Consider the following 72,089-nt stretch of genomic DNA (forward strand, 5'->3'; position numbering starts at 1 on the left):
GGGCGATAGGCTGATTCAGAAAAAAGGCACTTGCCTCTGTGAAATATGTCATGCAAGGAGCTCTGCAGAACTTGGCAGCTCTGCTTTGGCGAGTGTTGGGAAGAGCAGCAGTGGAGCTCCCCAGCCAAAGAACAGACATTCAGTGTAAGTCAATAAGGTCTATTGTGATGATGATGGTTTATTATGGTAGGGCCTAAAGGCTTCATTCAAGGATCAGGGCCCCCATTGTTCTAGGCACTGTACACACACACAGATAATTTCTGGTTCTTGCTGTAAACAGCTTACTATAAGATAAAATGCAATAGGTGGATGCCACAAAACAAACAAACAATGGGAGTACAAGGGAATAGAGAAAAGGAGAGTTTTCCTAATTGGATTTCCACTTATAGTATGACAACATCCTAGTGTGTTTATAAGGAAACAGTGTCTCTGTATCGCCTGAATGGAGATTACTAGCAACCCTGTGACATGGAGGAGAGAGATAATATCTGAGACCTCCATGTGCTCTCTGAAAGTTATTTTTGCAGTGACAGGGGACTCCTGCTCTGGGATTTGCCTGTTGTCTGGCTCATCTCCACCCGAGTGCAGGGCACATATCAGAAATGATGTTTCCTTGGTCAACATTTTTTCTGTGATACAGCCGGGATCTGAACCTGCACTCTATATTTTGCCAGTCATCTCACTTGACTTTTTAAACAAAGCACTGAGCAATAAAATCACTGCAGCAGAACCGCTGCTTGCACTATAATCCTGGGGAAGTGCTATTTGCATGCCCCTCAGAGCAGCACATTACAACGTCAGAAATTCCCCATAGCAGCAGAATCAGGGCAAGGGAGAAAAGGCAGCAGTCCCTGCTGTCCCCACCTTTTCTTATGTGGCTTATTCTCCTCACTGCCCATGCATGTAATCCACATTAATGCCAAATGGCACTAACTGCTAACCCTTTAGTTTCTAGGCAACCCAGACTGACTCTCAGCTGTAAGGCTGAAGCTTCAGGGACATCAGTCAGGAAAGCCTTTTTATAGCCTTGATCCAGAGCCCAGCACAGCCAATGGCAACTTTTCCATCAGTCCCTGTGCAACTTGAAAGTTTAACAGGAGACACGATGAACATGGAACCCCACAAGTGCCACTTTTCACAGCAGAGTAGGTGGAAAAAAGAGACCTCGTTCCTGGGGGGGGGGGGAGCTGCTGTCATCATCAGATTTATTTAATGGCAGAGAAATTCCTGGGTCTTAAGACTTGTAGCCCAAAGTCATTACCATCTGCTGGCTCTCCAGAGGCTCACGTGAAAAAGATCTGCTGGGCACCAGTCCACTTCCTGGAGAACAGATGCCAATGTCATAGAATTCACCACAAGTGTCGTGTGCAGGTTTGCCAGAAATTTCCAGGTTTGAATGGGCCACAAAGAGTGAACTATACCCTTATCCCTAGAGGTGGTCCCTTCAGCTATGTGCTGAGGCACATTGACAGGGGACAGTGTGGGGGAAGAGCTCCTGGTCCACCTGATCTCATTATTTATATTACAATAGCACCCACTGGCCCCAGTTGAGAGGGGGGTTTCATTGTGCTAGGTGCTGTATATAGGAAGAGACACTCTAAGTAGATGGGACAGAAGATGACTGGGAGTGGAAACCAGAGGCCTAGAGAGGTGAAGTGACTTGCCTAAGGTCATACAGCAGATCAATGGCTGAGCTGTTTTGATCTGTGACTTGTAGGGTGACCAGATGTCCCGATAAAATCGGGACTGTCCCGATATTTAACCCTTTGTCCCACGTCCCGATCAATGTACGATTGGGACGCCATTTGTCCCGATATTCAGATAAGGACGCAAGTGGGAGGGAGGCGCAGACTCCGTGGGTGCTTCAGGGTTGGAGCACCCATGGGGAAAAATTGCAGCCAAGCTCCCCCTCCTCGCCTCCTTCTTCCCCCCTCCCCACAGCGCGCCGTGTCCCCACTCCTCCCCTCCCGTGCTTTCCGCCGCCTAACAGCTGTTGGCGCTTAGTGCTTTCCAGGAGGGAGTGGGGAGGAGTGGGGACGCGGCATGCTCAGGGGAGGAGGTGGAGAAGAGGCAGGGCAGGGGCGGGGACTTGGGCGAATGGGGTGGAATGGGGGCGGAGCGAGGGTGGGTGCTCACTTCCCGCCCAAGCATCCACCCAGCAGAGGGGAAGTCAGCGCCGTAGGGGCGAGTGGTGGGCGGGGAGGTGAAGAGGCGAGCGAGCAGCGGGTGGTTGGGGGGTGAGGAGGCGAGCGGTGGGTGGGGGACTGAGGAGGGACGCAGCAAGCCAGCAGGAGGCTGGGGGATGAGGAAGGGCACGGGGAGGGCCGAGTGGGGGGACGACCTGGGGTAGAGTGGGGGCGGAGCCTGGGAGGAGCAGGGGTGGACTGTGGGTGGGGCTGATGGCACCCCAATCTGTGCCGATATTTTAGTTGATGCAAATTGTTTCCAGTGAATAATATTTTGAATTATTATTAATAATAATTAATGTCATGGTAGCACCTATGCCCCACACTCATGGACCAGGATGCCTTTGTGTTATACAGCCACTGAACAAGAAGATTCCCCTGCTCCAAAAGCTTATGATCTAAGTATGAATTAAAAGATGACAGGTGGATACAGACAGACATATGGGGGAGCATACAAGGAGACAATGAGACAATAAAATCTAATCTATCTTTTTTCTTATGCAGTCTCCATCAGTGTAGAATCTGAGCCCACATGCCCTCATAATGGGTGCCACATCCATTTAAGTAGATTATTGTTAATAACTGAAGAATTGAGGAATCTTCAGTACCTGGTTGTACTTTCCAGTTGCAGAATATGCCAAAAAAGTAGAGGCTGGCCTTTGGATTTTGCTACATGCTACAGATTCCAAGTTTTCACTTACCCTTCCCCCTGAAGTTTTCCTGGGGAAGACAGCCTTCCCAAGCACTGTCACTGTGCTGTCACCTTTCTAAGGCACCCAAGCAGGAGCTGCTCTTATTTAGACAAACAGAACGACAGCAAGAATGAACACTAGCTGTCCACTGTTCACAAGATAATAGGGAAGATTTGTAAATGTCTTGTAACAAGGAGCCGGACTACAACAATTGCCAGTCACACTCTGTCTTACCGAGAAGGGGAGCTTCTAACTGGCCAGTCAGAATATTGGTAGAACACCCCCCTCCCCTCCTGTAGGTACAGAGAGTGATTTCCCCATTCATTTGTAGCTACCGGTGACCAGGGGCCCAGCTTAATGATTGGGGCTATAGCTTACTTCCATTTCTTCACCTGAAAACCTCATCCAAGTAAAATCTGGGGGCATGTAGTAAGCTATCAAATTCCTTTAACACAGGGTGGCTGGAATAGCAGAACCCAGAAGTCCTGGCTCCCAGGTGCTCTGCTTAACCACTAGAAAATCTGCTGCTTCCCAATGCAGCTGGCTTTCTTCTGCCACTCATTTTCCATCTTCTGAGGGGCTGGCGTAGCAGGGAGCTGACTTTTCCATCTCAGCACAACATGGTGAACTCAGTCCTGTCCACTTCTGTCAGGCAATACGCCCATCAACTACAATGGTTATTTGTCTGAGCAAGGGGCTGATCTAATGCCCATTGGCTTCAGTGGACATTAAATTGGGCCCTATGGTGGGAGGAATTGGACCCTGCGATGTTATTATTGACTTCTACATACAAAGGTGACAGACATCTGTGACAAACCCAGACCAGTGGGGTACAGGAGTCTGGTAGAGGGCAAATAGACTGGTCACTGGATGAGTAGTTTTCTGTTCCCTGAGTGACCAGAGCAGGGGCTGCACTAGAGTAATCAGGAACCTGCTAGAACCAGTTAAGACAGGCAGGCTAATTAGGACACCTGGAGCCAATTAAGAAGAAGCTTCTAGAATCAATTAAGGCAGGCTAATCAGGGCACCTGGGTTTTAAAAAGGAGCTCACTTCAGTTTGTGGTGTGAGTGTGAGGAGCTGGGAGCAAGAGGCGCAAGGAGCTGAGAGTGAGAGGGTGTGCTGCTGGAGGACTGAGGAGCACAAGTGTTATCAGATACCAGGAGGAAGGTCCTGTGGTGAGAATAAGGAAGGTGTTTGGAGGAGGCCATGGGGAAGTAGCCCAGGGAGTTGTAACTGTCATGCAGCTGTTACAGGAGGCACTATAGACAGCTGCAGTCCACAGGGCCCTGGGCTGGAACCCGGAGTAGAGGGCAGGCCTGGGTTCCCCTCAAACCTCCCAATTGACCTGGACTGTGGGTTCTTCCAGAGGGGAAGGTCTCTGGGCTGTTCCCCAACCCACATGGTGAATCTCTGAGGCAAGAAAATCTGCCAATAAGCGCAGGACCCACCAGATAGAGGAGGAACTTTGTCACACATCCTATAAGTACATAGCGAGACTGACCGATCATCTTGTTAGGTTCAGAGATGGCTGAGTATTGAGAGCGAATCTCCAAATAAGAACCAGAATCTGAGCCACGTCTGGGCTGACTGGGGCTGTCAGGAGGAAGCCAGACCAAATGTGGCTGTTTCAGTTGAGTTTCACTTTAAGTTTGTGGTTTGTTCAAACCCCACACTCAGCAGGTGCAAATGTGGAAGGATGGGCCGAGACAGATGGTCCAGGAATGCAAAGTGCTATGCTCTAGAGGGCACAATAGCGAAGTTCTGTGATGGCGAGACCCGTCTTTCACTTTCAAAAAGCTGAGAAAGGGGAATTCAGAAAGTCGCTGTCAAATTCAGTTACTTTCATGTAAACGATCTCTTGTTTTCTTCCAGCCTAAAGGTCTCTCTCACACAGACTTAACTCACCCTCCCGCAGCACCAATCTCTTGCGCTAGTTTCTGAGGAATAGAGTAACACCCTTAATTACCATTTGGGACTCTTATGATTCATCTATGATTTGTATTGCATCAGTGCCCAAAGGCCCCAGTCTGGATCAGAGCTCCATATATTAAATAGTTTACACATTTAATCTCAGTTGCCCAGTGTCACATGGTATGCCACAGCAGATGTAGTCGCAGAGCCCATGAGCCCTGAAGCCCCCACCCCGATCACTAAACCATGCTGTCTTCATGCTGATGCTCTAATGTACAAAGCTGGGAGTGAATAAATCAGGATGTTAATCATGTAAGTCCTTTCCCCACTCCCACCGCTGAGCCAATTCGATTGTATAAGCTCTTCTAGATAGGTCCTTGCCTTATATTTATAGCTAGAGTGTGTCACTTAGGCAGAGGGGATGATTTGGGGCTAGATCCTCAGCTACTGCAAAACAGTATAGTGCTACTGAAATGGATGGAGCGGTGCTGATTTGCACCAGCTGAGGATCTGGGCTTCGGTAGGTGGCAATTTGTTCTCTTTGAGTCAGCACCAAACAGAGCAGTGCAAAATATTCACAGCAATCCTCCAGACCATGCAAAACCCATCTGGTTTGGGATTTCATTAAAATAGAGAAGCTCACAAACCATTTCTGTGGCCTCGAGCCCCAAACTCGCCGCAGTGATACCCGCTCCTTCCCTAAAGAGCGTTCCTGTGAAGTGAAACTACTGATTCTCATACAGGTGTCGTACCAAATCAAAGCCTCAGCATGGTGCTAAAGGGCATTGTGCTCCTGGAGGTGACCTATTTTAAACATGGTGCAAATCCAAGACCCTGGTCATCCATGTCTATTGACTATCCTATGACACTTTAATCCCAGTGTCCTGGTCCATTTCCAGTCTGGGTAATGCTGCCTACTCAAATTCCCCCACCAGTGTCAAATGGATACACAATGCATCTTCACTTCCTGGCCTGAAATACTGAGTGGAATTCTTGTGTGCTGTTAAACCGACGCTGTTACACCCGAGAGGTGGCTGCTGCATTCCAGCGTTGGCTGAAGTGCCTCCTGTGCCTTTTGATTTAGTTTACAGTTTGTAAAGAACTTTGGCATCACTAATGAAATAGATGATAAAGTATCCCAATGTGCTCAGCACAGTACAAGGTATAGATATTTTTATATCAATGTAGCTCCTAGGAACCCCAGTGGTGGGCCAAGATCTGATTGTGCTAAGTACTGTACAAACACAGCCCCTGAAGGGTTTAGAATCTAGAAAGGAGCTGTGGCCCAGATCCACAAAGGAATGTAGGTTAAGAGTGTAGATACCTATGTTGATCTGGGTCTAGCTGACATTCATGGTCTATAGCCTGTAGCCCGAGTGAGCCTACAAGAAGGATCCTACATCTAATGGTAAGCTGGAGCGGTCACCTTTCCCTGATAGGAATGAAATGACTTGGATGCACTTGTCCTCCCTGAAAAGGGAAGATTCATGGCTGCTCTTTACAAGTTAGCAATTTAAAGAGGGTGACCTGCTGCAGAAAGACTGGGGAGACATACGCATGCACAAATCCACAAGGGGAGGGCACGGCAGACATAGAAGCACAGAGGGGGGGAGACAGAAAGACACATGCATAGAATGAGCAACAGGGCCTTTTCCGAGCTTCGGCAGATGGAGCTAATTTGGCACGGGCTTGCAGAGCCACGTTTGCCATCCGCCTACACAAACTCCGGGATTGTGGGCTAGCTCATGCTCATTAGTTATTCTACATCTCGCAGAAGGCACACAGGCGGCTGGGGAGGGGGCCATTGGCACAGGGAACAGCAGCAGGAGCAGAGAGGATGCAGAGAGAACAAAACAGGAAAGACAAGAGTGGTAGATTAAACCAAAAGAAGTGTGTGATCATCTGATTAGATCTACTGAAAAACAGCCACTTCTGGAGTTGGACATGCCAGGCATGCTTTTATCAGTCAGAGTGAACGACGAGTTAGAGCAGGAACTGAGGAAGAATCCATTTGGAACAGAGGCAATTTTAGGTTGGCAAGAAGATACTTTACCAGGAGGTTCAGACTTCAACTGGCAAATATTAGTGGTTAGTGCCTTGATGGTTACAATACCAAGCCAGAGTCCCACTAAGTGATTAATCAGGGATGAGAACTCAGAGGCTCAGACACAAGGATTTGCAGAGGATCGTGCAGCAATGAGAACGCTGAGCGTCAGTCAGTGCAGTATGGGCCTGGATCCCAGTCAGCCCAAGGCAGCGGGGCTCCGGCAGTCAGACCCCGGCAATGCCCCACTTAAGTCCGTGCAAGCGCTCCTGTTGAGGACGCACGCCACTGGCAGAAAGAGGGTAGTGGGGACATGAAAAACAGCAGTCATTACTGTGGTGGCTGTATGTCAGGGTAACTTACATCAATTTAATTGCGTAGACATTAGTCACAGTTAAGGCAAGAGATTTTGGGCCTCTGTGGCCAGTCATTTCTGCCAGTGCGAAGTGGGTGTGGAATGGTTCCTGGTAAGAACAGAAGCACGGTACACTCACTCAGCACTCACTTTGCACTGGGCCCAAATGACTGCCTAGAGAGGGGGGCCCCTGGAATCATTTTCTGAAATGGAACCACTCATTAGTGATGTCACGTTTCCCTCCACAGTACTCAGAGGAGCATGGTTTTGACTGTATCTCATTCCCATGACCAGTCTGAGAATTACAACTACTGTCACCATAAACTTCAAAGAGCAACCCAGCAGTGACCTCCAATTTACCCCTGTGGCTCTGTGTAGAGTTATTAAGAGGGATTAGTTCAGAATTATCCCCCCAGCATTTTGCAGTGATACTATGATTATTGAGCTGTAGCTCATAATATAGGCTACAGAGACCCATGTGAAAAATTTCAAATGAAACCCCAATTCTAGAAATAAAACAAGACCCCTACTCCCCATCCTTATACACTTGCTTGCGTGACAAGTTTAGGAGCTAACTAACCGCTTAATCCTATTTGCTTTGGTGATTTGGTCAGGACCCCAGAGACACACCCCCCCCCCCCCCGAGCTCGAGGAGACATCCCTGCACAGGCTCTGATGGAGCTAGACGGCTAAAGATAAAGTGTATTTTTGGTGGCATGAGGGGCTAGCCACTTGAGTGTGTACCTGTCCGAGATGCTCGGCCTGCACTTGTGCCACCACAGCTACGCTCTGTCAAGCTAGTGTGGGTGTGTCTTCTCAAGCTGGGAATTACACCCCCAGCTCAAAGTGTAGGTATACTCTCAAAAGGAAGCACTCGCCCCCCCCCACTGAATCACCAACACCCTTTGCTGAAGCATCCTGGGCTTTCCTTGAATCATAGAATCATAGAATATCAGGGTTGGAAGGGACCTCAGGAGGTCATCTAGTCCAACTCCCTGCTCAAAGCAGGACCAATTCCCAACTAAATCATCCCAGCCAGGGCTTTGTCAAGCTTGAACTTAAAAACTTCTAAGGAAGGAGATGCCACCACCTCCCTAGGTAACCCATTCCAGTGCTTCACCATCCTCCTAGTGAAAAAGTTTTTCCTAATATCCAACCTAAACCTCCCCCAGTGCAACTTGAGACCATTGCACCTTGTTCTGTCATCTGGTACCACTGAGAACAGTCTAGATCCATCATCTTTGGAACCCCCAAAGAAGTCTCCCATCCAAGTACTGCACCCTGTCTGAGCCTGCTCATTACATGAGCTCTGAGGGGAATGCAGGTCGACAGCCATTGTGGATTTTAGTCAAGCCCACATAACTACATATTTCAGAGTACATAACTACATAATTAACTACATAATTAAACAGACTTTTAAAAAACAAACCTCTTAGTTCTTAGCAGTTACATGCAGTTGGAAAAGTGCTGTACCCTGTCCTGACAACTGAAACCTCAATTGTGCATTCCCAGCTGTAGATGAGTTGGCCACCCTCATGTACCCTCTTGTGGCTGGGTGCCCCTACGTTGCCAGGATCTTTATTCTCCCTCTTCTAGGCCCTTTTAAACAGACTCTACCCTCTCATACATCCAATCACCATCTGTACTGGGGGCTGGGTTTATTCAGACAAACTAGACTCAGAAGTGAAACTCAAAGTCCCAAAAATCTGTCCCAGGGCCTGGCTCTTACCTCAGAGCTGAGTGAGCAAAAGGATTTCTTCACAGAGTCTTCTTATCAGTTCTTAGGGGCAACCTGCTCTGGGGTTTGGCTTGCAACTGCCCTACTCAGCACTGACTCCTTTGAAAACCTCCCAGAATGGGCTCTTCTCTTAGAACTGCTTCAGCTCTCTTATAAGGAACCAGTTCCTTGAAGGTTCCCTCCCTACACCTGGTGTCTCTGGTTGGCTCTTTTAGCAAGCCTGCTCCAGGCTTCCAGTCACCTGCAGGCAGCTCCCTCACTCCCTCTGCTTTCTCATTCCATCAAATTGACCTTTCTTCATTATCATAACTCTGGCAGATTGACTGTAATTGCAACAGTCTTTTGAGTTAGATACAGTTTTAGCCTGATAGGAATGGTAGGTGCTACTGGAACACAGCATCTCTTAGAGCCTTCCCTGGGTCACTCATACTGCTGCTCACACAAAAGTGTTCATTATCATCATTGCCACTTTCTGTATGACTCAGAGGAGGGATAATCTAACTGGTTCACCACCACTGGAGCTGAGCAAATAAAGCTCAGGGCATGTCTCCACTACCGTGGCTACAGCAGCATAGCTATGGTGCTGCAGTTGTGCCATAGTGTAGATGCTTCCTGCATCGATGGAAGGGGATTTTCATCAATGTAGGGAATCCACCTCTCCGAGGGGGGGGGTGGCTAGGTCAATGGAAGAATTCTTCTGTTAACCTACCTATGGCTACAGTGGGAATTAGGTTGACCTAACTACTTCTCACAGGCCATGAAATTTTCCACAGTCCTGAGCAATGTAGCTAGGTTGATCTAATTTTATGTGTAGACCAGGCCTCTATCAGGTCTATCTTAAACAAAGGAATGTGTGTTTACCTCAGTGTACATATAAGTAGTAAACAGGGTCCTTGAGACAGCAAGAAGGAGACGAGGCAAATTTGCATTTCAGCAAACACAAGGGAGAGGAAAGAGCATGGAGGCACCTTCACCCACAGACTCCACATAGCTGCATTTACTGTTAGAATAAACTTTGCTTTGAGGGTTAATCCTCAGAAGAATCCACTGCAAAGGGGGACTGGACTATAAAAGTGAGGGGCAAAAACACACCAGGGGATCTCTCTCTCGTTCACCTAAGAAGACAAAGCAACTAGCCTTGGGACTTTGTGAGAGATCCTAACTTGAAAATTTGGTCATCAGTGTTGCTGGAATCTGTGCTAAAGGATTTCACCTTGAACGAAGTCTGTTTGTTAACTTTTCATTACTAGAAAGCATTTTGTCTTTATTTCTCTTGTAATCATTTCTGACTTTAATGCCTTATACTTGTACTCACTTAAAATCTCTTTCTTTGTAATTAAATAAACTTGTGTTATTTAATCAAAACTATTCCAGCGTTGTGTTTAAACTGAATTGTTTGGCAACTCCAATTAGAGTAGCAAACTATAGTACATTGACCCTGTACATGGGCAACAGATCTATAATATCCGAACTGCCCAGGAGAGGGCTGGACACTGCAGAACATAGAGAATATTTTGGGGGAAAATGCAGGATTGGAAGTATATTGGGGTCACCCTGCTGGAAGCCATAGTGTGGCTTGTGTGTTGCTGACAGGATCTGGGGTCAGAGTTGCTGGACCAGGGCTGCAGCTAGTCACAGACACTCGGAGTGTGACCTGCATGCCGTTTGGCTGTTTGTGAGAGGCCCAGGTTGGGAGCTACAGCAGCAAAGGACTGAGAGGCACACAAGGTTGCAGGGCAGGTGGTGACACAACCCCTCACTAGTCTGGATTGCACCCCAGAATGTGATAACAACTAAGGGGGGATATGATAGAGGTCTATAAAATCATGACAGGTATGGAGAAAGTGAATAGGGCAGTGTTATTTACTCCTCCTCATAGCACAAGGGCTGGGGGAATCACCCAATGAAATTAATATGCAGCAGGTTTGAAACAAGCATGAGGAAGTACTTCTTCACGCAACACACAGTCAATCTGTGGACCTCGTTGCCAGGGGATGCTGCGACAGCCAAAAGTATAACTGGGCTCAAAAAAGAGTTACATAAGTTCATGCAGGATATTAGCCAAGATGGTCAGGGACACGACCCCATGCTCTGGGTGTCCCTATAACTCTGACTGCCAAAAGCTGGGACTGGACAACAGGGGATGGCTCGCTTGATAATTGCCCTGTCCTGTTCATTCCCTCTGAAGCACCTGGCACTAACCACTGTTGGAAGACAGAATATTGGGCTAGACGGACCATTGATTTGACCCATATGTTGACCCGTATGTTCGTATACACCTTCAGCTGGCCCTCTTCACAGGGGTGAATTTCACCTACAAACAGCCTCATCAAAGTCAATGAAGCTTCTCCCATGAGTAATAGTTTGCAGAATCAGGCCCTAATCGTGCATGTAATTGAACAAGTGTGCATTCCCCATAGTCCTGTTACTGCTCTAGGATCCTTTTTACATTCACTAAGCAGTAAATAAAGCTTCCATATCCATCCAACTCTAGCATTGGAGCTCTATGCTGGAAAAAAAAAAAAGCAAGTCATAATGTTCCTTTGAAAAATTAGTACTGGATCCACAGCAGTGGTTCTACACACTAAAAATATACTACAGTATTTTAAAGCAATGGTCTTACAGGAGTGTTATTGTAGTGCTATCAGACAACTACTGTAGAAGACAATATGTGGTTTAGATGGGTTAAACGGTAGCATTTTTAAGTACTGATAGAAAGTTATTGCTTATTTACGGTAAGGCATTGACAACAGGGAGGCTTTAGAGTCTCCTGTCTCCTACCATATTGTTGTTTTCTGCTTTACTGCTTTATGAGTAAAAGTGTGAGAACATCAAACCACTAGGCAGGCAACTGACTTTTTCAAAGTCAAATTACAGGGCAAGGCATTTCAGAAAGGGCCAGGTTCTGAGATTTTCTCCCAGGCAAACTCCAGCTGAACTCAACGCAAGAACTCAGATTTGGCATGATGTGGACAGCATGCCACGCAGCCAGTCAAGCTGCCTGAACTTTGGTTCTGCTACAGCCTGTCTGTTTCAAGACCTCTGATCATTGGCCTTTTAACCACTGGGTTGTCTGAGTGCTTTGAGCGGGGTTAGATGACAGGGTGGTTAAAACACCAGTGACCAACTGGAGACCCCTCTATGCTAGCACCTCCCACCACTGCTACCACTAATGGAACTGCCTTGGTTATAGCAGTGATGGAAAGCATTAAGGGAAAAAGCCTACTGTAGATACAGCCTAAGTTTTACCCTATGAACCAGGCAGCTGTGAACTTCAGAGTTCAGTGAACATTGGTGTTACTCAGAAGGAAAGTTCACACATTTAGGCTTTCCTTTTTAACCCTTCACAAGGGTTCTTGTCCTAGAGCTGACTGAGAAATGGAATTTCCCTCCCATGAGAACTTTTGATACTTCAATATTTCTTTTCATCCCAAATCAGTGTGAAAACTCAAAATACTAAAACTTTCCATGGAACTAAGAGTTCAGAAAAAAATTGATTTGGAAATACTGAAACACATTGTTTTGGGTTGACATTAATCTGCATCTACTTGAACTGCCATGGTGCCTCATGGGAGTTGTATTTCCAGATCTCTCAAGGCCCCATTCTCCCCTCTTTGACCCTCCCCTGCCAGACCACATCTCCCACTATACAACACAATCGTTTCTGTGGTGCAGCATGGGAGTCCCACTCTTCTTTCTTTCTTTCTTGCCCCCACTAGTTTCTACCATTTATTTCAGTCTTGTGCTGGCTTGTTCAGGCTACTGATTGTCATGTTGATGTATTTGGCTTCTTTTTCACATTTCAAAATCTGATTTTCATTACTGATCTGACCTTGAGCAAGGGACTTTTTGACACGTGGGCTTCATTATGGGTTTGATCAATGCCCGTTATGTTCTTCACATGAAGCTGATCTCTTGTTTGAGCCTGCTGCACACCAAGATGGCTTCTGGTGTTCGTTTCTGTAGCATGTCTGGTCTGACATGATGGGGTTACCAGCCCCATGCACAACTTTAGCTCCACAGCTACTTATTCATTATTTGGAGTTGTCCATATGTGGACACTCCCCTGTCTGGCACCTGGGGGATGCTGTTGGTAGCTTCAGATGCTCCAAGAGTCCCACTCTGCATTGCTTATATTGCTAATTGGGATCAGGGGTCCCAACCAGAACCTAGTTAGAGGGTGGAGGGGTGGATCCTGGAGCGGCCCTGCTGTGGAAAATGTTAAGAACCACTGGCTTAGAACACTGTATAGTTTCCAAGTGATAGACACTTGGGAATCACATGTGGGGATCAGATGGTGAGGCTGGGACTTTGCGTTGATTGCATTAGGAAACCTACTGTTAGATTAGGAATGGGGTTGGATCACAGGTTTAGTCCAGGGAAAACATCTAATGAACACTCTGTGATGGCTTCCTGATTTGATAGTGTATTCATAGTAAGATTTATTCATAAAGCCTCACTCATAAATTCACTGAAAAAATTTAATTTTGAAAGTTAATTCCAACCCTCTTGAGATGTACTTTTTTTGCTATTGTTCCTTGATGTTGTACTTCCTGGGCCATATCCTCAAGTTGTGTAATTCCACATTGCTCTGCTGAAATCAGTAGCGTTCCACTCATTTTCACCAGCTGAGGGTCGAGCTCCATATGTTGTATATGTGCAGTTTACTATGTACTTCTATAGATTATTTTCATAGCCTCTGTCAGGCAGACACAGAGTAGTGCACAATACTACAATATGTTGAACACATGTGTCTATGGGGTCAATCATATGCTATTGCATTGTGAGAAATAGTGTGAGATCACATAATTAAAGATGACTGTAATGCATATGTACATGGGGACATGTTGTTTTCTTTATCCCCAGGACTCTTCACGTCTCTTCCAAGACCCTGGCCATCCAGGTCCCCTACTGCTGCAGAAGGCCTAAGATCCAGAGGATGGAAGCTCCACTTTAAGATGGGTGCAGGAGGGAAGTTCTATTCCTGTGGAGCTTCTGAGAGCTGGGGCTAGAAGGTGAAGGTGTAACCCACACAACTCCTGAGTCCCATCTAGTGGCACCGAGACTACTAAGAGCGTGAGTTAAATGAATCTGCTCTACAGCCTTAGCTAAGAGCCAATTGGCTTTTAGCTCATGTGGTAGAGGCTCATGCTTTAAGCTCCAGAGGCCCTAGGTTCAATCCTGCCCGCTGATGACCTTGGTCTGTTGCGTTACAAAGGCATGTGCCCTGTGGAGCTTCTAAGTGTCATCAGAGCAGTCACCCTGGTGTAATGGAGCGTGGATCTCTACCAGGTAGTTGGCTTTTCCAGGAATTCCAGTCCACTCACCACAGCAGGTCTGCTTAATTGTGAATTCTGGGAATAGCAGTAGCTGGGGAGGGGGGCGCATTGATGTTTTAAGATCTGCATGATATGCAGTGAATGGGCAGGGAGGGACACGTGGGGATCTTTGTCATTTGGATCCTCTCACTTGGAGACTAAGGTGGCTCTGCAGGCAGTGATTCTGGAGCCAGTTCACTATAAAGTCAGTTTAGGCACCCATACCCCCAGTGCATAATTCCTTAGTGCTCTGATTCAGGAAAGCCTTTAGGCACATGATTAACCTTAAACTCATGCTTAAGCCTCGTTGGCATCTATGAGACTTAAGCACATATTTAAAGTAAAACCGGTGCTTAAGTGGTTTCCTGAATGGGGATGGTTTCCCGAATCAGGGCCTAGGAGTACACTTAATGACCTTAGCAACAGTATCTGCTGAACGCACGGCATATGTCATTTTCAAATGCTCTTAATTCATTCATAGCAAAATCACTTTCCTCTGGAAACAGCTTGAGCTCTGCTCCTCAATGAAGGCCATTCCCATGCTAGATCAGGACAATTAACCGTCAGTCATTTGGGCTCCAAAAAGTCTAAAGGATATTTTTATAATGGTAAAAGTATATTTTCCCCACTCTCTTCTCACTCAAAAATAATAGAACCATTTTTGTTCAAGATGAAAAAGATGGACAAATACCAAGAATGGAAAATTGCAACCTAAAGATCAACATTTCACCAAGTTCTGCCCATATGTAATAGAGCTTGAATTTCAAATGAAACTGCTTTTTAACCTTAACTATTGCACAATGGGTTGCTGAAGCTTATGTATTATCCAGGTGTGATGTATATGTACAGCCTTTATAGATAGTAGTTTTACAGTAAGGGATTGGAGAAGGTTCACACATAGGAACCCCAGTTCCTATGCTCTTAAGCACTACTATTCTTGCAGAGTATCAGAGGGGTAGCCGTGTTAGTCTGAATCTGTAAAAAGCAACGGAGGGTCCTGTGGCACCTTTAAGACTAACAGAAGTATTGGGAGCATAAGCTTTCGTGGGTAAGAACCTCACTTCTTCAGATGCAAGTAATGGAAATCTCCAGAGGCAGGTATAAATCAGTAAGGAGATAACGAGGTCAGTTCAATCAGGGAGGGTGAGGTGCTCTGCTAGCAGTTGAGGTGTGAACACCAAGGGAAGAGAAACTGCTTCTGTAGTTGGATAGTATCAGGGGGTAGCCGTGTTAGTCTGTATCTACAAAAACAACAAGGAGTCTGGTGGCACCTTAAAGACTAACAGATTTATTTGGGCATAAGCTTTCGTGAGTAAAAACCTCACTTCTTCGGATGCATCCGAAGAAGTGAGGTTTTTACTCACGAAAGCTTATGCCCAAATAAATCTGTTAGTCTTTAAGGTGCCACCAGACTCCTTGTTGTTTTTGTAGTTGGATAGCCATTCACAGTCTTTGTTTAATCCTGATCTGATGGTGTCAAATTTGCAAATGAACTGGAGCTCAGCAGTTTCTCTTTGGAGTCTGGTCCTGAAGTTTTTTTGCTGTAAGATGGCTACCTTTACATCTGTTATTGTGTGGCCAGGGAGGTTGAAGTGTTCTCCTACAGGTTTTTGTATATTGCCATTCCTGATATCTGACTCGTGTCCATTTATCCTCTTGCAGAATTCCACCTTAAAAGTAATTGAAAGTGTCTGTAGCCAATATTTTAGGTCAGAGAACTTTCGCTAAACAATGACACATTGCACTTGGATCTAGATATGAAACATCTGGAAGCCACATGTTAGAGGCAATATAAAAGGACCAGCACAACAAACCAGTGGGGCATTTCTAAGCCAGAAACATATTCAACATGGACCTTGTTCTTCTCTGTGTGTTCCTGCCACTGGTGACGGTGGCTTGGGGCCAGTATGGGGATTATAACTATCAACACTATGACTACGGGGGTAATGATGGGTGGGTCAATGTTTATCGTCAGGGCTTCAACTTCCAGTGCCCCCATGGCCAGGTGATAGTGGCAGTAAGGAGCACTTTCAGCAAGAAGGAAGGCTCTGACAGACTGTGGAACTATGCATGCATGCCTACGCCCCAGAGTCTTGGGGAACCAACAGAATGCTGGTGGGAAGAGATCAACAGAGCTGGAATGCAATGGTAGGATACTGTTAAACTATCTTTTGAAAGAGAAATTGCAATGCCCAAAGTTGGAGGGTGCATATTAACACAGTGGTGATAGTACAAGTGCACGTTAATTATTTGCTTAGCCATTATAAATGACTGTCTTAGTCATATTAGTAATGATGCATACTGATGTGATAATGATCCTATATTACACTTCTATAGCACTTTCCCACTGGAGGAGTCCAATGCACCTCTGAGATAGCTCGGTATTGTTGCTGCTGATTTTACAGATGGGGAAACTGAGGCACAGATAGGGGCTGTGACTTGCCCAGAGCTAAACAAGGAATCAGTGACCGAGCTGGGAACAGAACCCAAAATTCCTGACTACCAATCTCCAACCCTAATCATTAGAAAAAGCTCCTTCCCAGCGTAACATTGTTTTTTCTCTATATCTTTCTGTTGCTGAAGACTTTGGCTTGTGCCCAGTATGGGACTGTTTACTATCACATCAGTATTACAGGGGCCCAAAATGCATGCTAATCTATTATGATGACAGTGAATATTAATTATATGGGAAAGCCTAATATGATCAGCTGTAGTTCATATTTAACATGCATATATGCTACTCTGCTTCTGGAAAGGACTCGACAGAAATGATCAGATTTTAGGCGGGGGGTTGCAAAGTTTCATGGGACGATCTATGGCATTTCATTCTGGGGCATTACATGTTCCGCAAATTTCATTTTCTCATGATGTTTTCATGAAATCGAAAACAGACACATATTGAAAATGTTCATGTATTCAGTTAAAAAATTTCACACATTTTAGATTGGCTCAAAAAAATTCAGGAAAGAACACAAACTTTCGCAGATTTTGCATGAAACAGGAAATTTTTCAAAAATTCAAAATGAAATGTGAAAGCCTTGATTTTCAAGGGGTTTGAGTCGTGTTCTGAATGATTCATGCTCCTCGGTTCACCCTGTGATAAGTTCCTATGGCTGATGCAATTGCTAAGAAAAAAATTGACTCTTTATAGTCACTTTGGAATAAGACTGAAAAGAAAAAGGGAGGGGTAGGAAGGAGATAGAGATGGAAAGATAAGCAATTCTAGTAATGTATTACGCGGTCCTTTTCATACTTTGATGCAATTTGCATTTATTGCATAATAATTTTGAATGAGTTCTTTCTATTGTTTAAAAATAAAGAAAACTTTTTTTTTCTTCTCAAACAATCCATGACAGTAATTGCTAAAGTCATTTCTTACAAACAGGATATTGTGTAATTCTATACAAAATGTTTTCTTATGCCACCGGAACCCTCTAGCAACATTCATCATCAGAACTATATGTACCTAGGAAGTCTATATCCTCTGCATGTCATCTATGCCTTATTTCTTTCTCATCTCTTAGATCTTTCTACTTTGTCTCTCACACTTTCTTTTCTCTCTCTCACTCTCCTCTTTTTTTCTATCAATTATCTATCTTAGATATTTCTCTCTCTTTTTCTGTGTTTACTTATCTTATCTCTCCAGCTTTTATTTATCTTGGATATTTTATTTAACTTCTTTTCTATCTGTCGGTCTTATTTATTTTATATGTTACTCTCTTAACTAACCTGTCCTGTCTAACTCTTTTATCTGTCTGTTCTGTTTATCTTATCTCTATATTGAGCGTTTTCTCTTTTCCTATATGGATCTATTTCAGGTGGGATTTTCAAAAGCACCTACGTGACCACTGAAAGTCCTTGGGGCTTTTGAAAATCCAATCCTTCTGTCTTCTCTTTATTTATCTATCTGCCTCTCTTTTCCAGCTCTCTACCAAGCTCATCACCATGGTATTTGCGTGCCTGACACTATTCTGAAAATACTTCCATTCAGGAACTGGGTAGGAACACAAATATGAATAATAATCTATAGTTAATCTGTAGTATAGTGAGTCTCTTTCTGGCCATCTCCGTGTCCCTTTTGGCCTCCTGATTCATCAGTTCTGCTTGTGAGGGACAAATTAGATTAACTTCAGTTGGCAACAATCTCTGCTGGATTATCTAATCCATTTCTCATTGTGGCGGGATGGATTTTATTATCCTTACATCATCCCTGACTGATGGGTGTCTGGCCTCACCTGGCATACCACCAACAACAGAGATTCCACCAGCCTCCATTTGGCAGCCTGCTCCATTCACAAACATAAAGCTGCAAAATTCTTCCTAATATTTAATCTACATTTTCCCTGTTACGTCTTGTCCTGCCTTCACTGACTAATGAAAATAAATGTATTGTTGTCTGCATGATGTCCCTTTAGCATATTAGCAGATGGTTGTTGTCACAGTTTCAGGGTAACTGTACATGTATTCCTCTCTGTGGTCCTTTGAGGCCACCACTTCAGGTTTCTGGCTCCCAGCCATCACCTCTCTTGGGCAGAGACCCAGGTCTCTTTCCCTTCGGAGCAGGGGTTTTAAGACTGCAGAGCTCCCTGCCTTGTATTGAGATATCCCAAACAAGCCAGTCTGCCTAAAGGCCAGTATCTGTGCACTGCTTTCTCTCCGAAGGCTATGAACAGTGTTTTTCAAACTGTTACCCGTTACCACACAGCTCTTTCTAAGCAAGCATATTTATTCTTAGGGTAAAAGCATGACAGAGAAAACAGATCAAAACAGTAAAAGTTCCTATGCAAATGCTAAAAGCTTACCAGAGGTCACCCATCAGTCTTCCCAAAGTCTTTCCAATTCTTCTGCCAGGTTTGGGGCCCTTAGAGAGAAGGTCCTGCCTGTTTGCTAGATCAGAAGGAAAGCCCGGGTCAGTTTAAATGCAGCCTTTTTATGCCAAAAGCCCTCTCTTTGTCTGTTGGTCTCTGGAAAACCCAGTTTGAACCAGTATATGCAGGCCTACCCATGGTGGAGGTGTTTACTATGTAATCACCCCTCACTGTTTTTGGTTCTGGAGGAGCGGTGATAACCCCCACACACACACCTTGTCCCCAAGAGTGACACACAATCCCTGCCTCACGGTGATACATAAACGTAATACAACACGGTCCCCACAGATATTAATGTGCAGTTGCAATATCTGTCACAGTTGCCATGCCCCCTCTCTGCCTCTTTGCTTTCAGCCTGAACATGTTCTCCATTTGCTTAACTTTTCCTTAGAGGTCTAATTTTCCCAGATCTTTAATCAATCTTTGATCAATTTTGCTGCTTTCCTTTGAATTCTCTCCAGTTGCTGGCTATCTTGTCTAAAACATGCATCAGAAACCCCATTCTGGTTGAAATACCAAAAAGAGACCTTTGACCAAGAACTTGGTACTGTCTAGTTGTGTTTTTTAACTAATTACCATCTCTGTATATTGTGCAGTTTTCAAAGCAGAAATAAACCCAAGAGACAGTCTTTTGAAAATAACATGAGAGAAAATGGAGTGGGGATGTAAAGCTCAGAGAGGAAGAAATATTACGACTTTTCACCGTTATGACCCTGATTCAGCATGTGTTCACTTAAGTACAGGCTTAACTTTAAATGCTTTGCTGATTAAGGGATGAGCATAAGATTGTGCTTAAAGTTAGGTATATATTTATGTGCTCTACTGAATAGAGATGGGCTTAAACACATTGCTGAATGGGGCCAGACACAAGCATGGGGGGAGAGATAGCTCAGTGGTTTGAGCATTGGCCTGCTAAACCCAGGTTTGTGAGCTCAATCCTTGAGGGGGCCATTTAGGGATTGGGAGCAAAAAAAAATAGCTGGGGATGGGTTCTGCTTTGAGCGGGGGGGGTTGGACTAGATGACTTCCTGAGATCCCTTCTAACCCTGATATTCTATGTGAGTAACTGGATGAAATTCTGTGGCCTGTGATATATAAGAGGTCAGACTAGATGACCTAATGGTTCTTTCTGATCTATGAATGCATTTAAAGTTAAGCACATGTTTAGGGACTTTGCTGAATGGGGGCCTATTTTTTGAAGGGAGAGATTCTGACACCTTTAGTCATGCTGAGTAGAACCCTTACTTCACAAGTGTCTCCACTGGCTTCTCGGAGACTGTATGGGGAACAAGATACTACTCAATGTTAGGGCTGCAGAATCTGGCTCTTAATGACTGGTGGGTAGGCAGTGGCGGGGGATTGGAGCAGCGAGAGGTCTGCGGGACAGTGTCAGTTTCTAATAATTTATAAGATAAGCCCTGTTAATTATGGCTTTGTCATGGCAGCTACACAGTGACACATTTTGAACAGGGATGTGTAATCCAAGGAAGGGTAATGTATGTCTATCCCATTACCTTTACAATGGAGGGGGCCCTGGGAGTTCAGTTTAAAACTTTTCCACCCGAATGAAGGGAGGGTTTGGGTGATTTCTCTGCCTCTGGTGAAGTTCATTTCTTCCTTGGCTGCTGCTCAATTATCTCTGTCAGAGATTATTTAAAAATATATATTTAGGAAGAACAACTGTGGATGGAATGAACCAAATGGCACCAAATGGCAGGGATTAAAATAACCAAACAAACAATTCTTGCCCAAGAAAGGATGTCCCTTTATGCCAGGGGTGGCCAACCTGAGCCAGAGAAGAAGCCAGAATTTACCAATGTACATTGCCAAAGACAAGAGCCACAGTAATACATCAGCAGCCCCCCATCAGCTCCCCCGCCCCTCGCGCCTCCCGCCCACTGGTTGCCACCGCTGATCAGCACCTCCTCCTCCCTCCCCGCACCTCCCGATCAGCTGTTTCCTGGTGTGCAGGAGGCTGAAGGGGAGAGGGCCGAGCGAGGGCATGGCAGGCTCAGGGGAGGGGGCAGGAAGGGGTGGAGTGGGGGCAGGGCCTGTGGCAGAGCCAGAGATGGAGCAGTGAGCACCCCCTGGCACATTGGAAAGTTGGCACCTGTAGCTCCAGCGCCAGAGGCGGTGCCTATACAAGAGCCTCATATTAACTTCTGAAGAGCTGCATGTGGCTCCAGAACCACAGGTTGGCCACCCCTGCTTTATGAGGTCTTCATCCCCCAGCCCCTCTTCATATTACATAGACTAATGCTGTGCCCTACCCTCAACAACCTGTTTATTTTTCAGGCACAATGTATAAACTTTTCTAACAAAGTGCGGTTTAATGTAAGTTTGTTGCCTCTTTTCCTTGGTTAGGATTCTGAGAAAGTGTTTTGTTGGAAGTGGGGAAAACAGATTCTGCAGTCTCTGAATCATTCATTCTCTCTCTCTCTCTCTCTCTCTCTCTCTCACACACACACACACACACACACACACACACACACACACACACACACANACACACACACACACACACACACACACACACACACACACACACACACACACACACACACCCCTCGGACACAGATTACATCATGGGCTAAGGAAGAAAATGTGTGTGGGAGTTGCCTGTTCACATGTTGGCAACATGGCCCAGTACATTTGTGGACTGTTTTTGTGCAGATTCTATGACCAACACTGGGAAAGCATTACACAGACCCGGGAATCAGGCTGCCTGCTTTTTAGACTGCCTTTGCCACGTGTTCCCATTCGTGCTAGCTGCCATAAACAAGCTGTTTTCCTCGCAGTTGTAGGTTTATTTTAAAGGGACAGCAGGGTGCATTTTTACACAGATCTACTGTATTGAATCCAGTAGGACTATTTGCATAGATGGAAACGGAAGCAGGGCTGCTTAGGTTTGTGTATAGTCCTCACCAGTCAACCTCAACAAGGAGTGAAGCCATGGGGAAGAGGAGCTAGCCTCCCGCAAGGACAGAGAGGTTGTGTGGGAGAGGAATGGGTCACTGCAGGGACTCATGTGAGGGAAACAGGGTTGCTAGTGGCACAAGCCAAATTGGACAGCAGGGTTGCCTATGGCCACGAGGAAGTGGGTGACAGGATCCCAAGGCCCTGGAGGAAATGGATGGTGGAGTTTCCTGCAGCCCTGGCAGAAGCAGATGACAGGAAGTTGCATGACCTCAGTGGAGCTGGACATTGTGAGGGCCTCCCTTGGCCTGAGCTGAAGTGCTTTAACTGCTTTCAGCTTTGCCTCAAGCACTTACCCTTCCCTTCTTGTACTTAATGGGCTGATAAAGGATGATGTTGGGCTGTATCACTCAGGTAATGGCATACTGTAAAACAAGGACACTATCAGCAAAACCAGCGGGCATGCACTTTTGTCCTGCTGCTCCACTTGAAGGAAATTTTGCATGGAATATTAAAAATAATAGATCTTTGTGCAGTGCCACTGCAGGAAAGAGTTTTACAGGAAAACAAAATTACCTAGGACAGTCTTTTTTTTCCTGGGAAAACATTGTGCTTGATGTTTCATTAGCAAAGCTCTGAAGGGGGAACATTGTGGTAGTATCATACCATCGGCTTTTCAGGCATCGTCTGCCCTACAAGGAAAAATGAGTTTTTTGTAACCCCGGGTTGTTGGTGGAGGACCTCCCTCATAACTTTTAGCCTAGTGGCTCAGTAAATTTAGCAAGTGTTTCATTTTGCAAATCCAAATTCAAACCTTGGCCAAGTCCTTTAATCTCCCCCCCAGAGAATGTCTCAGTTTCCCCACGTACAAAATAATATTGTAATGCTGTTACCAACTCTTGGGACTTTATTGCATAATATTTGATGTTTTTATTAAAGCCCCAGCTCCTGGATTCAGGTGATTACATGAGAAACTTAACTTTCATTTTCATCAAATCAGTTTCTAGCCCACAGGATTGCAGAGAAAAGCTTGAAAATGTGACCCCCTTGAGCCCTAAATGCTCAAATACCAGAAGGAAAAGAAAAAGAAGCATTAATTTAACATTTTAAAGCCAATCTTTGCCTGATTCATGATTTTTGAATATTTGGGGTTGGCAACACTGTATCATTTCCTTGCCCAGTGCTTTGAAAATGTAAATTGCTATATAAGTGCTGCTTTCTTCTTTAAAATATTACTTAATAATGTGTTTTGTTTTTCCCTCCCTTTTCTCAGGTATCAGACCTGTTCAAATAATGGACTGGTGGCAGGGTTCCAGAGCCAGTATTTTCCATCTGTGCTCGATCGGGAGTGGCAATTTTACTGCTGCCGCTACAGCCGGAGATGCCCATACTCCTGTAGGTGAGTTCCACAAGATTTACTACAGCCCAAATCTGCTCAGTTCTTGCTGCAAAGTGTTCAGAATTGTTGTCCTCCCAATGTAGCATAACTGACCATTGGGCCCTGTTGTCTTATGCATTGAGAAGAAGTTAGTTCTGTGTACCAAGGTGAAGCACGTATATTTCTGTTCTGGCTAAGCAGTATCACCTGGGGGTTGCATGGCTCAGGGGATTTGGGAACAGAGTAGGGAACTTTTCACCTCTAGTCACCTCACACAAATCATTCTCCAATTTTTTTGTAGTACATAGGCTGTTTGGGGACATCTGTGGAAATGAATTAGTGATCATAGTCCAAGGCCTGGTGAAGAGATGTCTGCATCTCAGAAAAGATCATCACAGTTGGCATTTGTTGGTCTCCTTGCTGGCAGTCTCATCAGGGAGGCTAAGGACTAACTGGGCCATGGGTACTGAGCTCCTCTGCTGCCCTAGATGTGGTCCTTCTAAAACAAGGAGAAAGTTTATTAGCAGGATATTAGAAGGCAAGTTTGCATTGCTCCTGCCTGCTCTGAGGTGAAACAGGGGACTTCAGTCTCCATGGTTGTTAATCCAGCATTTTTTTCCCTGGCACACTAAATAATTCTCTTATACATTTGTTAAGGAAACAATGTGTGTATAGCTTTGTGACCAGAACTAGTTTTTGAAGTGCATTCTTCATTGCGATGCATGTGAGATGTTCACATGCCTGCAGGCCTTATTGTTTGGCTGGCTGGCTACCAACCAAATGCAACAGCAGTGCATTAATTTTCAGAATCCAATCTCCTTACAGCCAGGAGGGAAAGAAACTGCATTTTTAAAAGCCTAAGTAAAAGGAGCTATAGCAAAATCTGTAAATGCCCCTCTGTGACTTTCCCACTTTATGTGGTCTGCAGATGCTCTGCATTTGCAAATTGTACTGACAGACCGGCCAAGTCTCCAGCATATGAGGGAAACTTTGTTTGGATTTCATTTTTAGGCAGATTTTAAAGTCTCCACCTCTTGTGAGGCAGAAATTTGTTGTGTGTGTTCCAATGAAACAGTTAAAATAATTTGTGTATGTATAGTACATATATATATAGTCAAATCACTCTCGTTCAAACAGTCTTGGTATTACCACTTGGCCATGCCCTGCAAATCTGAAGGCAGATTAGCACAAGTTCTAAAATAATAGTCTTGGGTTCATCATGTCTTGTGGTTCTCTCCTACACTACACACAAGCCTGAAGCCTGCCCATCTGTTTCAAAAAGACATGGCATTCTCCATTTCTTGTCGTCAGCTGTTGTGTAGTGTTTGTTGCACTGTTAAAGAGCAGCGATATTCCAATGCAGAAGTGGAAGCATTTTAAGGAGGATGAAATGCTTCCTCCATAAACAGGGTTAAATCCTGCTCGCAGATCCATGCAACAAATCTTGGCTCCTCTGTTCTACTCTCTGTGCTCAGATTCCCCAGTGACTGGGTTAGAGATCCATCCATTTAAACAGAGCAGGACACAGCAGTGGAGATCCACTGGACAGATCTGACAAGATTTTACCCACAGTTTGTTAAAGGTCTTTGGGATCCTCCAGGGGGACAGGGACATTATAAAGTCAGCTCTGCATTGTCTAACTTCTGCCTGACTCTGTGCTTTCATCTCTGGTCACTCACTCGAGGGTCCAGTTTGTTCTGTCCAAGGTACATGTCTAACCTCCTGCTTTCATGTCCTTCTTCCAGTCTTGTGCCATTTCCCATGTGGCTCCCTCAGCCTGGAACCCCTCCCTGGCCCAGTGTGTCATGCCCACTGACACTCTCCTTCTTAAAGTCCTTCCTTAAAACATGTTTCTTCCAAGTGGCCTACCACCCCTAGGCCTCCCCTCAAAGTAGTGTTAGCCAGACAGATACAAGATATAGTAGTAGAAGAACCCTACTGAACCACTGCAAGGGCCTTGGACATTGATGTACTTCGATCCCTCCTGTATTCTGCCTGTAGCACACAATAGTTTAGTCTCCCGAGGGCTGTAATACTTAGGTCTAATTCTGGTTGTTGGCTTGGTGTGGGGGTGGCTAGGTGGGGTTTAGTGGCCTGTGCTATACAGGAGGTCATGATCCAGTGGTCTGTTGCTAGGCAGGTATACCCCGTCACCCCTTTGGGGGGAGTTATGACCCTACAGTCAAGTTAATTGGGGTGCCTTTCCATGCAGGGCAGCGTGGCCTAGTGGTCAGAGTTGAGAGGGCTGGCTTCCTGTGGAGGGTGGTAGGGCCTAATGGCAAGATTCAGCGGGCCCATGCTTTGGTGCAGGGCAGCGCAGCCTAATGGCCAAAAAGCGGGGTGGGCCACCACCCATGGTTGGGTTGGCAGCTTGGGCAGGTGGACCCTGGCCCTCCCTACTCCGCCAGGGTCCTATCAGCAGCGAGAGTATCTGCCACTGGGTCAGCAGGGATCTGTCCAAAACACACTGACTGCGTTCCCGGTTCCATAACCGGATCAATGTCTGCTCCAGAGTCTGCAGGCCCTCTGGTTCTCTGGGGTACTTGGCCGGCGCAGCTCTTTACGACTCCTTCTCTTGGGCTTCCATGGCTAGCCAGGTAAAGGTGGGGGGGTGGCATTGTATGTCAATAGTGAAATAAGCTGTAAAGAAATAATAGTTGATGGATTAGATAACACAGAGTCCATCTGGGCAATACTCACACTGGGTAATAGGACTACTAGAGCCTCTCCGGGGATAGTGCTTGGAGTGTGCTATAGACCGCCGGGATCGACCCAGGATATGGATAAGGAACTATTTAATGTCTTTAGAGAAGTAATTACTAATAGAAACTGTGTAATTATGGGGGACTTTAACTTCCCGGATATAGATTGGGGAACAAACGCTAGTAGTAATAATAGGGCTCAGATGTTCCTAGATGTGATTGCTGATCAATTCCTTCATCAAGTGGTAGCTGAACCGACGAGGGGGGAGGCCATTTTAGATTTGATTCTGGTGAGTAGTGAGGACCTCGTTGAGGACGTGGTAGTGGGGGACAATTTGGGCTCCAGTGATCATGAGCTAATTCGGTTTAAAATACATGGGAGGAGTAACAGAATTAAGTCAAAGACTAGGGTTTATAATTTTAAAAAGGCCAATTTTAACAAATTAAGGGGACTGGTAAGGGAAGTGGATTGGGCAAATGTATTAATGGATCTAAAGGCAGAAGAAGCCTGGGATTACTTCAAGTTTAAGATGCATGAGCTGTCGGAGGCCTGCATTCCAAAAAAGGGAAAAAGATTACAAAGCAGGAGATTTAGACCGAGCTGGATGAGCGACCGACTCAAAGCGGCGATTAGGAAAAAACAGAAAGCGTACAAAGAGTGGAAGAGGGGAGGGATTAGTAAAGAAACTTACCTTAGCGAAGTCAGAGAATGTAGAGATAGAGTGAGAAAGGCCAAAGGCCGTGTAGAGTTGGACCTAGCGAGGGGAATTAAAAGCAATAGTAAGAGGTTTTACAGCCACATAAATAGGAAGAAAGCAAAGAAAGAAGAAGTGGGACCGCTGAAGACTATTGCTGGAGAGGAGATTAAAGACAATCTAGGCATGGCGCAATATCTCAATGAATATTTTGCATCGGTGTTCAATGAGGCCAATGAAGGTATTAGGGATGCTAGCACCACTACAGAGGGGCATTCAGGATGGGGGATTACCGTATCCGAGGTAGAAACAAACCTTGAATGCCTTAATGGGGCTAAGTCGGGAGGACCGGACGATCTTCACCCGAGAATATTGAAGGAATTGGCGCGGGAAATAGCAGGCCCATTAGCGATAATATTTAATGAATCTGTAAACTCGGGGGTGGTTCCATTAGACTGGAGAATAGCTAATGTGGTTCCTATTTTCAAGAAAGGGAAAAAAAGTGATCCGGGTAACTACAGGCCTGTTAGTTTAACATCTGTAGTGTGCAAGGTGTTCGAGAAAATTCTGAAAGAGAAACTAGTTGAGGACCTGGAGGTTAGTGGCAATTGCGATAAATTACAACATGGTTTTACGAAGGGCAGATCGTGCCAAACGAATCTGATCTCCTTCTTTGAGAAAGTAACGGATTTATTAGATAAGGGAAATGCGGTGGACCTGATATACCTGGATTTCAGTAAAGCGTTTGATACTGTACCCCATGAGGAATTATTGGTTAAACTGAAAAACATGGGGATCGATATGAAAATCCAGAGGTGGATAAGGAATTGGTTAATGGGGAGAATGCAGCGGGTCGTATTAAAGGGTGAACTGTCAGGTTGGAGGGAGGTTACTAGTGGAGTGCCTCAAGGTTCGGTTTTGGGACCCATTTTATTTAATTTATTTATAACTGACCTCGGAACCGATTGCAGAAGTGGGCTGATAAAGTTTGCGGATGATACAAAGGTGGGAGGCGTTGTAAATTCGGAGGAGGATAGGGATATCCTGCAGGGAGACTTGAATGAGCTTGTGAATTGGAGTATCAGAAATAGGATGAAATTTAATAGTAAAAAGTGTAAGGTGATGCATTTGGGGATGACTAATAAAAATTTTAGTTACAAGATAGGGACACATTGGTTAGAAGTAACGGAAGAGGAGAAGGACCTAGGGGTCCTCGTAGACCGCAGGATGACTATGAGTCGACAATGCGACGTGGCGGTGAAAAAAGCCAATGCTGTCTTGGGATGCATTAGGCGAGGTATATCTAGTAGGGATAAGGAGGTCCTGCTTCCGTTGTACAAGGCGTGGTGAGACCTCATTTGGAGTACTGTGTGCAGTTCTGGTCTCCCATGTTTAAAAAAGATGAACTCAAACTGGAACGGGTGCAGAGAAGGGCCACTAGGATGATCAGAGGAATGGAAAACCTGTCGTATGAAAAGAGACTGGAGGAGCTTGGGTTGTTTAGTCTGACAAAGCGAAGGCTGAGGGGGGATATGATTGCTATCTTTAAATATATTAGAGGGATTAATACGAGGGAGGGAGAAGAATTATTCCAGCTCAGTACTAATGTGGATACGAGAACGAATGGATATAAACTGGCCGTGGGGAAGTTCAGGCTTGAAATTAGACGAAGGTTTCTGACCGTCAGAGGGGTGAAATATTGGAACGGCCTTCCGAGGGAAACGGTGGGGGCGACGGACCTGTCTGGTTTTAAGATTAAGTTAGATAAATTTATGGAGGGAATGGTTTAACGGTAAAACATAGTAGTCAAGGAAAACTAAGCAAGGGTAGGGAAATTGTATAATGGCTGACAGGGGTCAGGCTGGAGACTCTTGCCTATATGCTCGGGGTCTTACTGATCGCCATATTTGGGGTCGGGAAGGAATTTTCCTCCAGGGCAGATTGGCTGAGCCTCTGGAGGTTTTTCGCCTTCCTCCGCAGCATGGGGCAGGGATCTCTAGCAGGAGGGTTTCTGCCGATTGAAGTCACCTAAAACAGGATTGGGGACTTCAACAGCAGAGTCCAGGGAAGGGGTAGGGACGGTTTTATGGCCTGCAGCATGCAGGGGGTCAGACCAGATGATCATAATGGTCCCTTCTGACCTTAAAGTCTATGAGTCTATGAGTCCTGGGTCTTGGCATGCCTGGCCTCTGCAGTCTGGGACTCCGACAGCTCCTGGACAGGAACCCCCGCAACACATATTGTCTTCTCAGTGGTCAGAGCAGACTGAGTGGGCTGCTCCCTTTTATAATGTGGTTCCAGTTGGAGCATGCCCAGCAGGGGAGAGGGGGCCTGGCTTCCTCAGCCCACAGCATAGGGTTAACCTCTTCTTGCCCAATGCAGGGCAGATATACCCCCTCACATGACTCATTCTGGTCTTGCACTCTGTGATTCCAACAGAAAATATGAAACAAGGCCCTGCTAAACTTCACTGCTCAGCACTTGTTTTTCCTTCACTTCTCATCCACCAGCCATTAGCTATACATGGTCCATTTAGATGCAGGGACCATGTCTTCTGAATTATCCATGAAGCATCACACCCACTATTGGAGCTATGTAAGTAATAATAATGATAAATGCAAGATTAATTGTTTATTTCAATACCTGTCCAATTCTGATAACATCTCTCTCTCTCTTCCCCCCACCTCTCTCTCTCTCTCTGTCAGAGGCTCCCAGACTGTGGCCTAGTCTGTGGAACAATTTCTGGTTGTCTGTGGAGAACTAGCTGTTCACATGGTGCTGGCTTCTCCTTCTTGCTTCCAGCTGCTCAATTGCCTTAAAAGGCATGTACCAATACAGGCATATTTTCCTAATATTACTTTTCCATGTATGCAGTTACTGTAGTTGCCTCATGGACAATGTGGGAGTCACAAGAAAATGTGTTTCACACTACCAAAATGTTTGTGAATCCCTGATTTACTCTCATCTAAATCAAAACGAGCCCTTCACTGTGGTATCTCAGTGCAGGGAGATTTCTACGGAAAACTAATAGGAGCCAGAGATTCACAGAGTAGTTTGAGAACGAAGATGTTCTTATCTCATTTGTCTGACCCCCTTTCCCACTCAAAATGTTTTCATGCCCGTTTCTGCATCTTCTCTTGCAAATCTATAAGCAATATATCTATCGCTCATATTTTGGGTTTCACTTTAGACTGCATATGTGTTTCACCTGAAGGAGAAAATGATCAATTATCCTACCCCAATGCTCCTCATGCAATGAAAAGTTCCTTCCTAAGAGACAGAGTCTTCCCAATATACAGTGGGCCGGCACACAACTTGTTAGAATCTTTCCAACTTCTCAGCGTAAATATAAAGTTCATTTATCTTTCACTTCTTCAGATTATAGATACTACTTATTAGAACACTTTTTTAAGGCACCATTATATAACTAAGACCCATGCTTAAGTGCTTTGCTGAACAGGGGTGGACTTAAGCACATGCTTAACATTGAACATATGTTCTCAGCACTAACTCCCAGGGAAACTCCTCTATACGCACCCCTTTGCAAGCTACAACAGTAGCCTGTTCCAGTCTCAGATTTTTGAACTTGATATTTTTTGGGAGTTCTTGTTTTTTTTCCTACCATGATAAGCCTTGTTCTTGAATTCCATGGATTTCTACCATACCGAAGATTGTTAAATTAATTACAGGAGAGGGAAAAAACACAATACTCTACCTGCCCGGGGAAATGCTACAAAAGTAAAATACGTCGGGTGGTGGGGGACCAGGTGTCCGCCATCTCTCTGGAAGGAACCAAATGTAATCTAATTGGAAAGGCAACAAATCCCTTGCAGATGTGGACACGTCATTACTAAATAACCCCATTAGACCTCATATTTTTCTTTTCGTAGGGTAATTGAAAAACTTGACTCGATGCTCACAAAAGCAAACACATGTCACCAGAGCAGCCGAAAGTCTGCATAGACTGTTTATGATTGTTTCCCTTCTCCAAACAACCAGCATTGTTGAGTGCCAGAAGGTCTGGCTTGCGCTGTGGCTGCTTTCTCTCTCAGTTAGATTGTCCAGGCAACTACACCATTTTCCAAGGGTTTACAGTTTATTGGCCCTAAAGGAAGTGTCTGTTTCCTTTATCCAAGCTGCCATCAAAACCATATTATAATCCATGGGAGCTTTAACTGGCACCTCTGAGATTATAAGCAATGCAGTTACAGAGTCAGAAAAGTAACTGCAGAATTGGAAACCCACATTTATACTCTCAATACCTTCCGGTTGAATGTGGTCATTTTAAGGCAAAAGTGAAGTTTTGTTGCTGACATATACCCCAGGGAATACAACCTGACGAATTCAGTCTCCATGGCTATCAGTTAGCCACCTTGCAAGAGATCCTAATTCATTTAAGGTTGAAAAACTACCTAACGCTATTTCAGTCCTTTCCTTTTGCAGAATGGACAGCAGCTCCCAGATCACACAGAGATTTGCATCATGCCAGCGTCTACAGGCCCTCAGCTGAGATCGTGGCGCATTGTCAGACACTGTGCATATACATGATAAGACATGGTTCCTGCGCCAAAGAATTTGTAGTCTAACTAGACAAGAGAGGGGAAGGAGAGGTGAAGTGATTTGCCTACAGCCACCCAGCAGAACTGGGGATACAGCCCAGGACTCCTGATGCCCCAGTCCAGTGTCCCATCCATACTGCCCCCATAAAAGGCTCACTGCCTTTGCAGCAGCTCCAGGCGCCTTGTAGCTCTTGAAGCCTTAGCAGCCTTCCTCTCTTGGGGCTCTACTAAAATCATGCACTAGGCTAGAGCCTCTCCCGAAGCATTACTAAAAGGAGACCTCCCTTCGCTTTTCAACACAGGCTGCTTACTAGGAGGGGATACCCATAATTCCCAACTCCAAAAGTATGAAAATCTTCCTCTCTGTTAAACAAGCAATTAACTCCCATGTGCTGCAAACATGCCACATGAAGGCATCACCACCGGTAATACAAAATTCCCCTTAGCAAAACCACATTCTTTACACAACTACAAACGGCACCTGAAGCAACATGGCCACCTGTGGGCCACTGCTTATCCTGAGAGATCACAGGTATAAGGTCCATGTGAAATAGAAGGCCGCAGCTTTTGGTCACGGCTCCATTGGAGGAAGTGCTGCATGATGATGAGCAAAGACCAGGTTAAAGAGCAGCTTCTCATCTCACTGGCCATATGGTTGTATAATAAATCTGCAATTTACAAGCAAGATAAGGCATCGTTAGCAATACAGCCACTATTGGGGAAGGGGCACAGTGGATAGAGCTGTAGAGTGTGAGTCAAGGGCATAAGAACATAAGAACGGCCATACTGGGTCAGACCAAGGTCCATCTAGCCCAGTATCCTGTCTTCCGACAGTGACCAATGCCAGGTGTCCCAGAGGCAATGAACGGAACAGGTAATCATCAAGTGATCCATCCCCTGTCGCCCATTCTCAGCTTCTGGCAAATAGAGGCTAGGGACACCATCCCTGACTATCCTGGCTAATAGCCATTGATGGACCTATCCTCCATGAATGTATCTAGTTCTTTTTTGAACCCTGTTGTAGTCTTGACCTTCACAACATCCTCTGGCAAGGAGTTCCACAAGTTTGATTGTGTGTTTTGTGAAAAAATACTTCCTTTTGTTTGTTTTAAACCTGCTGCCTATTAATGTCATTTGGTGACCCTTAATTCTTGTGTTGTGAGAAGGAGTAAATAACACTTCCTTATCTACTTTCTCTACACCAGTCATGATTTTATAGACCTCTCATATCCCCCCTTAGTTGTCTTTTTTCCAAGCTGAAAAGTCCCAGTTTTATTAATCTCTCCTCATATGGCAGATGCTCCATACCCCTAATCATTTTTGTTGCCCTTTTCTGAACCTTTTCCAATTCCAATATATCTTTTTTTGAGATGGGGTGACCATATCTGCACGCAGTATTTAAGATGTGGGCATATCATGGATTTATATAGAGGCAATATGATATTTTCTGTCTTATTATCTATCCCTTTCTTAATGATTCCCAATATTCTGTTAGCCTTTTTGACTGCCGCTGCACACTGAGTGGATGTTGTCAGAGAACTATCCACAATGACTCCAAGATCTCTTTCATGAGTGGTAACAGTGCAAGAGGATGCCACTACATCATCTGGAAGGAGGGGCCCAACTATGGGATTGTTTCCCTCTGTTCCAGTTGGATGTTCTCCTTCCCTGAGACTTTCATCCTCCTCAACAGCACAGAGGCTGTCAGACTGGGGATGGGACTGTTTTACTGTGTCTCAGAAAGTCTCATCTATGTACCTCTCTGTCTCCCTTAGCTTCTCCAGCTCAGCCACCCTGGTTTCCAAAGCCCGTACATGGTCTCTGAGGGCCCGGCGCTCCTTGCACCGAATGCACACATATGCCACCTGCCCATAGGGCAGGTAATCATACATGCTGCATTGGGTGCAATAAACTGGATCGCCCCCACTCTGTAGCTGCACTTCTGCCTGCATTCTCTTTTACTCTTGAAGTTAGTTCCTTTGCTGAAGTTTTGTTTTTATCAGGGGGTGTTTTTTGGCTTAAGTTTAAAGAATGGTAAGTGTATCTAGCCCCCCTTCACACCCCCTCTCTGTAAACTCCCTCGCAAAACTCCCCTGTTAGCCGCTTCTGTTCGCTAGCTCCTCTGGTCACTTAGGAGCAGGTTTTTCAAAGGATTTTAAAGGACCCTCACTTATATTCCCTGCTTATATTAACTGACTCTGCCATGAAATCTCTGTGTGAGTTTAGGTGAGTCATTTAAATTCTCTTGGCCTAATTTTCAAAGATGCTGAGCACCTGTAGCTCCCATTGACTTTGCTGGGTTTGTGGGTGCTCAGTACTTCTGAAAATCAGGCCACCACGGCCATAGTTTCCTCATCTGTAAAATAGACATAATGCTACTGACCCACCTTCCTAAACTGCTCTGAGATCGTGGCTGAGACATGCTAGTAATTATTGTTTATTATTACAGACCTCTGCCTGGGTTGAATAAAATAATGTTACCTGTATTATTAACCTCTTATGCATTTATTCTTCCCCAGGGAGAACAAAATCCTCCTTCCAAACTAAAATAAAAATCATGTTAAAGATGCAGAGCCTTTAAAGACGTCTTTTATGCAACACATATCCTGGCCCACCCTAACACTTGAAGAATTTAAGTCACGATACACCAAAAACAACCACACAAAACTCTAGGAAAAATCTACATGCCAACATTAAGGACAAAGAGAAAATCCATTACAAAATATATATTAATGTACTCCTGCCATGTTCCACACACACACAAACTGACGCCTGCTTTTCTTTTGTGCATTTCTACATTCAAACCCATTCCTGGAGACGGATTCCACCCCCCATCAGCTGAACAAGCACAACCAGGACAGTGGAACTTTCAAGTTTCACCCCCAGGGGTGTGCTCTGCTCTGTTAATGTGTCTCAGCACTGACTGAAAAGGAGATGGTCGTTTACATTTATATCCTTGGCCTTGCTTCTGAGACTGCTGCCAAGAAGCAGTGATGCAGACACCTGTTCACTAGGCCCTGGACTGAGACCACGGAGTTAGTCCACATAGGCCATTGTACAACATTTAGATGGTAATAACTTAGATTCACTACCAGCCTGGTCTGGACTTAAAGTAGCAACCTCCAGCAGTGGTGAAAGGCTCCATATCCATTACCAATCACATACGCCAGTCAGCTCAGTTTAAGAGATTTTTAGCCATTTACATACATGACATCTGTGTTTCTGGGTATTGAAAAGGACCAGTAGTAACATGCAGAGCACGATCTCTCTGTGTTTTGGCTCCAAACTCCAAAAAGGGGTGAAAGACAAAGTGAAGATAATAGCACATCGCCCAGCAATAGGATTAATTATTTGCATCTCTCTCTAAAGGATAGCATGCAATCAGGCTGACCTTGAGACATATAGGCTTACAGGAAGAGTTACATAAACGAGCACAGCTAATGTCAAAGAAAATAGAATTAGACAGACAGACCACAAAGATCTAAGTGACCTTGAACCATGCTGTCCTAGCCCTATTTATAGCATTCCTCTCCAGAACAAAAGGGGCTCAGGAGCATCTGTATTCATAATAAAGCAAAACTCAAAGGCTCCAGTCTACATCCCATTAGTTTTGGTAGACTCAAGGGATCGATGGTAGGGGCTTGATTCTCATTTACTCCATTCCCATATTTGGGGCAGGAAGTGTGGAATGGGGAAGGGCAAAAGTAGCTTTAGATGACCTTTGCACTCCCCACATTCTGATGTGGTGCAAGGACCTGCCTAGCCCATAGTGTAAGTTAGAGCAACCTCAGGGATGTTCTGTCTTTCACTCAGCTTCCCAGGGCCAGTTATGGACTCTGGGTGTAGAGAATAGTTATTGTGTGGTGTGTTGTGGCCTCGCCCCTGATGTGCCCATTCCACCTCCTGTACTGGAGCCTGGGAACAAGGACAGTATTGTGTTCTTATTCCAGCTCTACACCAGCTGGGGAGACCTCCTGCATGGGGATATCCTCAGGGGGCTGTTTACATCTACTCAGGGGCTCCTTTATACTGCTAGAGTGGCTTACTGTAAGAGTCCTTACTGTAAGTGAAAATCAGGCATTAGATAAGATAGTAACATAAATAGTCAAGCTGATTTGCCCATGTTGCGAAGTCTCTGATGTTGCTTAAAATAATACATATTTAGGGCTTCTGATTTTTGGTTTTAACCAATAAATACTGATAAAACACCCATGACACAAAAAGAGAAAAAATAAAAAATGGGTATTTATCCAGTAAACCCCAAACTCCACATCCTGAAATGATGGTATCTAAGAGCTTATCTACACAGAGCAGGAATGCAGACTATGAGGGTGTGATTTTGAAAGTGCACTAACGTGTTGCGCATTAATTCCTCTGAGTAAACCCCACTGGTGTGACTAAAGGTTCCCTCGTGTGCTTTAACATAGTTCTGGTTGGAACCTTTCAGAGAGATTACTTATTGCAGCATGTATTACTGTAATGAGTAACATATGGGTAGGATAGGAGGTGGAATGGGCATGTCAAGGCCAAGGCTAGAGCATGCTACACATGACTATTCTCTGCTGCCAGGGTCCATAATGGGCCAGGAGAAGCTCAGTGCAAGACAGAACATTGGTGCAAGATACATTAGAATTGGAAAAGGTACAGAGAAGGTCAACAAAAATGATTAGGGGTATGGAGGAGATGGCATGGGATGGATAACTCAATAATTGCCCTGTTCTGTTCATTCCCTCTTGGAAGACAGGATACTGGGCTAGATGCACCATTGGTCTGACCCAGTATGGCCATTCTTATGGTCTTATGTGATATACATTGCTTATTACAGTACATTCAAAGAGAGAGCCCGAAAAATCCCCAATGTTTGGACATCTACATAAAACTCACAAATTGTTAAAAATTCCCTGCCAATGATATTCATAAACCCTGAAAAACAGAAGCCCTAGATATATATTTTAAGAGCGTGAAGGCAGATGTATCCAAAGCAGAAATAATATAGTGCCAGCTATCAATCACAATAATACTCCAACTGAGTTTGCCTCAGTTTAGAGGGTCGCAAACATAGTCTAAGACAAGTTGCCATCTCACTTGGGAACGACTGAAAAGAGATTTTGCCACGTATGCCGCACTTATATTTGGGATGGATCAGTGTTCACATCACACTCCCTGTCAGTACCTGGCCCAAGCTGGGGAAGCTAATGATCCAACCAGCGGACCAAATTCGGCCATGAATCCTAGTCACGTGAGTAGGATTGCCAGTTTCTAATCGTACAAAACCAAACACCTACACCCTGCCCCTGCCCCCCCACTTCTCTAAGGCCCCGCCCCTGCTCGCTCCATCCCGCCTCCCAACATTGCTCACTCTCCCTCTGCACTCACTTTCACTGGGCTGGGGTTGGGGACTGGGAGGGGGGAGAGGGCTCTGGCTGGGGGTGCAGGCTCTGGGGTGGGCCTGGGGATGAGGAGTTTGGGGTTCAGAAGGGGGCTCCAGGCTGGGGCGAGGGGTTGGAGTTTGAGGGGGGTTGCGGGGTGTGGGCTCCAGGAGGGAGTTTGGGTGTGGGAGGGGACTCTGGGCTGAGACAGGGGTGTGGGGTCCTGGTGGCACTTACTGCCGCTCCCAGGAAGCAGCTGCTAGGTCCCTGAGGCCGCTAGTTGCATCAGTGAGACTCCATGAGCTGTGGCTGCCCTTGCACCTGCAGTGTGCTGCCACCCCGCAGCTCCCATTGGTCACAGTTCCCAGCCAATGGGAGCTGCTCAGCCGGCACTCAGGGCACGGACAACGCATGGAGCCTTCCTGGCTGCCCATGCACATAAAGGCCATAGGGATCTGGTGGCTGCTTCTGGGAGCCACGCAGAGCTAGGGCAGGCAAAGAGTCTGCCTTAACCCTGGGCCCCTACTGTACCACCGACTGGACTTTTAACGGCCTGGTCAGCAGTGCCAACCGGAGCCGCTAGGGTCACTTTTCGACCGGGCGTTCAGGTCAAAAACCAGATGCCTGGCAACCCAACACTTGAGGCACATTGTGCATATGCTAAGAAGACAACTCTGGGCCTGATCCAGATCTCTTCAGGGATCTCAGTGGGAGTTGAATTGAGGTCTATCACACAAATTCTCTTATCCGCAGAGGACATCTCTGTCTCCTTCCTACTATCAGAAAACCCAGCTCAGTATCATCCATTCCCCTGGCTGTGTTATTCCTCCCTTCAGACAGGGTGTTTTTTTTTTTGTTTTGTTTTTTTGTTAATATTGTTAATATCAGGGTTGGAAGGGACCTCAGGAGGTCATCTAGTCCAAACTCCTGCTCAAAGCAGGACCAATCCCCAGACAGATTTTTGCCCCAGATCCCTAAATGGCCCCCTCAAGGATTGAACTCACAACCTGAGTTTAGCAGGCCAATGATCAAACCACTGAGCTTTCCCTCCCTCTCCCCCATTCAGTTGTCTGCAGCAGTTGCCTGTATCAGTGATGAAATGTTGTTGTATGTGGATCATCACTTAACAACACAGCACCACAGAGACTGGGTTGATCGCCAGCCCCCTGACTGGCACGCTGACATGGATGCTGTTACACAGACCTGATCACACACTTCTCAGATAAGACCAGGCAGTGTTGCACTCATGCTGCAATCACTAATTTTAGGGTTACCATATCTCATAAATAAAAAAAGAGGACCCTCCCCGGGCCCTGGCCCCACCCATTTCCCCACCCCTAGCCCCGCCCCAACTCCACTCCTTCCCCATTCTAACTCCGCCCCCTCCTCCCTTCCACTCCCAGCCAGGGGGAAAGGGCTGCCCAAGCGCTACCGGCTTCAGGGTTTGCCGGGCAGCCTCCAGACCCTGCGCCCCCGGCTGGGCGCTTCCCCTCCCGGGCTCCAGCTGCGCTGGGGAAGCGCCGGCTGGGGGCCGCAGGGTCTGGAGGCTGCCCGGCAAACCGTGAAGCCAGTAGCGCTCGGGCTTTGGGCAGCCCCTATGCCTCCGGACCCTGCGCCCCCAGCCGGGCACTTCCCCTCCCGGGCTCCGGCGGCGCAGGGTCCGGAGGCACGGGGGCTGACCGAAGCCGGTAGCGCTCGGGCAGCCCGGCTCTTAAACAGAGCCGAAGAGTTGGGGAGGAGCAGAGCCGCCATTTTCCCGGACATGTTCGGCTTTTTGGCAATTCCCCCCGGACGGGGGTTTGACTGCCGAAAAGCCGGACATGTCCGGGAAAAAGAGGACGTATGGTAACCCTACTAATTTGTTTGATGATGGTGTATGGTTAGGGGATAGGTCGGTGGCAGAAGAATGCCTGTGGGGTAAAAAGGAATCAGCTCCTGATGCCTTTAAGGTCTTAAACAGCAGCATCAGAATTCTAACCTGATTCTTATTTTCATTTGCCCGGGAATAATATTTTGTCAACGGTGATGTTGCACTGGATGGTCTTTTCCTTTCATTTTCAAGAGCAGAAAATGACCTGTAATTAAGTCACATCTGCTATGTACAGAGAAAATAAACAGCTCAATAATATGGTAAACAAAGTAATGTAAAATGCATTTAATTATACAGCCATTGGTGGCAATTCCAGAGAATTTTCACAGAAACAGTTCTGGTATAAAACAGCCTAAGATAATATGTAAATATGATCTTTTTGAAAAATCAGAAACATTTGCCTTAAAATATTCTTTCAGTTTCTGATAGTTCCCATAGTTACAGGTTAGGGACCTGATTCACCAAAACACTTAAGCATAAGCTTAATTTTTAACATGTAAGTACAGTAATCCCAATAATACTATCCGTATTCAGCAGAACATTCAAGGATGTGCTTAAATCCCATTGACTTTAATAGGCTTCAAGCGCATAGTTGAGTGCTTTGCTGAATAGGGGCCTAGCTCAGGGAACTGGGAGTTAGAACTCCTGGGGTGAAGTCCTGCTCCTATTAAAGTCAGGGGTAGTTTTGCATTGACTTTGATGGGGACAGAATTTCCTCCTGAAACCTGATTCATCACTATGTTACTCCAGATTCACGTTGATATAACTCAGTTTACACCTCCATAAACCCAGTGATCAATCCAGCCTCTTGTCTCCATTGCCAACCTCGACCAGAGTCTTGATGGATGACCTTGGGCAAGCTGCCTACCCTCTCTGTGCCTCTGTTTATTCATCTGTAAAATGGGAATAATACTACTTGCCTACGTCCCAGGAGGTTTGCTTGTAACTATTATTTAATTAATGTTTGCAGAAGCACTTTGAGATCCTTGGATAAATTACACTGTACACATTTAATCCAGATCATTCTCTCTTAAAGCGTGACTACAAACCAGGAGGAAAGAGAAGAAAGAGGAACACAATAGCTGTTATGTTCATACGTATAAGTCATAAATGGAGACATGGTTGTATTTACAAAAACAAGAAGGAGTCTGGTGGCACCTTAAAGACTAACAGATTTATTTGGGCATAAGCTTTCGTGGGTAAAAACCTCACTTCTTCAGATGGTTGTATTTGTTTGACTTGGCAATATTTAGGACACTTTGCCATAGTAAACCAAACAAACTGATACTGGAAAAATACTTGCAACAGAAACAGAAGAAATAGACCGGCATTACATTCTTGTTCAGATAGCAGCAACTCTGGGAGAAAGGCCATGTTTAATAATCAGACCTGCTCTACACAAGCTAAATTCTTTGTAACTACCCAAAGGATTCCAAGAACAAATTGCACGCAAGAGAAACAAAACCATGTTATGTGTAGGGCTCTGCATTATTATGTTGTCAATGGATAAGAACTTTCAAAGAAATAGAGGTGAAGATTCTGGCACTTGATCTGCACTCAGTCAATTCTTTTTCATTCCGTGTTTCTTCCAAAAGGTAAATTGTGTTTTCTTTTCCCTTGACAAAGTATGACAACAGAACAGCCAGGACACTATGGAGAAGATATGGACATGATGATGTACGCTTATGATCATTACATCCGGGGAGCAACTACTACTTTCTCTGCTGTGGACAGGTTTGCTTTTTGCTTTGTGTTGTTATTGGAAGTGGGAGAAAAAGTGGGTATTTCCCCCCCATCTGGAATATAGGATTGCCATACTGGATCAAACGATGGTCCATCAAATGCACTATCCCTCATCTGGGTAAGTCCTCATGCACCTGGGTAATTGTTATGGGCTGTACATGGGGGAGGGGAGGAATACCCCCCTATCCCCAGTGGTAATCAGCTTAGATGAGATTTGATTAGTAGGCATAGCTACAAGTGTTATTAGCAGTGGGCCTCAGCCAAAAAGTTCACATATGGATCTGTGCTCCCCCCAGATTTACTGGTGTTTGGATCTAGAGTTTTGGCTCTGGCCTAGCTCTAGATACTGTTGTTTATAAAATTATCCAGATCTTTAAAATTCCAGCTTGACTATCCCATACCCCTGGAAGGACAGAGGTGCTCATTTCAGCCCACCCTTCATGAAGGCACCTGGGGAGACAGCAGGTGTATAGAGCGCTTGGCGTTTCCCTCAGGCCACACAGGACTGCCAAATGCTGCAAACTCTGTGCGGAGAGGTGGAGACACATCTACTGCTCCTTCTGCTCACTTGCATGCTCAGTCTGTGTGCGCCACACTGCATCAGCCGCAGGTGATCCACATCAGATGTATGCTGCTTCCTGACAAATTAGAAGCCCCTTTCAGGGTGGAGTCCTGAAGGATACAATGCCCTCAATCCCCTTACACTGGCATCAATTGCCATAGCCACAGAGCCCCTGAAGACTGCATTTGCCATCTTTAGCTTGATTAAAGTAGACAGTTGCTAGGTGCTATCATTGGGGGTACAAGGAGAAGAGGACTGGGACTCCCCTTCCACTCCCAACCCCCAAACCCCGTCATAACAGTAGATATATCCCCTCTGAAACCTCACAGCAGTCCTAATATAACACCACCCCCAGCTTTTATATATGGTGATTGTACGATTATTTTCTCTGACCCAGTGAGTAGAGCCTAGTGCTGGTGGCTGGCTGCTGGTTGGAACTCCTTTAAGCAGTGTGCCAACAGGGACAGATTGGTCTGACCCTGTACAGTAATTTCCATATTCTTATCGACATGACATCAGATTATTCCCCATGCTTGAAACCAATTCTTATAATTTACAGTCATGTAAAAGGGACTGTGATAAATGAAGTGGGGGGAGGGTAGCTCCCTTTAATGGACACCCCTCAGCCTTGACTGGGACTAAAATGCCTGTGTTTGTGAACATTCAGGGAACTGACATTAACAATTTGAGGGGATTTCAATTACATGTTTTTCCATATGCAAAGAGCAACACTATATATTCCATCTAAAATTGTTTTCCTTTGTCTAAAATAAAAGTAACAGAAAGGAACAAAAGTAAAGTCTTCATGAGAGAAGACAGACAGTACGTGCATCTCCTCTGTTCAGGGTGATGCATAAATACATGAGTTATGCACACAGGGAGAGTTCTTAGTAATTTAAAGGGTGCAGAATATAAAAAGCAAAGGCACAACATCTTAGCTATATACACAATCATAATATGACTGAATAGCCCCATCCCTTCAATAACTTAAAAGTGGATTGGGCCAAACACCGATGAATATTCTGTACCATACATCAAGCTGGCTCATTAGTGTAAGAACCCATTCACAAACAGCTTAATGAATCAGAAGCTGGGTTTTAGGTAGAAGGACGCACAAAAAAGGGAAACCCTATTAATCTACTGTGGATTTGGATGGGGGTCTGCAAAAGCGGACTGTAGAACCCGTTGTGTTTCATAAGGCCCAATATGGAGTGGTTTAAAATAGAGAATTTTACCTATAATGGGCCTGATTCTTCCACCCCTTTGACACAACGTAAATGCAGAATAACTTCACTGAAATCAGTAATATAAAACAAGGTGTAAGTGAGCAATTCAGGCCCTGTAGTTTGAAGCATGCTGCAAAGTCAGGCACAGAGAATTAAGGGTAATGAAATATAACACCGATTTCTTTCCAGAGAATGAGTTAATTACTTTGTATTAATCATGCCAGACCATTATTTATCATTAGCATTCGTTACCACCTTATGAGCAGGGCTCTGTGTACAATGAGATTATACAGGCATGCAAATGGATATCATTGGTCTGCTTTTGAAATTGCTGCATTATTGTGCTTCAAAATCGTCACCTTAAAATAAATTATCCACTCTAGCCACCATGGTTGCAGAGATAACCTTCAAAATGTGAACCTAATGTAGAACAATGCAGTGCCCAGTTAACTATTTCACTGCTGGATATTTTAGCAGCGACACCAAGTCAATTTGCTAACCCACCGTTATGGGATACCGTTGTAGATACTGAGTTGGGGTGTACTGAGGCAGCCAGTTGTTGCCAAGAGTGGCTGGAAAGAGGAGAGTTAGGAGTTCAAACACTTTTCCCACCCACCCAAATTTACAGTGGGAGGAAAAGAAGAGATGCCTTGGCCACAGTGACCTTCCCAGCTCCCTGGCAGCAAACCAGGGACTCCCCCTGACCAAGGTTGTCAGCACAATGCCACGGGAGTCGTAGATTTGCAGAAATGATAATAAATTCCCAGGCTTTTACGGTCCCAGAAATGATAGTTTCTGACAAAATTGCATGGGGCTGATGATTGCTTCCTGGCAACCTTGTAGCACAAATTATTCCTACCAGAGGCAGGAGTAACCGATGCAAGAGACAGGCAGTTGGATCAGAGGTGCCTAGTCTCCCTTGCGGTAGAGAAGAGACAAGACTCCAAGATCATGGCTACTCTAGGTTTTTCCCTTTAGCATGTCCCACTGCTGCTATCCCCAGTGATAGTAGCAGTGGGAGCACTAGTGTAGACGAGGCGCTGGCTCCTGGTTGGAAGACCTTTGAGCAGGGTTCGATGACATGGTGCTTAAAATGCCAGCTACATCCAGGAGCCCCCTGTCCCACCATCACTATCACTGGGGGAGCTGAACCTATGATAGCAGCAGTGGGGGATTTTAGAGAAAAAAGGGCTAATGTAACACAGCCTGGGAATCTTTAGGGAGGTAGCTGGACACAGAAACCTTGCTGTTTATTCCAGCTCTCTAGTTGCCAGAATGACTAATCCAGGCTGTTCTGCCAAGTGCCACCAGTCCAGGTCTCCCTAAATCCTGGTTTGGAATCTGCAGTCATGGAGTGGGCCGTGATTATACTGTAGGGTGTACACGTTAAAATGCATGAAGCATGCCCTCCTCGGCAATCCTTGTGGGAACCCAGCAGGTTTTGGCAGTGCAAGTGGCGGGACACAAAAGTCACTCCCAGGCACAGCTTTTCTGGAGCATGCCTTATACGAAGTTCAATAATTTGGTATACAGAGATTTTTGTCATCTGTTCTTCTGTGTCTTTACTTGAGTGAACTGAATAGTGAGAAATCTCTTAACTGCTATGAGAATCATCATTAAAGACACATTGGCATTCAGCTACCTGTGTGGTAAGTGCAATAGAACTGCCTAGGAAGACACTGACTGACTACCCAGATAGATTAGCTAAACTATCAGGTGTTTTAGGCTCCCAATTAGGTTTTGTATAACAACAACAACAAATCTGATCTAATAGGATTAGAAACAGTGTACATTTTTAATTTAATTGGAAACAGGTTATCTGAGGATTTAAATATTTCCCTGCAGTGTTAGAAACCCGAATACAACAGAACTAGGTACATGAGAACCACAGAGTGAAAGTGACCAGTAAAGCTTTGCTTCCTAATTAAGCGTATGTCTACACTGCAAAATGTGTGTGTGTTCTTAACTCAGGTTAAGACACAGAAACTCAGCTTTAACTCAGGTTAGAGGAGCCTGGGATTTAATTTGAGTGGCTGACTTGCGTTAGAAGCCAAGTTGCTATGTCCTCACTGCTACTTTAACCTGAGTTAGCTAACCTGAGCTAAGAACACAGCTTTTTTTTTTACAAGGTACCCTAAGAGAAATGCAAGAGATGAAACAAACAGCACAGAGGGTACAAAGTAAGCCCAGAATCATAGATGCTGATTCCATGGGTGCTCCGGGGCTGGAGCACCCATGGAAAAAAAATAGTGAATGCTCAGCACCCACCAGCCACCCGCCGATCAACTGTTCGGTGGTGGGCAGGAGGCGCTGGGGGCAGGAGGCAGAGCACCCACCCAGAAAAATGAAAGTCGGCGCCTGTGCCTTGAACAGTCCCAAATAAAGTTGATGGGACTTAAAATTAAGTTTGTTTGATGGATTGAGGTCTAAATTAACGTTTCAAAACTCTGTTTTAATATCATAATAGTATTATTAATACATGAAGTAAAGAACATTTATTTTAAACGCACTTGATTTTTATCTTGACAATGTCTCTTAATGGCAAAGTTACTGTATCTGAGCTTTTGAGCTTAGAGCCTCCATTACAACAGGTGCTAATTTAAGAGACCATAATTTTGAGCTGTAAAACCTTGTTGAAGCATGATGTACCTGTATCTCTGGGTATCCAAGCGACCAAAGGAGTAACACATCTGTGATCAGCACGCATGTAACACAGATGATGATTTCTTAAACTGAATCTAAAAATAAGTTTGGCATTATATTAGCCCTTGGCAACATACATATCAGCAAACAACAATCAAAACTAGCTAGCCAGGCAAAAATCTCAAAAAAAGATTAAACCCTGCTGGTAATGTGAGAGACACACTGTTCTAAATAACACTCCATTAAAATGTGGAAAACTACCATAATAATATGTACAGTAAATTAAAACTGAACTGAAAGGACTTTTACTTATAGAGAGTCCAGGGGGCAAAATTTTTCTCTCATGTACTCCAGTGTAAGTCAAGAGTAACTCAGCTGAAGTCAATCGAGTCACATCCCAGCAAATGTGAGATCAGTGTTTGTCTTCCATTCTCTACAGCACCTCCTGTCTTTCCTGAATGCATAGAGGCATGCTCCGTATGGGGCTGCCAGCAGAAGACAGAGACTGTGCGTGATTTGGGAAGGAAATCTCTCCTTTGCCTGGACTAGCTCTCACAACGTTACCAACCCAGTGTTCAGACTCAAGCTCAGACAATTAGCTGTATCAGAGCTTCTGGAAACCTCCAAACTTTGGAGAGCCACTCATTACTAATTTAAATCACAGTTGCCATCTGCCAATATTTTACTCTACATCTGAATTCTTTAGTTACCCAGTACCATATGATAGCTGAAGCCAACCAACCCATTTCATGTACCGCAGATTACAGAGTGACTCATCACCTGACCAGTGACTTTTGATCATAACCAGCCTGGCTTTTCTCCTCTAGTCACTGGTTTGAAGCTTACTGGAGATAAATCATGATCAAAAGTTGATATCTTCTGATGGGTAATTCAGTAGCCTTATGCTCTTAAGTTTGTCAGGGGGCAGGGCAGGCCATTATTAATCTTCTGAAATATTCAGCTGCCTTCCGTAATGTAACAGCACAGCAGGTAACACTTGGAGGAAAACTGATTGGGCTAGTGGCAGACAGTCAGAGTTTGCTAGCTGGAGGCACCTTTAGTGCAAAGTTGGTCTCATTTGTATAATTTTGTCCTCTGCGGTTGCCCTCGCCTCATTAATGTCTATCTCTTGTCTCTCTTCCCCCGCAGGGATCGTCAGTGGAAGTTCATCATCTGCAGGATGACAGACTTTGACTGTCAATTTCAAAACCTTTAGACATAGTGCCTATACCAAACTTGGAGAGGCTGGGGTGGGTGGGAAAGGGGCAATTAAACTCACAAAGAGAGCATCAAGCAGCACCAGCTGGCTGCTGAAGTTACAGTTCTTCTCCTTTGCCTGTGGAGCTGTTAACCACAGTACCAGCCTACGGCACCTTTTAGTCTAGTAACATGATTGCAGCTGCAACCTCAGAGGACGCCCTTGAACATTATGTGTGGCTGCATCTCACAGCTAAAATGCTTATGATATACACACATTTTATTAGCAGTTATTTCTTTTTGTATTTATCCACTTCGCACATGTGCAACATTATTTTGCGTTGTGCCTTTGTGTCAAATGCCTCCCGTCCCTGAACCACTGCACACAAGGTTAAAATACAGTAGAAGCTCTCCCGTGTGCACTTTATTACTATTTCACGCCTTCTAGTTGGCACACAATCCCCACTGGTCTCTCCCCCTTTCCCAGCGTTTAATAACTGAGACTGTGCTGCAGAGAGATTTCACATTGCCAGGATCTTGGCATTGTCCATATTGGGGATTTGCCCCAATTCCAGCCATTGGTGTAACTGCACTAGTGCAAATCCTTTGCGTGGACAGGCAAAGCCACTATTTGCATTAGAAGAATTTACCCCTGTTTGAAATCAGAGTCACCAGTGCAAACAGCAGCTTCATCTGTTTATATTAGGAGCCTGAATCTCCTTTAAACTTAGGGTATACCTACACTTCGAGCTGGGGCTGTGATTTCCCAGCTTGAGAAGACATACCAGTGCTAGCTCTGATCCAGATAGCGGGCTAAAAATAGAGCGTAGCAGCAGCAGTGTAGGCCGTTAGAGGGTCAGAATCCCAGATGTTCCTAGTCCACATCAGAGTCCATGCAGCTATGACTTCTAGATTGGCCATGCTCGCTAGATTAAAGCTGGTGTGAGTGTGCCCATACCAGCTCCAGTCACAACCTCCAAGTTCAGTGTAGACATAGCCTCAGAGTGATGTTTGGAAATGTTCACTTTCAAGTGTTCGTTTTCCCTTCCCCATGTAATCGGCAGTCCATGAGCCTACCAGATTTCAAGAGTGTCGCTCAAAAGGACACTTGTGCAGTTGCAGTCCATCCAAATGACCTCCTGATGACTTCTGCCAGAAAGGTCAAATATGGGATTTTTTACACTCAGGCCTGGTCTACACTGGGGGGGGGGTGTCGATGTAAGATACGCAGCTTCAGCTACGGGAATACCATAGCTGAAGTCGACATATCTTATTCCAACTTAACTCCCGTCCTCACGGCGCAGGATCGATGGCCGCAGCTCCCCCGTCGACTCCGCTACCACCGCTCACTCCGGTGGAGTTCCGGAATCGACGGGGAGTGCGTTCAGGGATCAATATATCGCGTCTTAACGCGACACAATATATCGATTCCAGATGAATCGATCGCTACCCGCCGATACGGCGGGTAGTCTGGATGTACCCTTAGAGACATTTAGGGCTTGAGCCTTTGCCAAATGAAATGAACAACAAAGTTCCCACCGTCTTCAGTGGCGCATGATCAGGCCCATAATGAAGACGTGCACCAAACTCAAGATTCTAAGATCAAGAGAAACACAGACATGAATGGAATCAATCATTCAGTTACCCCATCACAAGCATCTCTCTTATACTAGGTATCTACTAGCATACTATGAAATGTTATCATTAAAACACTTGTCAAATAAATGAATTAAGTACATTTTGCGATGTGGTAGCCTGGGTCTTTTTTAACCTGCTTGTTCACTTAACTCACTAATCTGCCAAAAACCCAATCATTCACAGAGCGCATCACCATAATTAGTGAGGTTCTGTTCTAGCCAGTTACTAGGCCAAATAATAAGGAACAGAGGGAAAATGAAATTTGAGAGGCACAGGAAAGGGAGAGAAGATTTTAGCTGACATTGGAAGAGATGGAGAGTTGATGAAACAAAGAGTGTAACGCACAAAAGGCACTGCAGAGGAAAAGGCCCTCACACCAGAGTAGTGATGGGAAAGGATATGGAGTTAAATAAAACTCATAGAATTCTTGGTCCTCCACATGAAGATCTCTCCTTGAGAGACACCTGTTACTCTCATTTATGTCAGCCCTCCTTCTGGCCACCTTTGTCTGTCTTGTCTATTTAAATTATAAATTATTTGGGGCAGTGACTGCCTCTTACTATGTGTATGTACAACACCTAGCATAATTAGGTCCCGTGCTTGTGGCCCCCTCTTAAGTATTTCTGTACTACAAATCATCATCATCTCAATCTCCTACAGCTGTCTATAGTTACAGACATTTTAAATGGACACTAGCATCATACATTTGCAGATAAAAGGTTTGCAGAAGCCAGTGCAAAGAGTAAAATGAATCAATGTGCTGCATATAATACCTAGCTCTCATATAGCACTTTTCATCAGTAGAGCTCTGTGATGGGGTGCCTACCCAACACAAGGCCTGGAGGAGTTGAAGTGGCCAGGCAGGCCAGATGGCCCAGGCTGCACCTGAAGGAGACAGGGAACAGGCCATTAATTGGAAATGGGCTCAGCTGGGCAGGAACAGGAGGGCCTGTATAAAGTCCAGGAGCTGTGAATAGCAAGGGGGTTGTAGGGAAGGGGTCTATAGTACAGGTGTTGGCTGCTTGCTATAGGGTCTCTGGGCTGGAACTCAGTGTGATGGGCCTGTGATCCCTACCAGCCACTGGGAAATGGTGCAGGGCATTGGAGTGGATAGCTGGTCTGGAAGGTCTTTGACTGGCCTAGATAGGGAGGGCTTTAGTGACCTGGCTGGAGAGCCAAGTCACAAGCAGGAAGCTGCAGCTCTGGGAGTGAGAGGGGCTGCAGGGTGAAAGAGATGACAGGTAGCGATACTGCTAGAGGAGGGAAATGCCTGGCTGGAGCTAATCCTCAGAGCCGTCAGGAGGAGGCGCCATGTACGATGAGTGGATCCTATGACAATCTCAAAGCACGCAAGAAAGGATGTTGATATCATTATTCCTGTTTTACAGATGGGGAAACTGAGGCACAGAGACAGGAAATTATTTGCCCAGGGTCACACAGCAGACCAGTGGCATAGCCAGGAACACAGTCCAAGACTCCTGAGTCATACATAGTTCAGCGACCCACCCACTAGGCCATATTCTCCTTTCTTTTTTAAAAGCTTCTAACCTCTAGCCTGCCTCATGGCACTGACCTCCTTCTACGCTCCTGCCAGCTCCCTCTGTTTGTCTAGCATTTGGCTTCTTTCAATCACTTTGTGCAATGGCCCCCAAAGCCTTCTCTACTGGATTTCCGGCAGGTCTAGGACAGCCTAAAGATATTCAAAAATATATTGATCCTGATTTGATGCTGCCTTGTAGCTTGTGCAATCAGTTACACAAGTGCAAAATGAGGTTAAAACAGTGGCCCTGCAATCTGGCTAGTCCCAGCTGCTGGAATTGCCCCTTCGGGCAATGGTCATCCAGGTGTAAGACAGAGCATCCTAATGCTGAAGGCTGAACTGTTTGTCAGTTTAAGGCCGTTTTTGCTTCCTGCCTGGGTCTTGTTGTGCTGAAAGCAGTGTGGTCACACCCAGGAACGGAGTCTGTAGAACACTCTGGGGTTCTTTGGGATCAAAGGTGCTATGCAAATTAATGAATGAGGGAAGTTTAGGGTTTGTCTACATGGCACCGCAGTGCGAACTGGAGGGTTGTGATTTCTGGAGCACTCTGACGTGTTGTGCCCTAACTGCCCCAGGTAGACACCGCTGGTGCACTCTGACAGGTGCCCAGCGCACACGGATGTTGTCACATTTCACACAGGGCTATGTTAATGTGCAGTGGTGCCTTTTGAGAGAGTGCTAGTTGGGTCTACAAGGGGAAGTTAGAACGCAACAAAAACCACACACCCCCTAGCTCACATTGCTGTGCTGCATAGACAAGCTCTTAGTCGGGGATCTGGCTTCTAGTCCCAGCTCCACCACTAACTTTGCAGTGTGACCTTGGACAACTCACTTTAACATCTGCTAGAGCTGGTTGGGAATTTTCCAGAGAAACCGGGGTTCACTGGACAATGCTGATTTGTCAACCCCAAAATGTTTTGTGGAAATGAATCAGGTTTGACAAACTTCTGACAAATCAAAGGCAAGTGTCTGTTGCACATCTGCCCAGTTTCCTGCCAGTTGGCCTAGCGAGCTGCTAGGAAACCTGGGCTTCATAGGGCTGCAGACTGCCCTAGAACTGGGACCCCCGATGGCATCCCACCTGAGACCATGCAAGTTCTGGCAGCTGCTGACTGTAACTGATACGATTCTTTTCAGCTAGAGGGCTGCTTTTCAGTGGTGGGCAGCTGTGAAACTGAGAAGAATCATGCCAATATCAGTCAGCAGCTGCCTGGGTCTGGGGAGCATATTCTGTTTTGGAAACACCCTGTGCTGGTGTTTCCAAAACAAACATTTTAGAGAATTTCTAGTTCATGCGGAATTTTGATACATTGGTTTTGTTCTGAATGAGAATGAAACTAGATTTCAAAATGTCCATTTCCTGTGAACTGGAAGTTCTGAGTTTTAACCAGCTCTACTCTCTGCTTTTCATTTACCCCTGCTACAAAATGGGGATAATCAGACTTAGGTGTCCTACCTCAAGAGGGTTGTGAGAGGAATATTTACATATCTATAAAAATTATGGATGGATGGTGTTACCAATATGCAAGCTATTGTGTCACCACTTAGTTTGATGCCTTGCAGTAGCTGTGGGGAGGCAAAGTCATTGGTGGGAGAAAATTCACAGGACAACTCAGAGATACCATCTCTTATTATTACTTCTGCACAGGTTGTGTTCTTCTGTTTCTTGCTAGGGCACTGGTACAGACCGTGGATGACTAGAGCAGTGCATGAGGCACTGTCAAGGCTCTTCCTAGCTAGACTTCCTAGGGTAACTGATAAATTCTGAATGCTATCACACATTCCTCAGGGCAGGGAGAAATAATTTAAAAATGCTAGGAACCAGCAAAGATTCCTCCCCTGAAGTCTTTCATAGCCAGGTTTTGTTCACAAGCCAAACACAGAGTCAGCTTCTCTGAAAGCCCAGTTGTCCCCATGTAATTGGGGGTCCTGTGTTTAAATAGGAGCCAATCACTAGTGGAGGTGGGTGGGATGGTTTCCTCTGTGGGACAGAGACTTTGGTGGAGGCACAAAGTGTCTGGTAGTTCTGTGGGTCAGTGAGGGCATTTGTAATGGGAAAAATTCCTCGATGATCCATTCACCCCCATCTTCACAGACCAAAATGAGCATTCTTCTAACCTCCTGTTGACAGGCCTTGAAATCCTCTCCCTGTGCAATGCCTCTCAGCTGTCCCTCCAGTTCCCCCTCCTCACCCACCCACAATAAGCTCACTGTGGGGTTATACCCACCTTGACCTCTTTTCTGTGTATACTTCAAGATTGAGATCCTGTGGCAACAGGGTCTTTGTTTCCAGCCATCCTTCTCCAGGACTAAAAAAGTCTTTGATGCATTCAATATCCAGCTGTGGGAGGTGACAGAGAGTGTCTCTTATGGTATTGTTTTCACTGCAGAGATAACTCAAGTTATAGCTCAAATGTTGCCCATAACTCAAGTCCCATCCTCACTTTCAAACCCATGGATATGGGTACATAAGAATGGCCACATTGGGTCAGACCAATGGTCCCTCTAGCCCAGTATCCTGTCTTCTGACAGTGGCCAATGAGGGAATGAACAGAACAGTGATCACTTTAATTGAATTGTCTCATTAGAACTGACCCCTGACTTGGTAAGGCAACTCCCATCTTTTCATGTACTGTGTATATATATCTTCCTACTGTATTTTCCACTCCATGCATCTGATGAAGTGGGTTTTAGCCCACGAAAGCTTATGCTCAAATAAATGTGTTAGTCTCTAAGGTGCCACAAATACTCCTCATTTGTTTTTAGTGATCATCAGGTGATCCATCTCGTGCCTATTAATTTCATTTGGTGACCCCTAATTCTTGTGTTATGAGAAGGAGTAAATAACACTTCCTTATTTACCTGCTCTGCACCAGCCATGATTTTATAGACCTCTATCATATCCCCCCTTAATCGTCTTTTTTCCAAGCTGAAAAGTCCCAGTTTTATTAATCTCTGCTCATATGAAAGCTGTTCCATCATACCCCTAATAATTTTTGTTGCCCTTTTCTGTACCTTTTCCAAATCCAATGTATTTTTCTTTTTGAGATGGCGTGACCAGATCTGCACACAGTTTTCAAGATGTGGGTGTACCATGGATTTATATAGAAGCAATATGAGATTTTCTGTCTTATCTATCCCTTTCCTAATAGTTCCTAAAATTTTGTTAGCTTTTTTGATTGCCACTGCACATTGAGTGGATGTTTTCAGAGAACTATCCACAGTGACTCCAAGATCCTTCTTGAGTGGTAACAGATAATTTAGACCCCATCATTTTATTTGTACAGTTGGGATTATGTTTTCCAATGTGCATTACTTTGCATTTATCAACATTAAATTTCATCTGCCATTTTGTTGCCCAGTCACCCAGTTTTGTGAGATTCCAAGAGAGATTTCAAAGCTTTGCATTCAGCTAGAACCAGTAAGGGCAGAGTGACATGAAACCAATGCACAAAACAAGGTCATTATCTGACTTCAAAAACTGATCAGGTTTGCTGGGAGTTCTAGGTGGCAGTGTGGGAAGAGACGGGATTTTACTGTCACAATCACAACTGCTTAGCCCACTCTTCTTGTACCCACCCAGCCTCATTCTCCTCTCACTAACACTTGTAGTAATCAGGAGTAATTCCATTGAAGTCAGTGATGCTACAGTGGTATAAAACCAGTGCACAGGAGATCTGAGTCAGGGTTATAGAGTGGGCCAAATTGTGTAACCCTAATTCAGACTAAATTCCATTGCAATGAAATGCTGTGCACACCTACGGTACAAGGGGTGGAGTTTACTGTGTGGAGGAGCAGCACAAGATCTATGCATCACTCAAGGCCCACTTAAGCCCATAGGGTTAATATGTGTTTGACTTAAACACTTGGGAGAAAAGCAGTCTCTGGTAAAGATTCAACACCATTAGCTCTTCAGATAAGGGCTGAGAAAGCTCATAGCCTGCATCTCTGGCATTTTCAATGGGTCCTCTAGCAAAACTAGAGAAGACCAGCCTTTACAGACCTGCTGCTTCTACGGTAAGAAACAAGCAGGGGGGGAAATAAACCCATTTAATAAACAATCAAAAAAACTTTTCAGGCATTTTTTAAATACATTATAAAGAGGAAAAATAATTTTAAAAGGTGCAGGGAGGCATAAACCATTTCCCCCCCTATGTAATTCTCCTTTAATTTGAGATTGAATTGAGTTTGTAGCCAAACAAACCCACTCTTCCTAGCTGGTGTTATCCTCATGAAGATAGAGACAAGAGAGGTGGCAAGGGTGATTGGAGAGAGTATGAACAGTATTGCCAATCCCAAAATAATGAGTTGGGCCCTCAAAAACTCATGAGTTTGTCTTAAAAATCAAGAGACTTTTAAAAATTAATTTTGGATTGTTTCCTTTTGCCTTCTGATTTCTGAGCCTTCAAGGTTGTGGAAGCAGAGAGTTATTCTCCGACAAGGTGCACTCAGATCATGTTTGTCAAGCTTTTCTCTGTAATCATGAGAGCTAGACACCTACTTTTTTTAGTAATAAAAGCTGATGTTCTCATGTAATCACCTGACTCCAGGAGTTGGAGCTTTAAGCAAAACACCAAATATCACGAAACTAGTGATAAAATTGTACAATGTTGCTATCTGTCACATATTTAACCTCCACCCCACCTCAACATTCAGTAAGCGATGCTGAAATAAGGCACATTTCCTGAATGATCAAGAGGGAATTGAAACCTTTTCCAGTTAAGTGCTTGGGATTTCGTAACATGAGATAACCTTGGCACAGTATCCTCAAAGCAGAGAGACGCCAACACAACTGAAGGGAAACCAGTACATAGTATAAGGAAATGCTCTGGCAGGACATCAATTGGCTCTCAGGATAACTTGTTTAAATATCTAAGGGTCTTGAGCTTGCAGCCAGTGAATCTTTCCATTTTAAAATTAAAGTCTAGCCCATCTTTATCCCATCAGCCATGGGTTATTGTAGTGGTCTGCCCCTTTAAGACTGCCAGACTACTAGGAGGTCTCAGTCCTCCCAGCATAAACTCTACTATGAAGTTGACAACCCCCATTGACTTCAATGGGCATTCTGCTCTAGTCCTGCATTAGACCCCAATCATGCAAAAATGTATGCGTGTGCTTAGCTTTACACGCTGTGTCAATGGGGCTACTCACAAAGAACAAAGATAGATACCTGAATATATCTTTATAGTATCATGATATGAGATTCCACATGCAAGGCCAGAATCTGCAGGCTGTGAGTGAGCAAAACAAGTTACTAAGGCTGCAGAAGTTGGCCCTAAGTAACTGGCAGCCTGAATTGTGGGGGAATTTAGAAGGAAACAAATTGAGCAAGAGCATGTTAACCCAGAATTTTTCTTGCTCATGGAATGCCAAGAATAGGAGCAAAGAGAAGAGAACTATCAAGCAATCTTATGAATTTTCAGTGGTGAAATTCTGTAAATTAACATACAGTACGGTACACTCGGATTCAAACAGCTGTGATGACCAACTTAAGTTTGAAGTCAATAAACAAGTCAAGAAACTGGCAATAATATCCCAAATAACTTTCCAAATTAAAAAGTCAACACCGTAAATTAAATATCTTCCTGAAAGATAGGCAATGTGCCAGGTGAATTCAAGCCAATTGGTAATGTTGATTTAAATTTTTTTTAATCTGTGTTAAGAGTGCTTGGCCACAGATCAAAGCAAACAGATAGAGAAAAGAACAGATGGGAACAAGGCAATGAAGAGGTCAGAGGTGAAAGTAAGCCGGTACGCCCCAGTACGGCTTCCCCAGGCGGCAATTTAAAGGGCCTGGGGCTCCAGCCACACTGCTGGAGCCCTGGGGTAGTGGCAACAGGGCTCCGGGGGTTATTTAAAGGGCCGGAGCTCCCGCTGCCTCTTCTGCCCTGGGCCCTTTAAATAGCTGCCGGAGACCCGCCGCCGCTCCGCCAGGCTCCGGCGGGTATTTAAAGGGCCCAGGGCAGTAGAAGCAGGGGAGCCCCGGCCCTTTAAATAGCCCCCGGAGCCCTGCTGCTGGAGCCCTGGGGTAGCAGCGGCAGCCGGGTACTCTGGCAGTGGTTTAAAGGGCCCGGGTGAGGGAGCAGAGTCATCAGCCATGGAGAAAGTTCCCCCCTCACTCCCATCTGCTCTGGCCCCAAGTTCTCCACCAGTCCTCTAAGACTTTAGGATGTTCTTTGGTTTTGGAGTGGAACAGTCGTAACCATGCACTGGGATATTGAATTCAACTATATTTTTCCTACTAAGCAAATCATCTCGGCCCTACAGATAATTTCTTTATTTTATTGTACATGTTAGGAGTGAATTCAGCACAGGGGAAAGGTCACGATGGACAGTCATGGCATTCTCATCCCCGGAACAGGTACAGTGTGGGCAGTGGTACTACGTGCTTTTCATATGGTCCACCAGCCATACCCTTCAAGCCTGACCTGGAGAGAACCCGTAGGAGCTGAGAGGACAGTTGAGTCCCTATGGATCATTCACTCATCAACTGTTCTGCTGATGCTGACAACAAAGGGATCGATTACTGCTAGTTGTTGTGGTTTCTTCACTAGAAACTGGCTTGAGACCATACATTTATTTCACATAGGCCGCCAAACAGTCATTGAATGGTAATGACTTGCAGCAATTGCAGGTCTTAGGCTGGATATGTAGCATGAATGCTGGGTTTTTCAGGGATTTTATTTGCTGTGTTTCAGCACTGATCCCAGTGTGCTGGGTTTGGAAATGTTATCCAGTCTAATTCCTTTTATGATGCCCCAGGCACAGATCTGGAAGACAATGTCATTTTCCCCCCATTTGGAAACTGTGGCATCCCTGGCCGCAACATTGCTGTCTCTGATTCCACGTTATCAGCTGTGTACAGACTCTTTCAACTCCCATCGGCCACTGCAGACAGGGACTAAAACATTGCATCCGAGTCTGTGCTTAGTATTCCAGCATGACACACAGAGCACAAAGGCATTAAAACATTAAACCAACAACAGGAGCTATCGTTCTTGGTTACTCTCCGTGTTATTTACAAGGCGGGTTGGAGGAGGAAGCCGGGGAAAAATGAAAAACAGTTTGGCAGCTAGAGTAAATGCATGGATAACTGTGGCATTAGTCTTTAACAATCCTACTTTCTAAGGAGGGAACGTCTGTGCTCTGAGATTGTTCCTTGGGCCCTGTTTCATATGAACACTGAGCACTTACAGGACCAGGCTATCTAGAACTGAGATTCCACAGGGATTAAATGGCATAGTGGCATTGTTCATTAGCCTCTCACTTCTGTAGTCCTGATTTACGTCACAAAGGACAATGAGTCAGATCCTCAGCTTATTGTAAATGTGTGTAAATCCACTGACACCAATAAAGTGATCCTGGTTTGCCCTCGCTGAGGACTGTCCTCTTGACCTCTCTGAGTTTTCTCTTAGTTCCCATTTGTCCACATCACAAAACTGCTACACGGCTATTCCAGGACTGGAATAGCCAGCGATGCTGCAGGTCAGGAGTGAGTGCACTGGTAGAATTGTGAGGGCCCAGGACTGGAATCACAGGGGAGTGGTGAGCTATAGATCAGGTATATTGATGTCTCTGTATAGGCAAAGCAGCTGCCTGACTCAAGCCGCTGCTATGTGCTCATCGCTTTCCTGAAGCGTGGCCTGATTTCAGAGGTAAAGAGCACGCATGGCTCCACCTAAAATCAGTGGGAGCATAGCTGCCCAGCACATTCACTAAAGGGGATACAAAAATTCTGAATGCAGATATATTTTGAAGGACAAACAATTAAACCCACTTCTGCCTTGTTGCTGGAAAGCATGGGTCATTTGATTCATCCGGGAGCTGGAATGTTTTTTGTCTATGGGAGAGGTCACTGATGGGCTGAGTATTCATTCTCCTGCTCTCTATCCTGCTTGAGCTAGTTACTTGTGTTAGGTGCCACCAGCTCTGCCTCTAGACGCCGCCAGATCCATTCATTTGCAATGGGATCTGCATATACGAGGTGTGCTTACAATAAAATTAATACCATATTTACATAATGAGTCTTACGAATGCATGCAAAGCCCAAGGACTGCTGCTGTGTCTTTACGAAGTGACCGTTTAGCACAAGAATTGGATTAACTCTTCTGATGTCCCCCACAAGAGAGACAGAGACTAAAAAATGTTGAGTCTTGGCTTGTTCTAACCAGTATAGTGCCTTCACCCCCGGTAGGCTGCCTAGGGGACTGTGTCATATTAGCCAAGATGATGACGACGGTGGTGATGTAGTGGTGGGGAGAAAGGGTGGTGAGCAAGGCACATTCAGAGAAAATGACCCTGGGAAGTGCAGATGTTTTTGTGGCCAGATCCTCAGTGAAAGGTGGTCCAGTGGCTAGAGTACTAGCCAGAGCCAGGGGAGATTGGGGCTCAGTTCTGTGTCCCTCTGTACCTCATTCTCCAACCATAAAATGAGGACAACAGCATTGCCCTGCCTCACAGGCATGCTGGGAGGATAAATACATTACAGAGTGTGAGCTGCTCAGATACTGTGGTGATGGGGGCCATACAAGTGCCTGAGAGAAACTGGTGTAAATCAGCAATGCCTGTCTACAGCAGCTCAGGAGCTAGTTTCTTGCTGAGGGATTGCCTGTGAGTTTATCACTGCCTCCAACGTTACCTAGGTAGATCAAACAATGACTGCCTGTGCCCGGAGAGGTGCATGAGACCAGGAGGGGATGAGGGAAGCCTGCCAGTGGGGATGTGGCAAAATCTGCATCAAGGAACAAAATATAAGTGAGGTCAAACTGGCTGTAGGAATGGATTTAATATTGGCTTTAAATGTCTCACCCCTGGAGCGTGAAATCTCCAATTAAAACCAAATGGCAGAGGCAGGTTCGTCACATGTCTTTGTTAGCGAAGCGTTCAATTGTCTGAAGCTTAAGAACTGAAGAGCACTTGGGTGGGTGGAGGGTAATGAAGGTGAAAAATAATCAGAACTTACTGTTACCCAAAGGTCAGAGGCACCAGGTCCTTTTTTGCAATCTTTGCCTGGGCACAAGGGCTGCTGGTGATTTACCCTGGCAGAAAGAACGAATCCATTATTCTGTCAGAGGAGTGTGCGACTACAAATGTTCAAGCAGCATTTTGTGTTCTGCATGACAAGCAATGAAAATGTATGTCTGAGTCATGCCAGAGAGCGCTGGGGGAAACTGCTGTAGAAAGGAACACCCCTCCCTCCCCGCGTCAGGGATTCCTGGCGGGCAGGCATCCGCAATGGCATTCAGAGGTGATTGTTGCCCTGGAAACAGCTCAGATAGATCCCCATGACCATTCCCTTTGTTAATAGCCCGCCTAGAAAGGATGCTTCCGGGGTTAGCGCACTTGCTTGAAACGTGACAGATCCCGGTGCCATTCTTTGCTCTACCACAGCCTTCCTGTGTGACTTAAGCCAGGGGTGGCCACACCGTGGCTGTGAGCTGCATGCAGCTCCTTTAGAGTTAACATGCAGCTTGCGGACCCTTCAGTGCCCCCCACTTTCCACCTACCAGACTGGGGGGGAGCTTGGGGCTTCTGCCCTGCGATGGGGTGGTGTGGCTAGGGACAGAGATGACTGGTGCCTGCTGAGAGTATGGGGCTAGCGTGACCAGATGTCCTGATTTTATAGGGACAGTCCCAATATTTGAGGCTTTGTCTTATATAGGCGCCTATTATCCCCCACCCCCTGTCCCGATTTTTCACACTTGTTGTCTGGTCACCCTTTATGTGTAGGGTTACCATATTTAAGGTTTTAAAAAAAAGGCCACTCCACGGGGCCCTGGCCCCGCCCCTTCCCCACCCCTTCCCCAAAGTCCCTGCCCCAACTCCGCCCCTTCCCCGCCCCGGCCCCAACTCTGCCCCTTCCCCAAAGTCCCTGCCCCAACTCCACCCCCTCCCCTGAGCGCCCCGCATTCCCCCTCCTCCCTCCCAGCCGCGAAACAGCTGCCCGAGCGCTACCAGCTTCATGGTTTGCCAGGCAGCCCCCAGACCTCCAGACCCTGTGCCCCCGGCCGGGTGCTTCCCCAGTGCAGCCGGAGCCCAGGAGGGGAAGCGCCCGGCCAGGGGCGCAGGGTCTGGAGGTCTGGGGGGCTGCTCGGCAAACCGTGAAGCCGGTAGCGCTCGGGCAGCTCGGCTCTTCAGCTACACAGAGCTGAGGTGTCTGGGGGGAGCAGCAGCAGCCACCGCCGCCGCAGCGGGGAATCCACCTGCAGCTTGTAGCCTGCCAGAGCCGCTCAGGTAAGCAGGGGACTGGGGCAGGGATGCCAACATTTTCCCGGACATGTTCGGCTTTTTGGCAATTCCCCCCGGACGGGGGTTTGAGGACCAAAAAGCCGGACATGTCCGGGAAAATCCGGACATATGGTAACCCTATATATGGGGCACACTTTAAAGGTTCCCCCAACAGCTTGAGTCATGCCCCCTATGGCACACCCCCCATCTTACCCTCAGCGGCCCCTCCCTACAGCACCCAGGTGTTAGCTCTGCATCATGGAGAGGCAGCGGCAAACAGCTGGGAGCTGCAGGGAGGCACCGGGATCTGTCACGTTTCAAGCAAGTGCGCTAACCCCAGGGAGCTGCAGGCCCCTGCTTTAGCTCCGCAGGAAGAGGCAGCAACAAAAGCAGCATCTCTCCCTGCAGCTCCCAGCTGTTTGCTGCTGCCTCTCCCCATGGCTGCAGCTCCCAGCTTGCTGGATCCAGCAGCTGCCGCACAGGGAGGAGGCCTGGCAGCACCATGTGACCGAGTGGGCCAGCAAACCCTGGCAAAAATCTGGGAGAGTATGTGACCTCACATGGCCCCCACGTGTCGCCTCTGGCTTCTGCCCAGTGTGTGTGTGGGGTGGGGTGGGGTGGAGTGCGGGGCAGAGCTTGGAGGCTTCAGCCCCACCAGACATGCCTGTCAGGGCTCAGGGCTTCAGCAGGATCAGGGCTTCAGCCCCAAGCCCCATCAGGCCCCTCCTGCATGGCTGAAGCCCAGATACTCCCCTCCCCGCTGGGCTGAAACTCCAAGCCCCAGGCTCTCAAACTTCTGAAGATTGTCCCAAGCGGCTCAGAGGCCATTAAGTTTGGCCAACCATGATATACGCTGCTCACTTAGTCTCTTTGTGCCACCATCTGAAAAATGGAAGCAATAGTCTTCACCAGCATGTTGTGAAGATAAATGCATTAAAGACTGTGTGATACTATGGTAATGGGGGCGTGTATAAGTGCTGGAGATGGACAGAATTAATCTCCCAAATTCTGGGGAGAAAGGTTACCCATGCTGAAATGTTAGTAAGAAACCATAGGTGTGGGTGTAATGCTGACAGACCCCAGTGGTTGGTGGGCAGGATCAAACCTAGGACCTCTGGAACTGAATGCATGAGCCTGTATCCCATCAGCTAATAGCCAACGGGCTGTTAGCTAAGGCTGTAGAGCAGACTCATTTTTTTATCTCTCTCTCTAAGTGGTCTCGGTGCCACTAGACGGGATAGAACACCACACCCAGGAGGTGTGTGGGTTACATGGGCATGCGAAAGGAGTTTAGTAAATAAATCAGAGCTCTGCAATCTTTCCCAAGGTTTTGTGGTTTTCCAATAGAATCTAAGATTTCCTAGTCCATGAGAGCAGTTCCTGCTACCATTTGGCCCAATGTCATTTTAAAGGAACTTTATAGCCCATTGTGTTGGGATTTTAGTCTTTTCCAAATCGGGGTTTGGAAAAGAGGCCAGGAAAATAGATACAGACCAGGGTCCTGATCCTCAAAGGGATTTAGGCACCTAACTCTCATTGACTTCAACAGGATCTGGGCCCTGGGCTGTTTGAAGTCACAGCAACTGACTAAATCCCAACATGGTCACTTGAGGAGGAATGGATTGGGACATGAGAATATGATGATGTTTGTGTTGTATCATTGCATTCTTATGCCAAGTCAGTTCTCTGGTACTTTATGCCTGGAGTATGAATGACAAGCAAATCCTATCTCATTCCTCAGGCTTTCTCAGCCATGCAGGTTTCTCTTAAGCTGATACTGCAATGTGTTCCACGATGCACTGCTCCCTACTTATGTAACAGTTCCTCAAAGATTAGCTCCCAGAACATGCCCATTTCTTTTAATAATGTTTTAAATGTAACAACCCATTTATTTTGTATATATTTAGTGCTAGTGAAAGATGCCCATTGATACATTTGTGCCTCTCTGTATTCTAAAGCAGGGGTTCTCAGGACAAAATTTTTGGTCGCTTCAAAGAGCGGCCACCAACTCTTGCTGGTGGCTACTCTCATACTTTTCCCTAAAATACTTAATTAGCTTTAGGAAAAACAAAGAAATATGCACATACACACGTCCAAATCATTGTAATGTATTTATTGCTAGCTAGGAAGTCTGTTGTGAAAAGTGATATTAACAAACATTCAAGTATCACTTTTCACAGCAGACTTACTCAGCCCTGCCAAGCCTAGGGACAAATTAAACCCTGGATGGAGGGTTGGGGGAGGCAGTGGAGGCCAGGGGCAATGGGGTTGGTTGAGGCAATGGGGGGCTGGGGCCTGAAGCCCTGTGGCCAGAGCCAGAGCCGGAGCCAGGGGTCTGCTCCTGCACAGCTGGAGCCCAAATCTCAGCCAGAACCTCCCACCCCACTGCCCCAAGGCTGGGAAGGTGGGAAACTCACTGGCTGCCTGCTCCTCCAGTGTTGTGCCCCAGGTGTCTACAGAGTGGGGTAGGGCCCAACCCCTGCTGGCAGCCCCAGCAATCAACACCAAGGCAGTGCATCCAGGAGCAACAGGGAGGGGGAGGGCCTGCTATTTTGCCCCTCACCCCCACTCCCACTCCATTACAGCCCAGGAGGCTGTGGCTGCAAGAAAAGCCCCTGGTGGCCGCATGTGGCCACTGTGGCTGCATTTGAGAAACGCTTCTCTAAAGGCCAGCTGAGGACATGCCTGTGCCTTAAGGCTGCTCTAACTTAAACTTTGCTCTCTATGGCTCCAAGGGGCCATTGTGACAGACAAGAGTAGCTGGAGTGCAGCAGTGCTCTGGTCATGCCCTGTTCTTTTCAGCCAGCCCCTATGCCAGGAGCTGCAAGGACAGGGGTGTGGAGCCACTAGGCTGCAATCAAACTAGTGCACTAAAAATGCTGTGTAGCTGCCGCGGTGGGAATGGCTAACCCTCCCGAGTACGTTTCTAGGGTTTCAGACAGCTCAAAACGTAGACATACCTTGTGTCACCCTATGGCAGGTGTATTCCCCAATGGGCAGATCCAGATCAGTTTATATGTATATTGATGAGCCTGGAGTTCACAATGTGTCCCAAAGGTACGATAAGAAATCCCTGTAATGTTCCTTTATTCTTCTAATCGGTCTCAGCCAGTGTCTCTCATCCTGGGGAATTGAGACTTGCTGATGTCGGTATAGATGCACTCTAAACAAACTCAGACTGAGCTAACATGGACTTGTTTTTAGTAAGGAGAGGAGAACAGGTACATCCATTAAGGAAGGATCTTTTTCTGGATCTTCTATTAAATGGCTGTAAAGACATAGTGTAGCTGAAAGCTGAATCAATCCAATAATGCTGGAAGCCTGCCAACACTCTTAGGAATTCTGCTGAGTCACAAATTGTGCCTAAAAGAGGGCAACAGGATGAGCAAGGGGAGCCACAAACCTAAGGATAGCAACAAATGAAGTGAGGCCAAGCTTTAAATGCAAGCCCCCTTTTCAAAAGGAAAGGACAAGATCATCTGCTTTATAGAGAAACTTTCATCCAGATCACTTTGTCCACCACTAAAATGCAGCCACCGCTGGGGTGGGATGCAGCAGCTGTTTAACAGTTAAACGGCATTTGCTTAACAGTGCTGGCTGGGTGAACGTTTCATGGCACACTCCCCGACAGCTCCCAAAGTGTGTGATTCCTCTTATATGGGAAAGATCCTTGGCCTAGGAAGCATTTCTGAGAGGAAATTCAGGGCTGAGTCTGTTCTTCTGGCCCTCAATGACAGGAAGACTGTGTGATAGTGGTTCTCGCAGGAGATGTGAACTGCCTTTGAATCCAATTCCAGCAGTAAACAGATGAGGTTCTTTAGCATACTACCTAGTGCCTGTGTCATTATTGTGAGGATTGTGCCTTCTCATGCTAGTCCACCAGTTAAAAAACCATGAGGGCGTGTAATGTTGGTACCAGGAGGGCATGCACAGCACCACATGGGGGACAGGAAGGAGAATTGTATCTCCCAATGGAGTATTGCTGGAATTTTATAACAACAGCGAAGTTGCAAGCAGAGTCCCTTTAGTAGTGAAAAGTAGAAAGTGGAAGGAGCAAGATAGGGGGGAGGAGAGAAGGAAGAAGAAGTGGAAGTGGCTTCTTGTGTCAGTGAGATCAGAAGCTGACTGTAAGAACCCAGCTGTATTAATCTGAAGAATTCCACTCTGGAAAGTTCTGACCAGATAGCTAAGGTCAAGGCAGGTGTGATGTGAAGACATTGACATAAAGCTGCTCGATTGGGCAGCCAAGAACATTTGAGCTCATTTTGCTTACAGTTTTCAACATGTCTGTCTTCTCTGATAGGTAGGAATGGATGAGATTTGTCCCCATTTCAGTGACCAGAGCACTAGATTAGGCTTTGGGAATGCATTAGGCAAAACTGAGACCTATTTACTGAGATATGGGCACTGGTTAGTGGTTTATGGTAAATGTCTGAAGAGTGAGTCTAAGTGAACAATATGGTCAGTGACTATATTGAATCTTATTCTTCAATGTAAGAGTTTGCCATGTCCTCATATGAAGGTTTTCTACTTCCAAACCATGGAATATATAAAAGAGGATAACGTATTTAAAAAATAACAATAGACCCCCAGGGATAAAGTAGAAGCACTGGTCTTTTAACAAACCAATCTACACAGATATTTCCAGTATTTATTCTTCCTACACCAGAATGCCATAAAAATGTATCCCACATACAGCCATAAAATGAATATGCTTAGAGATCCTATTGGGTCCAATCCAGTGTCAATGGAAAGACTTCAACAGGCTCAGAGGATCTGAGGATTACAGTGGACGAGAAGCTGGATATGAGTCAACAGTGTGCCCTTGTTGCCAAGAAGGCTAATGACATATTGGGCTGCGTTAGTAGGAGCATTGCCAGCAGATCGAGGGAAGTGATTATTCCCCTCTATTCAGCACTGGTGAGGCCACACCTGGAGTACTGTGTCCAGTTTTGGTTCCCCCATTACAGAAGGGATGTGGACAAATTGGAGAGAGTCCAGCGGAGGGCAACAAAAATGATTAGGGGGCTGGGGCACATGACTTACGAGGAGAGGTTGAGGGAACTGGACCTATTTAGTTTGCAGAAGAGAAGAGTGAGGGGGGATTTGATAGCAGCCTTCAACTATCTGAAAGGGGGTTCCAAAGAGGATGGAGCTAGGCTGATCTCAGTGGTGGCAGATGACAAAACAAGGAGTAATGGTCTCAAGTTGCAATGGGGGAGGTCTAGGTTGGATATTAGGAAAAACTATTTCACTAGCACTGGAATGGGTTACCTAAGGAGATGGTGGAACCTCCATCCTTAGAGTATTTTTAAGGCCCAGCTTGACAAAGCCCTGGCTGGGATGATTTTGTTTGGGTTGGTCCTGCTTTGAGCAGGGGGTTGGACTAGATGACCTCCTGAGGTCCCTTCCAACCCTGATATTCTATGATTCTATGATTCAGAGTGAGTGCATAAAAGGCACAGCCATAGCACTGCAAGTGGTGATCTGGGCCGTTTCCATACTGTACACTAGATAGTCAGACATGTCCAGACCTTGTGCAGGAGAGCTCCGAGGAAAACCCTTTGGAGCTGCAGGAATTGTGTCGGTGATTAGGATGTTATGGCCATAGTTTTCAGACCTGAGTGCCTAAAGCTAGACTCCTAAAGCCACACATAGGGCTTGATTTTCTGAAGTTCTGAGCATCTGCTACTCCTAAAGGATTTAGTGGGAGCTTCTGAGTATTCAACTCTCCTGAACATCAAGCTGTAAATATGGATTTAGGCGCCTAACTTTAGGCAACCAAGTTTGAAAATTTGGGCCTTAGTTTTTAATCATGCTGCTTCTTTAAGCAAAGTAAATGGTCATTAGGGCAGGTGACCACTTACTACCTGAAAAGCCTAATTCATCAGTTAGTGTAGTCAATTATACCTGTGCAAAGTGGATTTAAACTCCTTCCAAAGCAGAAAGGAAGTGGTTTACACTCACTTTGCACAGGGAGCAAATGAGTGCACTAGAGAACCATCAAGCCACAAGTGCTAGTTCGCAATCTGAAACAGGAATCCCTCTGAATTATGCAGAAAAATAATGGGCCTGATTCTCACTTACACTAAAGTCCCTTTATCCTGTCAAGGTGTTATAAAGAGGCCTTAATGTAAATGAGACTCAAGCGCAGTGTATTACTATTCCTGTCCTCACATAATACTGGATTGCTTCACCTTTCTCCCACATTGTATTTCCAGTAAAGAGAGTATAACTAAGAGTAGTGGAGACAAAGAGGAAAATTTAGGTTACAAAGCAGTAAAACTTCCTGTCATTGAGATCAATTAGACTGTCTCAAGAGCAGTGTTGGAAGCTCCATAGCTGGGACTTTTAAAACAAACCTGAACAAGAGAAAACTACTGTAAGGAACAGTCTTCATTCGTTCCTAGACAGATGGAATGACCTTGTCTTTGTTCTCCATCTGTGAGGTCTATGTTTTTATGTCCATTTTCAGGGAAATAAATGATCCATTCCTTGGTTTTATTCTACTTGCTGAAATGTCTCTTGGCCACTAGATGGGCAAAATTCTCCTTGCACATTTGCTTGACTCTAATAATCTGTTCTTCCTGCTTCTGAACGAGATCTAAAGCCCATTTAAGTCTATGTAGAAAGACTCCCATTCAGTGGGCCTTGGATTAGCCCATTTGTATGGCTGGTGTATGTAGTTATGCAAATTTAGGAGAGATGCTATGAATCTGATTTACATGTACTGTGTCTTTAAATGCAAGTCGTCTCCTTCTATGGTTTCTAGGGGCATAGGTGCTGGAACTAGGGATGCTGGGTGTGCTGCCGCACGTCCTGTTTTGAAGTGGTTCCCATCATATACAGGGTTTACAGTTTGGTTCAATGGCTCTCAGCACCCCCACTATACACATTGTTGCAATGCCCTTGTCTGGGGGCAATGCTCTGAGATAATCCAAGATAGTTATTATCAAGAAAGGGAGTAACACCTCTCTCTCAATTTCTCTCTCTCTCTCTCACACAGGGAGTCCTATTGTTTGTACTTTCAGTGTTTGTCTTCTTCTGAAATAAGTCACACAGACAAATAGTAAACGATTTGCTCATTGTGTAGAGAAAACATGACAACAGGGGGCTTGCTTTGATGGACATCGATTGAGCAATCACATTGGCTGGGAGTGCTGCAGACCCAGAGAGAGCAAAACCGCAGAGTTGTGCTGTGTGGATGCGAAAGGAAAATTTTGTCTGTAGCTTGGAAACAAGGAGAGAAAATTATCTGTAATTAGAATTAGCAGAATTATGAGAAATCTTGCAGCTAAACAAGGCATAGTTTTCCTGTGCTTCAACATGAATAATAATAATTAAAATTATTACGAATGGTACAAAGTGTACATCGAGGTTCCCAGACTGTGGGCTGTGGCCCGACATAGTCCCAGGTGGGCCGCCAACGCAACTGCATTCCCCAGTCAAGCTTAGTTAGTAAATCTTTAACTCCATGTTACTCATGTGATCGAAGTAAAAGCTATATAGATGTAATGTTCTGAGCTGTGTATGTTTGACAGAGTATAGAAAAAAACTTTATTTATTCAGTTATTTTAAAAAACCAAGCTGCAATATGTCAAGTTTAATTTTCACGAGTACAGTGCTGCCTTTCACTGCAAGGTAGCCTAGCAATATACACACAATCTGCCATTTACAACTGTAAAAAATGGCAAGCAGTATTTCAATCTGACATGGAGTGATATATTTTTTGAAAACAAGAAGGGTGCAGCGGTGGAGAAGATAATGAAAGTCCCGGACCATCTACAGCTACAAGAAATGAGCCAGTCAAAAAAAGAAAATATGATGATACATACTTGAAGTTTGGATTCTCCTTTATCAGCTCAGATGAGTATCCAGTGTCTCAGTGAGTTATAATATAACTGTTATTTTATATTTTTATTTGCAATATTTGATTATTTTCTATTAGTAGACTGTAGGGTTGGGGCTTTACGTACACAGGACAGGAATACAGATTTTACACTAAAAATTTTGAAAATACAATATAGTGTTCAAAGTTGGATGACTATTTTGTTTTAAAATCAACAACTAGCAACATGTATTTTTTTACAATTTTGTTAATATTGTTATGTTGCTTATTGTTCTGTTTTGTACAAAATTGTGTTTTCCCTGTTTGAACACTACATTTTGCTCTTAACATTTTTTTAAAGTGTAGTTTTACGAAAGCTGTTTGGTTTCAAAGATCTTGAAGCTTTTCTTTGAGTTAGGGTGACCAGATGTCCCGATTTTAGAGGGACAGTCCCGATTTTTGGGTCTTTTTCTTATATAGGCTCCTATTACCCCCTACCCCCGTCCTGATTTTTCACACTTGCTGTCTGGTCACCCTACTTTGAGTGCATATTGGTAGGGATTTCTACCATCACAATTGCTTACATTAAAATGAAAAGGGAATGTGCATTGTTTATTTACAGTGTTACCGTTTATATGTATGTCATTAAAATTAATAATTTTCCTCAGGAAGTGCTAATAGTGGGCCACAGTGCCTATTGCAGCTGCACAGGTGGGCCTCAGGGAAAAAGGTTTGGGAAACCCTGCTGTGCAGAAATGTCTTTAGCTGTATAGTTTGAGAGAAAAAAACCTCAAGGGTCAGAGCCTCAGCTGGTGTAACTCAATATGGCTCCATTGCAGTCAACCAAACTGCTCTCAAGAAAATAGATGATGATGATCAAAAATTAGCTCTGGCAAGCATGCTAAAAATAGCCTTTTCTTTTTAAAAACAATGGTTGTTATTGCTAGGTGTAAAGGTATACACCATGTAAACACTACAAAAGTACAAAGGGCAGCAGGTGTGTTAGAGTTCATGGGGAAACTGATGGTAATGAATGGTTAGAAGGTGTCTCCGGAGACTGCCTTTCCGCCACATGAGTGGAGGAAATAAGAACTATGCGATCGCTTCCCTTGCATGAATTCAGTGTCTCTTGCCCCCCTCTGTGGCCTATTTCAAACCCCATTAAAGACAATGGAAAAGTCGGCTGCTGAGTGCAGTGGGCTTTGGACCAGACTCTAGGAACCCAGCTGGGAAAGCTGGTGATGAAAGCTGGTCAGAAAGTCAAAAGGCAAACCTGGGGCCTCAATCTCTCCTTGCAGTAATTCCCACTGACTTCAGTGGGAGTTACTCATATCTTGTGGAGGGAAGAACTGGGCCCCTTGATCCTGCTCCCACTGCAGACAAGGAGCATTTTTCTACTGACTTCAGTTGGAGTTTGATTTGGCATCAGGTGAAGACCATATTGTGTTGGAGCCAAAAAAGACAAACAGAGTCTATGCTGAGGGGGTTCCATTGGGACACAGCCTCAGCTACAACCCAACTTAATCCACTGTACAGGGGGCAAACTCGGACACTGAGAGGTTAAGTGACTTGACCCAAGAGTCAGACCTAGAACCTAGATCTCCTGACTCCAAGTCACATACTGTAGACCATGCTGCCTCCCATCCTTTGAGCACAGAGATCCTCAGTAATCCAGCCAATGAAGCACAGAAATGGACTGACAAATGAAAGGAAGGCAAATTATTTTGGTCTTTCTTTGAAACATGCCTGAGAGTTTTCTCAGTACAATAGTTCCACTTTAAGCCCAAAGCAGGCTCCATACATTGATCCCCAGCTTCAGCATTACTTGTTTTCCATGTTATAAGAGCCTGGTGATGCAGGAAAAATGACCAAGGGATTTTTTTTCACACTCTACGTGGAATCTCAGAATGATCACCTGTCATCTGACTGTTGTTACAGAAATGACTGAAGATGTCACTTTCCTAATCTGGGCTCTGATCCTGCAAAGAATGGCTCTGAGGGAGTATCAGGGACCATTTGTGCAGGTCACCTTTCAAGAACCAGGCCTTGCCATGGACCATTCTTTCTATCCCGGGGTGCATTAATTACTACATCAGCATGCACTATGCTGTGGGTAGGAAAATACTGATGCTGCTGATTCAAACAGTTCCCAAACCTGGCTGAAAGCAGATGGGATCTAAATAAGACATTTTTTGCTGATGATCAGCATAAAGAAATATATACAATCAGCAAGTCACCCGTTTGCATCTTTCTTACAAAACAACAACGTAGATGACTTTATGGGCCAGAGTCACTGGTACATGCTTTTTTCCAAACCCACAGGCATGAGCCAAAGCCGATTGAAATGAATGGAAAGACTCCCGCTGATTTCAATGGGCTTTGCATCAGGCCCCAATTCACCTGTCCGTACTAACTGCTCCTCGGTTTTTTTGCAATGCATTGCATTAAATAAAACTTAGCACCATTTCTCCATGCATTTCAAAGCACTTGACAAGTGTTAATGGATTCCCTATATTAAGGGAAGTATTATACCAGTTTTCAAGCTGCTGAAAATGAGTACAAGAGTGGCAAAGGGATTTTGCTGAAGGCTACACTGAGTCAATAGGGGGACTGGGATTAGAACCCATGAGTCCGAGTCCCCTGCTTTAGCTATAGTTAAACTGCACAGTACTAGAGTAGCACGTCAGAGTAGCTACTCACTCAGCTGCAGGAAAGCTTCTCTTGATGCTGTAGTTAATCCACCTTCCCAAGAGGCGGTTGCTAGGTGGACAGAAGAATTCTTCCATTGACCGACACGGGGGCTTAGGCTATGGCTGCACTAGAGAGTTTACAGTAGCGGAGCTGTAGTGATGCAGCTGCACCGTTGTAAGCTCTCTAATGTAACCGCTCTAAGCCAACAGGAGAGAGCTCTCCCACCGGCTTAGCTACTCCAGTCCCATGCGAGTGCGAGCTAGGTTGGCGGGAGATTCCCCCTGACACAGCATTGCCTACATTGGTGCATACGTCAGTGTAACTTTACATTGCTCAGCAGGGTGGCTTTTTCACAGCCCTAAGTGACATAAGTTATACCGCAGTAAGTGCTTGTGTAGACATAGCCATCGGGGGCTTACCTATGTTGCTCAGAGGTATGGATTTTTCACATCCCCGAGGGATGCAGCTGGGTTGATCTAATTTTCTAGTGTAGACCCGCCCTTTTAAGCAGCATTGCCTGAGGAAGTCATTTTCTATGCAAGAACATAATTTCATTTTGAAAGTGATTCATGAGGGTAATATGCAGTATGAACAATTTCTGCTTTCCTCAGATCATTCCTCTTTGTATAACACATTGCAGATGATTTTATGAAATTGTATCATGACGCCTACATGTATGTGGGTCCACCGTGAGTTAGCAGGATTGCGTCACATCACTGCCAAGCCAGAGACACTGGTGGGTGATTAACACTCAATGATTGTCTAGTCTAAAGTAAAACACCTTAAGACAATGGGTTTGCTTTAGCTGGGAGAAGACACTCCCTTCTCTTGCCTAATGGGATGGGGTGTTGGGAGCAGCGGGAAGTTACCAAAAGGCAGAACAAAAGAAGCAGGTGACTCCAGCAGGAGTCTATAGGGGGGACTATAGGAATCTATAAGACTCCCATGGGAGAACTGGGATAGAGAGCCATTTTGCAACAGATTAAGATGATGGAGGCTGCTGGCTGCAGGGGCAGGGTAGGCAAGGAGGCGGGTGGCGGATCTTGCCTGCCTGCCTGATGGAACACGGATGATCACCAAAGGAAAGGGGGAGTTAGTGAGGGAGATTGTGGTTGGGATGTTTTATTGTTTTCTCTATGATCTGTGCTTTATCTGTTAAGAGCAATGGTGCTAGAAGCTATGCCAATTTTGTCTAGCAGTATGTGTTCAGTGCCTGCAACTGCCAAAAACAACAAGGAGTCTGGTGGCACCTTAAAGACTAACAGATTTATTTGGGCATAAGCTTTCGTGAGTAAAAACCTCACTTACAGATAACTTTCACTCTATGCATCCGAAGAAGTGAGGTTTTTACTCACAAAAGCTTATGCCCAAATAAATCTGTTAGTCTTTAAGGTGCCACCATACTCCTTGTTGTTTTTGTAGATACAGACTAACACGGCTACCCCCTGATACTTGCAACTGCCACATTGCCTCTGAGAGAGTTAAATTGTAGACCAGAAGGTTCAAACCTTTTTGGCTGAGTTTTGGGGGAGAGAGAGAGTGTGTATGTGTGTGTGTGTGTAAGTACCAGGGAGCCAGAGAGGTCGGTGCTGTGCCCAAAGGAACTAGGGTTCAAAACTCACAGAGGGTTGACAGCTAGGAGATCTGTGCCCTGATAATGTGCCTAGGAACCCCAAGATTGGGATAGTGGCTGGACTCCGTTCAGGCTCCAGGACCTTAGGGGCTCCAGAGCACAGAGACTTGTATTCCCTTCACAGCAGCACTAGTGGGTGGCCAAGAAGGGGCACTGGCTAGGATCTGTGACACTTACACATTGTCCATCATTGTGGTATCCAAGCACCAAGTGCGCATTTCAGCAGAACAAGGAGTCAGGATTCAGAAAGGAATATCTAATGGGGTATCAGTGGGGAGTCAGGCTGATCCTAGAAATGGTAGGGACTAATTAGCTTAATGATAGTTCTAAGTGTAATTGTGTGACATTTAAAATGTAAATGCAGATTTAAGTTGCTCCCAGCTGTGAAGAGGAGAGTGGAAAACTGCTCTGTTCCCTTCATTCACATGGGTATCTGGTCCTATGTCAGTTTAAGTAGTAAACATGGGGCTGGATTGTCCATGGCCTAGCACCCTGTTTAGTCATTTACCTGTGGGCAAACCCGGATGCAAAACTATCAGGACACTTTGCACAGGCCTAT

At 45.4% G+C, this 72,089-nt stretch overlaps 1 protein-coding gene and 1 long non-coding RNA gene across 2 annotated transcripts; one reads left to right on the forward strand and one right to left on the reverse strand.

The window, feature by feature from the left end:
• Positions 1-16,053: 16,053 nt before the first annotated feature.
• Positions 16,054-47,719, forward strand: DPT (dermatopontin). The gene is made up of 4 exons (XM_034789661.1): positions 16,054-16,393; positions 23,303-23,428; positions 40,229-40,336; positions 45,926-47,719. Exons 1-4 carry the CDS (start codon positions 16,095-16,097, stop codon positions 45,990-45,992), a joined length of 600 nt encoding a protein of 199 aa, XP_034645552.1. The 5' UTR covers positions 16,054-16,094; the 3' UTR covers positions 45,993-47,719.
• On the reverse strand, positions 19,052-58,280 carry LOC117887270. Its single transcript, XR_004648155.1, has 3 exons — positions 58,114-58,280; positions 44,783-44,871; positions 19,052-19,132 (listed from the first exon to the last, which is right to left on the reverse strand). It is a non-coding gene; the product is annotated as an uncharacterized LOC117887270 (long non-coding RNA).
• Between the last annotated feature and the right edge of the window lie 13,809 nt (positions 58,281-72,089).

The sequence above is a fragment of the Trachemys scripta genome, chromosome 1 (assembly GCF_013100865.1).
Source record: "Trachemys scripta elegans isolate TJP31775 chromosome 1, CAS_Tse_1.0, whole genome shotgun sequence".
Classification (NCBI taxonomy): Eukaryota; Metazoa; Chordata; order Testudines; family Emydidae; genus Trachemys; species Trachemys scripta.

Bases quoted from the DNA above. Each gene is read 5' to 3' on its own strand.
- DPT (XM_034789661.1), top strand. From the start codon at position 16,095: ATGGACCTTGTTCTTCTCTGTGTGTTCCTGCCACTGGTGACGGTGGCT. The intron at 23,429-40,228 runs GTGAGTTCCACA...CCCTTGACAAAG, and splicing joins AGATGCCCATACTCCTGTAG to TATGACAACAGAACAGCCAG. The intron at 40,337-45,925 runs GTTTGCTTTTTG...CTTCCCCCGCAG, and splicing joins ACTTTCTCTGCTGTGGACAG to GGATCGTCAGTGGAAGTTCA.